Source organism: Dermacentor variabilis, chromosome 8 (genome assembly GCF_050947875.1).
Source record: "Dermacentor variabilis isolate Ectoservices chromosome 8, ASM5094787v1, whole genome shotgun sequence".
Lineage (NCBI taxonomy): Eukaryota > Metazoa > Arthropoda > Arachnida > Ixodida > Ixodidae > Dermacentor > Dermacentor variabilis.
Genome location: NC_134575.1, coordinates 128,023,392 through 128,095,480, shown reverse-complemented (window position 1 = coordinate 128,095,480; position 72,089 = coordinate 128,023,392).

Genomic DNA, 72,089 nt, shown 5'->3' with positions numbered 1-72,089 from the left:
TTTTTTTTTCGGACAACATTCGTGAGGGCCCTAAGGAAACTCCTACAGAAACGGTTCCACTTTCAAGGGCGGACTCCCGGTTCCGGATCCATGTTGAGTCAAATTTCAACACCATTGCGTGAAGTTCCGCAGGAAATAGCTGTTTCCATGTATTTTTGCAATACGATAGCTGAAAGCGATTCTCGGTTCGTCATGGTGGTAGTTGACTTCGCTACGCTCTTCCTAGTCGCTTACAATAGAAGTCCATGCTCTGGGAGCAGGGTTTGTGGCCTGCGACTTCTTCGATCATCCGGGGTGACGCTGGTGTTGTCTTCGGGGTGTGAATTTGACGGCTGCGTACGGTACATAAACACAGAAGCACCTCCACCAGATGTCATTTTGTAGTGATGGTGAAGAGCAGGGTTGTGAAAACTGCGTATTACGAAAGTAACCCTTTATTGGGCGAACCTCTGCATAGAAAAACAAGTACCAGTCAAGCACAACGACAACAGCGACTACAGTCGGCTATCATCGAAAATGTGGCCTGTGGATCAGAGGTTGTCGCCTATTCATACATCGCTCAATGAGACTTCCTGCGCAATCACTGGCGCTTGCTTTCCTAGAATGTACAGTCTACCTATATTTTAACAGTACCGCGCGAGCAGCGACTGAACGGCCGGTCAGCGCCTTCTAACCACGCGAAGCGACGAGACTGGCACGAGTAGCGCAAGCGCAACAAGATCACTGGAAGCCATTATCTCCGATAAGTAGATAACACCTGCACCGAGTTGATCGTGCCAGGGGCTGTGTCGTACTTGTGCAAAGAGTCTAGGAGACGAAACTTGCGCTTCGAGTGAGCTTGGTGCGCATGCGCTGCTTTTGGTGACTTCGTCGCATCGCGCTGTTAAGAGGCGCTCACTGTGCGGCCAGTCGACGCTCGCCCGGTTCTGTTAAATAATCAGTAGACTATAGATGAGTACTCTCGTCGCGCGCAGAATTTGATCGCACAAGGGTAAGCGACAGCATAGGCATTAGATAGAACCACCGATAACTTCCGATGCAGAAAGACGTATTTTGAGCTGAGCGATATCTTCTAGCAGTTCTTAAGCTGTGAAATGTGGTCCGCAATTCGCTATACGGCTTCGCTTTTCTTAGATGTCGAAAAAGGTGGCGGGATTTTCCCGGCACGTCTAAGTTTGATGAACCGACAAATATTTCTATTCCCTTCCGCTGGCCGCAACAGTGTCCGTAAGTCTGACAGATATAGAGTTTGTGAGTACGAGAAAAATGCTCTCGAACCGTACCTTTTAACTGTTTTAACCGTTTAACCGTACCGTCCGTTGTAGTTATTGATTCAGTGATCATTTTGAAGCAGCAAGGCACGCCATTATCGCTGTTCATGAGCCTACCGTAACTCTTGCAAATAGCGGAAGCTTCACTCGTTTGCGCACGCTAGCTTGCTTTCACCTATTTATCTGCCGGGCGCATTTGACCTTCCGACTTGCTACCGTGGCCATACCTGCAGTGCCGTCGAGGTTAAAGGGACACTAAATATTATTATCAAGTCAACATGGACTTTTGAAATGCCATCCCAGAAACCTCGAAAGGCTTGTTTCATGCGAAGAAGAGACTTGTTTTAAGAGAAAATGCGTTCTGAAGCGTCCACGTGCCTCTTCATATCGCCAGTCCTCCGATCGAGGAGTGGACACGTCATTGTCTTATAGTGACGTTCGCCGTCGGTGAGTAAAACGGTGCCGCAGACGGCGCTACGGCTTTTCTGCGCAAAACGCAAACGCGCGACCAGAAACAGAGCCAAGACACAGCCGACAGCAGCGTTAAAGCGGAACTATGGTGGCTAGCGGAAGGGAAAGCGCGCGACGATGAGCTGGTTTTTTTATTTTATGACGCCAACTTTCACGCTCGTTGCAATGGACGACCCTGACAATGACACATTGGTTTGCGATGCTGGGCTCGACTTCGGCGATTTAAGCACTGATGAACTTGTCCTGCTGCTGAGGGCTCGCGCTGCGGGCGTCGTTGCATACTACTACGACGGCAACTGTATGTCATGGCTGTACATATTCGCACATTTGTAGCTTATCTTTGGTGAAAACCAAATGTCGTCTTCGACCTGCAACTGCTCTTGCGCTTCGGAGAATGCAGGCAAGACCGACGGAACAGCGCTACGGGAAAGCATTGCTTTCAAAGGCACTCCACACGACTTCAGTAAGTCGGCCTTGAACTCGTAATCCTCTGGATAAAAGTGCAGCGAGCACACTATGTGATTTTTCAGCTCTTTGCCAACGCGCTGTGGCAGAGGCATGGCACTTAACCCCTTCGAACAGAGAGGTTCAGTCGTTGGCACACCGTGATAAGTAACATTGGATTCGCCGCTGCAACTGCCCATGGCCAAGTTCCCCAGACCGTTCGCGCATCCCACGATATCACATGGACGTGGCATTCTCGCTGCTTGTTCCAAATGCAAGTTTCGCGAGCCAGCAGAACCAGCGCAGCATGACGCGATGACGAAACAACTGAAACTCCAAAGCGCGCGCGGCGCAGAGTCGAGCGAAAACGAAACCTTTCGACCACCCATTCTACTGAAGGGTAACGTCAAAATGTTATTTTTTCTTAGAATCCAACAGAAGTAGACAAGTATTATTTTCTTGCGTCTTACAACCTAATAAAATTATCTTCTTAGTATGAGTAGTTAAGCACTAGTGACATAAATTATGATGAGGAATGCCTTCGTCATCGGGCTAGTACCGCAGTGTCGCTGGGGGGTCTCATATCGTGTCATGAATTTACTTCACTTTCCCGTTACTAAAGCTCTGTTCGCGATTATATTGACGCATTAGACATTCGAAAGCATTGCTTTATCGCTTTAACTTGTCTTCATAGTAACGTTTAGAGTCCCTTTAAAAGAATGAAGGGAGCAAATAAATCGAGATGTGTTTCAAGAATTTCTTTGTAGGGCTTAGCAATGGATACCAAGACTGCTTTGGATTACGAGGGAAGTACTAATGGAGAGCTTCCAATTATTTCTGTCCACCTGGGGTTCAATGTGGACACATCAGATGGTGGAGGCGTTTTAGCATTTCCGACGGAATGCGACAGGTGGGGTGGAAGCGCTAAAACCACATAGTTACCGCGGCTACCGTCGTCAAAAGAACGATTCAGTTGTTTGAAAATTTATAACCATGGTGTGATCTTCCCGGCGTATCGAAGCTGTCAATGGCTCCATTCCTAGTCTTGCAAGTCGATGGCTCTGACTCAACATAAACCCCACCAATGACCACGATTTGCCCATTTTGTATTCTGATACATTTGTATGATAATCATTACCACAATTAGCACTTTCTACTATCTGGAATGCAAGCAATACTCCATGCGGAAGACGAGCCTTATTCATGGATAGATTACTTTAATGATATATATATATATATATATATATATATATGTGTGTGTTGCCTTACATTCGGCACTTATATACACATACATACATACATACATACATACATACATGCCTACATACACACACACACACACACACACACACACACACATATATATATATATATATATATATATATATATAGATATATATATGTATGTATGTATGTATGTATGTATGTATGTATGTATGTATGTATGTATGTATGTATGTATGTATGTATGTATAAGTGCCGAATGTCAGGCAATACAAGGCGTGCCAGAAAATGCTTGCAACCAGGTGATATGGCCTGCATGCTTCCATACGTAATTATCTTGAAGAGAATGAATTCTAATTTAGGTATTGAACACATTACTTGAGGGTCTCTACCTTCGTTATATCAACCGTGCCCTATATATACAGTTATTGAAAGCACTAGTTTTTTTTTCTTACCACATAAAGTATGCTTTAACGGAATGTCCACTTCAGCTGTGTACACAATCTGAAAGCATGCTGTACGCTCATGGAGGCACGTTCATGCAGACTTAGACAAGATCATATTTTTTTTCAAAGAAAAATGCTTTATTTTCAATACAACAAAAAGCGCAGCATAGTTTCACAGTAGGTTCTTAACACAGAATGAGGACTTATAAACCAAGCTGTGACATATAAGTAGTAAAACACAAACTGCAAGAGAAAATACAAAAGAGAAGTGGCAGTGTTCGCGCCTACAGCCTGTAAATTGTGAAACAAGCGTAACGCATGAACTTCATTAAGTTTATGAGATTGTGTCCAACAAAAGTTGGGCCTCTCGGTAGTTCCTCGCTTTCTCGTTCATTAAAAAGTTATGTTTACAACCAAAATTATGTAGACTAGCAGATAAGTACAACATCGGGAAAAGAACCCACACACGTGCCAAACTTAGTGCAAGGTCACAGTTTTCATAGATAAGTTATCCAATGAAAAAATTATACAGCGAAGTGCTCGCAGCTAATGAGAAGATAGCTATCCATGACGAGTATGAAAACAAAAAAAAAATGAAAGTGCTGCTGAGTTTCTTCAAGAAGTCCTCTTCGCATCGAACTGCGGAGGGTTTTCTTAAGGAGATTTAACAACTGGAAGAGGCAGTCTATCCAGAACGTGCGCTAGTTTCCGTAGCAGAAATAATCCTGAAGTCGCGAACCCACCAACTGGCCCAGGAGCAACCTCGCGAAAAAGAAAAGGTAGCCGTCATGCCTTACATGCACCGCATAATTTGAAGATTGCCAAGCGATCTAATGTAAATGTGGTGTTTTCTGCCTCTTGCAAACTTTCAAGGCTCTGCAGAATGACCAACCCGTTTTTCTCAAGGCACCGGTCTGTGTCACAAATCACGAACATAAATACGTCGACTGTCAGGCAGGAGTTGTTTATGATATTCGCTTGTCGTGCAGCATGAAGTATGTGAGCCATAGTGAGCATTGAATGATGGGCCGAGGTAACATCAAAACAATCTTAAAGATGAGTAAGACGGCCGCCTGGCAATTAATTCTAGACATTGCAAATGTAAGCCGAATTTTCACGCCTGGACTGTGGCGCGCAGAAGCCGTGACAAATGGGCTAGATTAGTAACCGAGACGAAAAGAATCATTGAGGAAGATGATATATTCGTGAACGCTGCATCAACCTCATTATCGCAAAAAGAACTGCATTACCTGAATTCGAATGTTCACAGATGATCGGTGATAGCGCTCCTTGTATGAAATAGTGGCATTTATTTCTGATTAAACATTGTTGGATGTTTTACTTCGAACAAAAGGCATCCTGGTTGTGTGTATTTCTCTTTTTTTCCGTAATCGTCTTTGCGCCTTTTACATCAGATTATGTTCAACCAACACGCCCACTTATGCATTATAACATTATAAAACTAGGTGTCGATGATTTCCTACAAAAAGCAGAGCATTCTATATCACACTTCACACGTGCATAACTCATAAGAGTTTGTGAACGACATGCGAATGTGTCCAGCCTTTCAACTTACAGCACTGTACTTGAAATTTCACGCGCATTATTAGCACCAAATCCATCCCAACTTAACCAGAATAAATTGAGCGCATACGTAGTGTAAACAAAAGTATTTATGCCATGACAAAAGACGTACAAACGTATCGCTTTTTGAACAAGCAATTAAAGCGAGTAAAATAAGCTGAATTGCGTTCTACACGTTCTGCACAAGCATATTTCACGTGCACTTGTCCTCTTCGAAATAAACTGAATGTACTTGGGCGTATACATTATTTCACAGCCATATTTCTTCACACTTGCAGGTGATGACTAATTGGCCAACATTGACGGCTGGCACTCAGGGGCATTCATTTATGTGTTTTACACTTACTGGCAATCTGCTTCATTTGCGGTCATTTACGCTTTCGTAAACTAACTCAGTGACATCCCACTCTTGTGAAATAAGCAGAAATGCGTGAGGGGGAGCTTGAATGCTTGTCTACTTGCACCGATAGTTCAGCGCGTGCGGGTGCTTGAATGTAATCCGCATGCGAGCAATACTGTAAACACTTGTCTGTTTCGGAGCGCCACCCCACTTTCATGCTGGCAAAATATCAGGTTTTCCTTCGTGTGCTTCATCACAAGAACACGATCTTTTCGCACTGCAATGAACAGCCACTCTGGACCTATTTTTCGCTTACCAGTGCTGTGGACCACTGTAAGTTGCACTATAGTGCAGGGTATTCTGCATTCTCTGGCCGCGTTCTTATTAGTATCGACCTCTCCCACTTTGATCTTGTACTGAAAAAAAAAATCTGTCAGGTGAGAAAAAAAGAAATTGCAGATATTTGATAACTTGAGAAACAAACGCCTATAGTTAAGGAAGGTCTTATTAGGGCCTAACCTGGGGCTAGTGGTTACCTCACCAGGCGAAAATGAACTCTACATAACAATCACTACACAAGAGCAAAATGTCCAACTTGTGGCGATGTTTTGGTTCTTTCATAGTCATTTAGCAATGTAGCGCTGTTTTGTGACGTCATTAAAGGACGAAAGTACAGGAATGCACTGATTTTTCTGTCTGCCTTGAAACTAAGAGGTGCTAGCTCCCCGTGATATCGCTCCGTTGAAATTTTGCCAGTGGCACAGAACTTCGCCTCTTCTACATGTAACGAGCGCACTGCTCCTCACATATCGTGGCAAATCCTGCTTCTAGCATAACCGACAATTCGTGCTGCTGCGACGTCGGAGTTAAATGGGTATTTTCGCGTCAAGCAAGGTTCGAGCAAGATTGGGCTTTGAAATCCAATGAACTCGACGAATTGATTAGGAAAGCCCGAAAGCCACACAATTATACGCATTAAACAAAGGAAAGTGACTAACACAGCAGAAAACTGTTCAAAATAAAACGATCGTTTGAGCAACTTATGCTACGCAATGCAATGAATTTGGCAAAGTGCGCGAAGGGGATAAATAAACGGAGATTTCATGGTTAGAACGCTACACGCGATTACTGGCGCAGCGATAAAACGCATACCCTTATGAACATTCAACCAAAAGACACGCAAGGAAAAATATCGCCGGGAACAATGCAATTTGAGGAAACCGTAACGGAAGTGTGCCGGCTGCTGTAGCTAGTTCACACGCCAAAAATCCAATGCGCATGTCCGTATTAGTACTACACGTCCAGATGTTTGAATCACCGACTCGTTATCTGCTGGCTCAGAGTAACGCAATATTAGAAATGAAGGATTTGCCAGTTGCGTAAGCAAAAATCAGCCTACCGAATGGACACAGGTTCGCAACTGTACAGCACCTACTCCTGCGGCACGACGGTCCAGCGCACATGGTCGTCGATCCACCGTAGCCGTCGCACTGCCACGAGTTGTCGAAGTTGCACTGGTTTCTTGCAATTTAGGGTAACATCGGTAGAGCTCAACGTCAGTGACATCACCGGGAGCGTTCGTCGACGTGGCCATATGACTTTACAACTCCAACAACGTCGCATAACATCGCCGGTAGAAAGATATGACGATAATTGCCGCCGACAACAATCGCCTCTTCCGCGGGGTCACGCAATCTTGTTGCTCGTTCCCTGCCGGTGAAGTCTTACCTCCATCCTCCACCAACAAAGGAACGCACAGAGGCGACGAGTTCTTTCTCAGTCTTTTCGTTCTCTCCTTTTGCCTTTCGTTCTGCCTCACAGCATCTCTCTGACCGCTCCTTCGGCTTTTGCTTCGTAGCACTCTCTTAAGTCGTCGGCGTGCTTTTCGGGCGTGAAATTTGCAGGGCTGCATATAAGCGTTGCGTTTGCTCATTGGCCGCATACAGCCGTGAGCAGCGGGTCGTCGGCGTCTTGTCACGCATGAACTCGCTTCAAAGAACGCTTACATGCGGTGGTGTGGGCTGAACCGAGAGCATAACGCTTATACGAAGGACAGTGTGCAGGCCTTGACTAAGAGTGTAAAGACAAGCGGCATGGGGGATCCAATAAGAGAATGCTCTACCGCAACTGCGTTCCGGGAACCATCGCAATACGTTCAGTGTACAGTGGCTAAAATACGTACAAAGCTGCTTATCATTCCCGTACATCCCGTACATTATCGTACATTCCCGTGATCACATGTACCAGCTAGAATCCTGCACAAAGAAGAGGGAGGAGTACGTGCCGTAGCGCATTTCAACAGCAATCGGTGATAACATGACGGAGGGCTCGCTGTACTAACGAAACAGGCGTTTAGAAGTGGCGCTAGCTTTTAAATAACTTACAGTACTATAGGTTAGAGTAGAATACAGAAGGTAGATTAAGAGCACTAGAATCAGCCTTCGCTAAGCCTAAATCAACAAGAATGCCGTGGAGTAGCCCCTATCAGTTTTAAAGCAATAGCTGATATTACAGTTGGAAGAAAAAAAAGTCGAAGGTATACCGGCGCCCTTGTGATAACGTCTCTGCCTAGCACGACGCAGTCCAAGGTTGAATTCATAAGCGTAGATGTTTTTCCTAGGCTGGTTCTTTTGTACCTTCTGTTCCTGTTTTTTGGTAGTGTCTCTGATGCGGCTAAAATATTTTCGGCCGTTCGATATGATAAATGGAAATGACAGCAAGCAAAGTGTTCTGACTGCCGCTTCACCGCTATCTGTAATGCCTCGTCCAGTCATATATCTAGGCCCATAAGAACATTTCTTGCGCTGTTTCTACCATGTGCTTATTCCGCTGTTTTTACACGTGCTGTGGAGTGCATAAAGGAACTGCTCAAGAAACTAGCTTAAACGCGTCACTCGAAGGCCCAGTCAAATTCGGGGGGCAATTTAAATGGTATGATAAGGTTTACAAGTTTACATGGCTGATAAAACGGCCATCCTTACTTCGTGTGGCTGTCCACTAATCGGCTATCGCAATCGATGGCTCGCATTTTGGGCGAAACTGCGACTTTTATTTTCTGCCCACCCCGCGGACTCTGCTGCCTGTTGTGCAGTGTGCATGGTTAATTTGGCTTACTATATTGGCACTGCATCGGCCCACAATATTAATTTCTAGCTACTACGTTACTCATTTCCGCTGCTTGTATCATTCAGATCTACATTTTCATACCATTTTGTGGCTTGCTAAGACATCCTAACGTTACTAGTTCGCCCCTTTTGTTAAAAGATTACGTACATAGCGAGATAACGCTTACGAAAAAACCCGTATGAATTCAGCAGAGAAGACCTAGTGTCGTGAACAACGGCCTTTGGGACCAAATCAATGCACAATGTGAACTGCTACCCACCGTGGTTGCTTAGTGGCTTTCGTGTTGCGCCTAAGCACGACGTGGCGTGTTCAAATCCCGGCCATGGCAGTCGCATATTGAGAGGGCGAAATGCAAGAACACCCGTGTACTTAAATTTATGTGCACGTTAGAGAACCTCAGGTGGTCCAAAATAATACGGAGTCCCCCACAATAACTTGCCCTATAACCAGATAGTGGTTTTTGCGCATAAAACCCAATAATTTAATTTATTCTTAAATTAACAAACAGCTGCCTCAGTGATTCACATTCAAACAAAAACGCTGTTTAGGCCACATATTTTTTCATCGGAAGCATATAAACCGCATGGCCCCCGAGCATACGGCGAGCTACGAACTCCGGGACCGAATTATTGGTGTGGCGTTCATAATCGAACACAACACGATTTCTGAAGTGTTTCGATTGAATGATCGTGGTAAAAAGAAAAAAAAAAACAGATATGTGGTTTAACGTGGCAAAAGCACGAATGATCTTGGGCTGTACAGGCTACTGCTAGCAGATGTGTTTTTGTTTGATGTGTTCACGATAATATTCAACTTTGGCGAATATTTGCTCACATTGCCGTCCAGAGGAAGTGAGCGGCAGACCGTGCTTTTCGAACGTTTAGCATTCGTACCAATGACGTGCCTCTGAGGCTTTTTGCTACAGGCAGATACTAATGACACGAATATCTGCACCGACACATATTTAGGAGCTCAAATAAGGCAAGAGCTTGACATGCCATTTTCTCGACCTGCTCTGAAACCGACTCAAAATGAAGTTACGATGCAGACACAGTCCCTCTTCTCCACTCTAAAGGTGAACGTTGCAACGTTTCCTGTGCTTATCCTTCTTAAAAATGAAATGGCATTTTCTTCGTGAATAATTTCTAGCATAAGATGGTTTTTTATTTGATGATAACCCTTCATGTTCGTACATATATCTCAGAACACGTCGATATGCTATTTCGTAGAAATTCATCAGTGCTCCATATTATTCAAAGGTGAGAGTCAGAGCTACCAGGCCTTCCGTGGCCTTCTCTGGGCAACGAGAAAAAACTGCAACTATACAGTGCGGCGAGAGCTACATCAACCTGCAGTTTTTGTCGCACACAAGAAGAAGCGCTTCATTATTTTTAGAGGATCCGTGATCAAAAAGTGCAGTGACCTTTCACTTTGTGAACGCGGGTGACATGCACGCGTATAGGTGCTGTGGCGCACACGACGCTATCGGCCCTCGGTGTGCTCAGACGCCTACACTGTCCGCATCGCCGATCGCGTTGACGACCGTGGTCGCACGACCGCACCATGCGCAGCAGCTGCCGGAGTAGGAGGCCCTGTTGTGAGCATTCGCTGACTACCTAAATTACCTAGCACAGTGTCAGCGCGCTCAGGCAAGCATGAATGGTTCCTACTCGATGACCGCGGACACTCGCTGTCAAAACGCCAGCGTGAGGAATTGCGCCCGCAACAGCCAGCGAAGTGACCTTCGTCCGGTCTGTCGCATGAACGCAAACATAGCAGTGATAACAACGCGCACGCAAAGATGTGAGCCATCAGCCCACCTAGGTTGTGCCACGTAAGCTGATCACATTCCAGATAAATCCAGATCACTTTGCAGAGCTTCGACACAGTATGGTGGCACCGCTGGCAGGGCAGTACCGTTCAATGCCGCGTGCTGGCACGACGGCAAGGATAGCGTTCTCGCATTCATCCCTCGCGACAACTAGCGCTTTGAGAAGCTGTCGTTGAGACGTTTCGCCTGTGGTCGCAGCATCTGCAGTCAGATGCGGTGGCTAGCGCTGGACGGGGTTGCGAACCCGTTGCTTATGAAAGTGGCGCTCGTAGTATTGGTTGGCTTCCGCATACGGCACGGTGGTAAGGAAGAGCACCCCCATAACAGAGTGCAATATATTGCCGCAAATAACCACCTTCCAATGCGTGTTCAATATATTTGTGAGGAATAAGTGGGGTTGGCCCTTCATAAATTTTTTGGCTGCCCATTAATAGCAAATAATTCAACAGCACAATTTCAGGCATGTGCGTGTCAGACTTTGGGTTTAAAGTGTTAGTTTATTGCGTATGAAGGGCGCTTAGCTATTTTCATCCTCTGATTTCTGCCCTGTTGTTGCCTATAGCGCTAAATAAATGTGCAGACGAAATCTGCAGACAAACCGGAGCCAGCACGGAGTCCAAGATGCTCTCCTCGATAGCTTGCTTCGTGGCTTCAGACAAAACACCACCGATCTCACGAGCTGGAAAGTTACGCTTGCGCGTAAAAATCATACTGCAGTATCATTGCGTGAACGCAGGCTATAGGCGCAAGCGTATGGGTGCTGCTCCACAATTCCCTATCTATGCCGTTTTCCTGACAAACCCACATAGTCGAAAGCTGCCTAGCACGTTCTACGAAAGTCTCCAGCATGGGCATGCCTATAGCCCGGGCCTATCACCTCTCTTTTCCAGCTCGGCTTGTGCAAGCTTAACATGGTAACCAAGTACGCCGATGGGTATTATAATAAATACTAAATAATTTCGTGCATAATACCTAAGTGTATAATGTCGACTCACTGCCACAGCTAAAGCACACTGATTTGCCTAGCACATCAATCTACCCAACTAGGTACCATTTCTCCAAAAAATATAAGATTCTGATGTCAACTGACAGACATTTTTGAGGCACACTGGTGTGTGTCGCCAATGGGAAATTACATTTCACCAATACTTTGGTATGCTATTCTTTAATTTAGCCACGCATTTTGTGAATGGACAGGGGTGGTGCCTGATTTATTGTTGCATACATGAAAGTATACAAAATAGTATACATCGCCTCTAGTCATAAATCATTTAGATTATCGCGTTAATAAAAATACACCTCCGGTAGATTTGATCATGCGCTTTCGATGTGTTTATTTTTTTGTTGCCTGAGTAGTGTCCCTTGTGCACTTTGTTACGCACAATTTGTGCATTTTGTTTATGCACAAAACCGTTTCACGGATTACACTGCTGCTGCTTCCCTGATACAGTGCACCCAATTTTACTGCCAACAGCCGTGACTGAAATTTATGCTTAAACTGCGGTACAGAAAACTTCCTCGTAAAATACCCCATTGTAGATAACTACGTGTCTGACAGAGAAAGCGTTAAAATTCGCAGAGTTAAGCGCCGCAAGATTCAGGCAGGGGTCTGGAAATTTCAAAGGCAAGATCGATCAGAGCCCTGTGGAACGGGAGCATACGTCGAAGCAAGCGAATTATTCATGTTCAGCTATAGTGGTGCCATTCACCTTGTGTATGGCATCACTTGCACATCAGATGCGTGTTCGTTTTTCCTGCGTGACGAGCAAATAGAACAATAAGGTATACGCTTTAACTAGATTACACTCTTCGGGTTGTATTTTGCCTCGAACCATAACCGTCACCTGTCCTGCCCGCATTTTGTTGTTTTAACGCTGCGAGCCCGGTACTTCCTTGACACGAACGGCTTGCGCGTTACGAGCTTGACACAGCATTCTCGGCAGGAAAGCAGCGAGCACCGAGTTTTCGAGAGAGAAAACGCAAGCAAGGCAGATGATTATTCTTGGATGATAAGATAAGCCCCAGAGGATGTAAACTTTTTTTATAGTGTACCTTGCGAAGCGAAACAGCGTTGGCGTAGTGAAGTCGACTAATAACTTTAGATGCATCTTTCTCGATGATTTTCGGCAAGCGATAGAGGAGCGAAGCAGAAACATTTGTAGATGGCAATAGGTAATACAGGCTATTTTTGGACACCCTGATGTCCCAGGGATGTGTTAGGCACTGTTGCACGCCTGTTTGAGCGTTTCAATTTGGTACTTGTCAATACTGACATACTTCATGTTTTTTCCCTGACCGTTGTTCGAAATCTGGACCGCTGTGTAGGATGATGAAGGAGAACTATGACGGTCCCCGTGAAAGTAGGATCGGTTGTCTTCTTTATTTATTGCGTGAGGAATGGACCCCTGTTTGTCTGCCAACCACCAGCATTTTCTGAAAGCTAGACTATCGAGTTCACCCCAGTATCAAAATATTGGTGCTAGAGTTTCAGAACACGCTGCGCTGCGGGCTCATGTTAAAGAAACTCCAGAGGACGACCAACTACACACTACAGCTCATTCGCCGGGTGGCTAATCGGCACCACGGCATGGGCGAGGGCGATCTGCTTCGACTTGTGCAGGCATGCATAACCAGCAGAACCATGTACTCGACACCATATGTCAAACTCGCACCCACGGACTTGGCCAAATTAAACACCATGATCCGACGAAGCACAAAGGCAGCCTTGGGCCTTCCGGACCACGCGGCCACCGCAAGGCTAGAGGCCTTAGGCATGCATAACACGATCGAGGAGCTCTTAGACGCTCACCACACAGCCCAAGTCCGTCGTCACTCACTAACCCCGGCTGGCCGCACCGTCCTCCGGAAGCTCAGTCTCGAGGCTATCCCCGAGGTTACAGAGTACATTACGATTCCGCGAAAGGTCAGGGGGCATATTTATGCCCCACCTCTACCCCGCAACACGGACCCCGAGTTCCATCAGGGCCGTCGGCAGGCCCGTAGTGAAGCCATTTGGCGACGCTACGGCTCGCAAGATGGAGTGGTCTACACAGACGCAGCCAGACACCCTCGCGGCGACCTCATGACTGCGGTGGTAGCTGATCACAACGGAGGACGGATTGAACATACAACAATCACGGCTGGCCGAGGGGTGGAAGTGGAGGAAACCGCGATTGCCATGGCCATGCACGCGGAAGCGCATACCGTCATCAGCGACAGCAAGCAGGCCATCGGCAATTTCGTCCGTGGTAGAATTTGCAAACAGGCGTACCATGTCCTCACACGACGCCCCCTAAGCGGCTTGACAACCCTGGTCTGGAGGGTTGTCAAGGTGTGGTGCTGCTCCACAATTCCCTATCTATGCCGTTTTCCTGACAAACCCACATAGTCGAAAGCTGCCTAGCACGTTCTACGAAAGTCTCCAGCATGGGCATGCCTATAGCCCGGGCCTATCACCTCTCTTTTTCAGCTCGAGCCCGACGCTTCCTGACGTCTTCGGCTTCCGTGGACTCGAGTTCGGCGTGCCGTGGCAAGCGCGGCGGCTAGGTCCTTCTTGCTCGGCGCTCTGCCTCCCGAACGCCAGACGAACCCACACAGAGCCCATAGCAACAGCCAGAGAAGTGGAACCCACCGCACCTCCGCCTAATTACCTCCTCCGCGATGCTCCGCCTCTTCCTTCGTTCCTCTAGATGCTCCTCTCTGCCTTTCTGGGCGCACGCTCATATCCGCCTCTAGGCGCCCTGCTCCTCCGGCGTTCACTTCTGCCTCCCGGAGCGGCAGCCTCCGACTTAGTCTCGCCGACTTCTCAGAACGTGCTGCAGGCTTGCGCAAAAAAAAAAGGAATATGTAAACCGATTACTAATTAAGCCATATTACTTGCGCCCCTCTCGGGAGTATGTGAGCAGATGTTTGATGACTCTGTTAATGAACCACTTCCGTCTTGAAGTACCTATTTTACAATAGAGGAAGTTTCGCTGGAGGCACTGAATGACACTAGACAAAGATCCTTTGTGCACGCGAAATTGCCAACGTTTTCACCTAAATTAAGGCCCATGAGGCTGGGAACCAAGTCTGCTTTGTGGCTGGTTTTGAGTTGAGCCACCGTGATCTAATGAAATGCAAGGTTATTCGTACGGGACATAAATGAACTGAATGTCCACTTCCTAGAAGCACTGTGGTTCATGCGTTAGCCGATCGGTGGTAGAAAAAGTCACATTTTCGCTTGAAGGGCGAACCATCTATTGCAATATAAAATTTGTGCACTGAAAAATTAGGTACGTTTAGTAGTTCGATCGACGTTATAAACTTGTAAACACTCGCTTACTCTTGACATTAACAAGGATGGTGTCAGCGTGCACATGCAAACATGCACACATATGCGCGCGGACACTCGCTCTCAAAACATTGGCGTGAGGAAGCGCGGCAGCAGCAGCCAGTGAAGGGACCTTCGTGCTGTCTATCGCTTCAATGCAAACTCTGAACACACTTCCCTCTAAGCTACAGGCCATCGGCCAGCTTAGACTGTGCCCTCAAAGCAGTTTGCTTTCAAGGCAAAGCCGACGCGAGCACCCGCGGTCGCAAATTACACAGTTGCTGCTGAACTACAACGCCCACATCCCTACCTCCCCTGTTTTCCCGGTTTCATGCGTTGGACGCAAGACGGCGCGCTTTCTCCTCGCTTTCCTACCTTCAGTGCGCGAGATTGAGTCCCTATTGTCGGCTAACCCCCGGAGGCTTTCCCTCGAATTATAGAGCATACGGCGTGCTGAGACGGTGTTATCGACCTTCGGCTTTATGTATAATATCACCTTGACGACGACGGCAAACATGAACCTGGAAGGTTCATATAATTGCTGTCGCAATAAAACAGACAATAGGTCGGAACGCGGTCGTCGCAACTATATAGGTAACGATACAAAATAAAGACCTTGTCCGAAAGCTTAACAGCAACGGATCCTTAGCACCGGTTCAGTATGTATCTTTTTGCGCAGCTGAACACGAAGAGGCGGGTTCGATGCAGGCCATGGCCGCTGCATTTTTGTAAAATAATAATTCCGAAATTCTAATTTATTGTGATTTCGGTGCTCGCTAAAGAACTATACCTGGCCAAAATTGTCGCAGACCCATCCACTACGGCTTCCCTTAAAGAATACGGTGCAGTTTCGGGGCATCAAGGTTCACATATTGATACTACAGAACAGATAGCATTCTTAGACCGCAGACATCTTTTTTTGAAGATAAGGCTTCAAGGCCTATTGCGAACATGTGGTTCTTACAGAGCTCCTGCTTGTCGACGCGTTGTTTAATGTTCAATTTTGTTGAATACCGTTATTTTTTCAACCACAGGGCATCTAAATAATGTCAGTTATAAAGGCAGGCACATATATTTCACCCCCCCCCCCCGTTTATTGATACAGCGATCACGCGGATGCTCGAGGGGAATCCACACTGTCGGTGCCGCTGACATTGTTGTCGTAATGGTATCGCACTAACGTGGAATGGCGATCCCGACGCCTATAGTTAGAGAGTGTCCAAAGGCACGGAGCTCATTTGGTTGACAAAAGTCACGAAGTAGAGCCCACGTACCTCAACCACTCCACCCAATCGACTCAGTGGAGGGGCGAGAGAAGCATTCTGCCTTCCGCTGCTCGCATGAGTGTTCTGTAGAGGTGCACCGTTACCTTTATAGGTGTCCTGCTGCACTGGTGACTGTAGGATTGCCTGAGCAGTAAACGTCTCGCCTAGGTTACATAAAATTTCACTGCGTGCTGCCCAACTCCGGCCGCTTTCTCTCGGACACACCTCCTGCAGCACTGAGGTGCGACGCATGCATTTCCACTGCTGGCGCTCATCAAGCAAGCGTTTGGAGAGGACTGGTGGCTACCAGGGCACTGTTTCTTCTACCCAGCTGAAGTTTTATTGCTTGCTGTACCTCGCCAGCACGTGACACCCGCGTATAGTTACAGCGCCGTCCAATCAGATCAAGCACAGCGCTAAACCTTGCTATTATTGCCGATGCTTCGTCCTGCAAGCGTAACTGCAATTTTTTACTGTCTGTGCAACCGCTGGTGATAACGGTGCCAACCCTATGTCTTAAATAATAACGCTGCGCTGAAATCTCAATAAAGATAAGTTCTCCCACTGCTTGGTATTGAAATGGCTTGTAGCAAGGAATAAATATTTTAAGAAGGCATCATAGCGTTTTCACAGTGTTTGCATTTGAAGAGCTACGCACTTGCAACAGTCGTGCCTAAGTCTATATACTTGGTAAACAGCTTTATTGAGAGCTACGCCTAGTCCAAAAGCCTTTGTAGTGCCAGTATGTTAGTTAGAAATTGTGGCTCACTAATTTTTAAAATAGTTTACATAAGGGTCAAGGATCTAAGACTAGACGCAAGTGCAGACTCGAAAGCCCAATGTTTTTCTGCAGACTTGATGTTCAGCGCCTGCAGACTTGATGTTCAGTTTTCCCAACTTGGTCAACGGCTTTATATACAGCTTGCTCTAGTCCAAAAGCGTTTGCAGTGCCAGTATGTTACAGTTAAAAATTGTGGCTCATCAATTTTCTAAAATACTATTACATAAGGGTCAAGGATCGAAAACTAGATGATAGTGCAGACATGAAAGCCCAATGTTTTTTCTGCAGACTCGATGCTCAGTGCTTTTCATGCGCTAGTGCATTACTCATGTTGTTACTTTTTTTTTTCAGGAAATGCCGCATGCTTACTTTGGAGATATGCCCGCACAAAGGAGCAAGAGAGAATTGCATGTAGGGCCGCCTTCAGGCAATTCTGCAGCAGATACCAAGGAAATAAAGTTTACTATACCAAGGAAATATGTGGCAGCTAAAACTACCTAAGGAAGGCCTTTCGCATACGGTCCAAAGTTGAATAAAACTTTTTTCGTTTTGACTGTTATACTTTCTTCCTTTCACTGTTATACTTACGGCACATCTCATAGTCAATTTACATTCATGCTTCTAATTTTAAAAGGTGAAAGGCATCTCTCGTTTACAAAAATTATATCCGACAAGGATGTACAGATATGTCTATGATTTAAATCGCTAAAAGTATGGATCACAATATGCGTATGCTTATGAGCTGTCTGTAATCCTTCGTAAAACTTAATTACGCAACAGCAATCTACCAACACGGAGCTATAAGTTAGGCAAAATAAAAAAAACACTGTGCTGTTTATGCACGTAAACAACATTACGCTGCGCTAAAACGTTTGCACCAACCCATGCTGAGGCCCATAGTGTATGCCTCAAAGAAGTAATACAGGTCGGTTTTCACGTGAGTTCACCTTATTAGCAGTCACTAAACTCATTATCTTCATGACGCATTTCTTAATAAGTCATCGGCAAAGTTTCTCGTCGTTTTCATTAGAATATGTTGTACTTTCTTCGGTCAAAGTATACATAGCAATCTTTTTGATTTAGAAGTATTACACACTAATGATAATGTGACAAACGCAGGCAAAGATGACAGAGATATAAGGCGCATACGGGCAATTTTTGCTTTAAAGTCTTTTCATCCGAACATAACGCGCGAACGTATGTAGAGCATGACAAACTCAGTAGGCCTTACGGCGCATGGTCTGGTCGAAAAGCGCATTAGCTTTGATGCTACCAATAATTTGTTATTTTGGAAAAGAAATAGCACACTCCTTGCATCGAGTGCTTCTGCGGACAATTCAGGTTGCCTTGTAGTTTGGGTACTTATTTCAAGATAAAATTATCAGCGAATATTACCAGCAATGTGACAAATATGGCCCTGCGTTAAATAGATTAGGTACTGACGCACCGAAATGCTAGGCTCGAGTAACAACGGTGCTCTTGAGAAAAACACTGGTCCGACGCTCCTTGTAAGGGTACTGTAATTATACGATGTTCCAGATCTATTGTATCCAGTTTAAAATATTGATAAACTTCAAATTTTCTATAAATTTAGGTAATATAGTAAATATTTTTAATAATAATAATAATAATAATACACGTTAAAAATTACAATGTTCATAAAAGTACGTCCTGTGTGCTCGCAAGGAGGAAGTCAGACAATTTCTAAATCTCTTTAGTTGGAAGTATTCCAGAATAAAGGTGCAACTTCACAAATCGTCAGTCTAGGTAAATGAATTTAAAATAACGAGGCCCTTATAAAACACCCGCATCAGCTGTGGATTACTTTCTACGGATATTGCTTTTTTTTGTAGCTCGAATAAAGAAAATCCTCGCAGAACACATTTCGCGATGAATACCGACGTTAAAGCGGATAGCATTGGTGAAATGTGGTAAGACGCCATATCTCCAGCGCCAAAACGCGTCACGCACAATCGCCTATGCAACAGGGTTTCTCTGTCGCGCCTTCCACTTCACACGCTTCGCTATTTGTCAGGGCCGTCGCGTAGCCCAAGCATGATGTGTGTGAAATTTTGTATTCACAGAATATTGCGTAAATGTATATATGACGACGGTTCTATTGAGACGAACACTGGCAACTTTTATAGGACTTTTATTGTCACTGAAGAGAGGGCATAGCCAGTGACACATACCACGTCATCCGAATTGATATGAAAGACGTTCATGGGAGAGTGGTACGGCCTCACTAGGGCACATCCGGTGGCCCAATCTGGCTTCATGAGGCTCTTTAAAATGAGGCACCTACTCCCGTACGGCGGGTGCAGTGAGGTTCTGTGAAGGGCCTTTTAGCGGATCTTTTATCCACAACCCCTTGCATTCTTACCCAAAGACACGAACTGGCAGGGCTGAGGATGCCTTAAAAGTGCCAGAATTCCAGTGTTACAAATCCAGTTACCCAACTTGGTCTGACCGTTAGTTTCGAATTCTGTTCCTTCGGTGGAGCAGCCTGCGCAAAAAGCAACCGATCTCAGAATACCACGTGAGGCAAGTTAGCAGGCAAACGTATAAATAGAAACACATATACCTCGAACTGAGTGAAGATAACGAAAATTGCTAATGGCTTAAAAAGTGTTCATGTGGCTACTCACGTTCACACTGCCATTGCCTCACTCCCTATGGTACTTGGTGTGAACAAAGGTTCGTTACTCTTAAAGCAAAAGGAGACAATGAAAAACTAACAAGACAGCGGCAATTTCAAGTTCCCAATTCGGCGTATAGCTTTGACAAATGAGTGTATCTTGCTCTAGGCAGTGTAATTAAGCTATCTCCCTGTCAAGAACACAGTGTTGGCGTAGCGACTTCGACGTTGTACAACTAAGCCAGAGGAAGCAGGATCAAATTCTAGCCATTGTGGCCTCATTTCGATGGGGCGAAATGCTAAAACTCACGCGTATGGTGCATTGGGTGAATGTTAAAGAGTCCAAGGTGGTCACACGTATTCCGTAGTCTCCCTCTATCTCCCGCTAGGGCGTCGGTCATAATCATATCGCGGTGCTGGCCCGTAAAACACCAAAAGTTCTAAATTTTCATTTGAATGTCGAAGGAATCAACAGTGATACTGCGTTTACACATCTTGAGTGGCAACTATCTAAAGTAAAAGCGCCATGCATATTCGCGTAAATTTTTTGAGCCGAAGTAGCTGCAATTTTATCGCGTATACAGCTTAGACATGGCTTTCTTTTCTCATATTTCAGAAGCTTGATTTAAGACATGGGAAATATAATTGCACACACTGAGTAGATAGAAAGGCAAATTTTGCTCAGTTGCACGCGTTTGCTAAATTTTAACAATTGTTACATTTATTTTTCGTTATTTAGGGCTTGCAGAATACAATAATTATTATTGACTAAGTGTATAACTAATCACATTGTATAATTGTTCTACTCACTTTATATACTAGGCATACCTTGGCTTTGGCTGCGTCAGTCAATCTGTTTTTTCAGTGTGCAAGCGTATATATATATATATATATATATATATATATATATATATATATATATATATATATATATATATATATATATATATATATATATATATATATATATATATATATATATATATATATATATATTCATACACATGGTATGATGCACGAATTAGTTGCTGAGAGGTTTTATGACGCTTTAACATAAACTTGGCTGCGTATTTTCTATATCTCAGACAAAGGCTTACTGCTGTGAATAACTTGAATTCCTGTCTACCATATATAACCTCGCCTGTACCCCGATTACTCGACTCAACCCTTCCTTTTTCTAATTCACTCGAATAATTTGCGCAGTAACTTGGCTTCAAGTATACGAATCCTAACCTATGATTGCGTCATTTACAGAAGCAATGCCACTTTGCATTTGCGTCCCTTTTCATGCCTTCATTCTTCGTTTTTTTATCTTCCCTCTACTCAATGGTCATCTGGAGCCTGCATGTTATAATAAATAAATACACACACACACACGCACACTCACACACGCACACACACACACACACACACACACACACACACACACACACATATATATATATATATATATATATATATATATATATATATATATATATATATATATATATATATATATATATATATATATATATATATATATATATATATATATATATATATATATGAATAGCTATATAAAAAACCGACAGATCCACAACAGAATCTGCATTGTAAAAGCTGCAACTCGCGTCACTGTGAAACCTGAACACCGTATTTGCAAGCACACAGGTTCAAATAGCATGTTTTGACACAACCGATTTCCGCGAAAACACTACGCGCATGAGCGAGGTACTTCTTGGTCCGCACTACCCGCTTCCTCTTGTTCATGACGCAATCACCAAAGCGCCAAATCTTTATCACCACCAACTATTACACCAACAATCGAAACGTAGATCAGCGGAAGAAGGGTGCAACGGGGTGTTACCCTCCACCAGAAACGATCCCAACGTCAACAAAATTTCTGAACAGCACTTTATCATAATTGAGCAAAGTGAGGAACTACCGAAAACCTTTTCTTCTCCATGCGTGGTGTACAGGCGTCCAAAAATCCTTAGAGATTATATCATATACCCAAAAACACCTAGAGGTACGCCTCGCATCGGATATGATCCTTTTGAGAAAAGCAGACACAAGCTGGTGCAAACGAAGACGACTTCAGTTGCATAGAGCATGCAGTCTAAGTTCAAACACCTAATTAAAAATGAACTCGACTGTGATTCACCGATTGTTACATATATTTTGGAATGCGGAGCTTGTAATCCAATAGGTAGGACTGACGGACACTTGCTTTAGAATTCTGTTCAACAGTCATCCTTCTCATATGCAGTGACACTCTGGTCTTTCCCTTTATAACCCTTTACATTTGGTAGACGATAATTACGACAAAAATTTCTGTACTAATATTACCAATACCGACTAAAAGTCGCCATAAACAAACATTTGTCATACAGTGAACCTATGACGACTATACTCGTCCTATCGCATCTCGTTGGGATTTCTAAAACTAGATGGCTAGACTTGTTCATGTTGTGCATATGTGTCTCGCCTTTCATTATATTGCCGCCTCTGAGTCCCCCGTGTAAGACATGGCTGCCTGCTCGAAACGATGCAATGAAAGCGTGCGTAAAAGAAACTATTTTGACAACTCTTGATCACACGACAGCTCTGTAGAGTTTTGCACGGACACGAAAAGTGATGCGTTGTCATCTGAGGAGTGTGAACAGTGTAGTGTGCACCAATGTGTCACGCCTTGCGCCGAAGTCTACCATACGAAGACAGCCTACTAACGTCGTTAGGAGCTCCGGAAAAGTACCCACTATTCATGTGCTTGTTTTCGCACCGTTTTATTTATTTTGTTTCGTCGTATTCTCTTTTTTCATAGTCTATCGATCCCTGTGCAACATTGTTTTTTTGTATGAAATTGGAGTAATGGAGTGGATCATTCTTCAAATTATATTTTTGAGCGATTTGGGAAATAAAGCAACCCCGTTGAATTGAAATAATGGCGTCACTTTATACAGAACAAGAACCTCTACAAAGTGAGGGAAATTTTTCTTTTTTCACGGTAGGGAAAGCGCTAAATATATGATGTCCATAGGTCACAGCTTTCACAGTATGAAAGTTACATTAATGGGAAGCTATTTTCTTACTACCACAGAAGACGAACATGATTCTTAATTTACCTACAATTATAACACAATAAACATTCATGGGCTCGCAACATTCATATGTGGCCGGATTACCAGCGATGTTTTGGCTGTATACAGGGGCTGCATAGATTATAATATATAAGTTTACTTCATACGGCACCACACTACACCGACACAAGTGCCATCATGGTGACCAATACGCCTGCCGCGACCGCTGCTGCAGCCACGCCGGCAAATGTGACGTCCGTCACGTCATAGCCACAGAAGCGCAGGCCACGTGTGCAGGTGGCGTCGCCACACTATCCCCTTCTCGCCCTACCCGTCTGCATTCATGTCCAGCCGTTGTGTCCCAAATACGGACGTAAGCAGCCCAGGGAAACCTCCCCGAGAAGGCATGAGGGTGTTGCACACAAGACGTAAACAGCTTCGCTGTAAAAAGAAAAGAATAAATGAACAGCCCGGTTTCTCCCAGCATTGAGGGCCGTAGAAGGCGACCGCGTCTCTATCTAGATAGTTTCCGCCCCGTATCTTCCTTTTAGATCAGAAAAGCACGTTCCACGGTAAATTTCTTGCTACGACCAACTACCCATCCAACTTTTGCATGTATAATTCGATTATGCATACGCGCGAGGATGTTGGGTTCCGCCCGTTGTAAGCATGCACAGACAAATGCCTCCGGTGATCGTGTTGAGTAGCGGCTTAGTGCTTACTTAGACCTTCTGGTGTTAATGCTTTTATTTCGTACACCTTTATTTCCGGCTTTTCCGTGTAAGATATCTTTCTTTTGCATTTTTCTGTTCTTTCGCTCTTCATTTACTCTTTAGATAAAGGTTAACTGCAGTAAAATGTTCTTGCAGCCTGCTCGTGAAATTTCCTTGAATCACGATTTCACGCATGTCAGCGTGACCCGCCTTTCCTCCCTGCTCCCTCTTGCCCTTTCCCCTGTCTACAGGAACCTAAGCTGACTTCCGGTCATCACGGCTCTGTAACGGGTGATGCTGCCGACGCTGTCCATCCCAGCATACAGCAAACCGCACCGCACGCTCTTACATGGAACCGTTTCTTGCGCTGCGTTTGCTTCCATATCCGATCCGGTGGCCCTGCTATACCGCCCACTCGGTAAAGTAAGCCTTTGCCATATCCTTGCCTCCCCCGACTCTGCCCATCTTTCACACACATTTTTCGCCTTTCCTGTTCTTTCTCAGTTATTCTTAAGCAGTGGAAACTAGCATAGAGATGGATTCTGTGCATTTTATTTTGAGTCTTGAGTAAGCGCCTTCTCCGGCCTACACGTGAACAATAAAAATAAACAAGTGGTTATCGAAAATCACATAGTTATATATATATATATATATATATATATATATCCTGGTTGCACCACTACGATGTTTCCTCCTTGCTCAATCTGCATGCTGTGCATCGGCTGTTTTGCTGATCGCAATTTGTGCGACGTCACATGGCCCGGTTTAGCTTCGTTTGACCTGGCTCCATCGTTTATGGCCGGACACGTGAATTCCACCAAGTGTTTGCTTTGCGAAAACACTATCACTGCTAGAAGTGATAGTTCCGGCTTGGCCCTATACAAACTTGTGCATGTCAGTCATCTCGGTGACCTGCCTCTTGATCAGCCAATTACCGACAACTAACGGTCTGTGACGTCAGCCAGCATGAGTATAAATATCCTGTGCACAGATCCATTCTTTTATGGGCCAGGTTGCAGCAGCACCAGTACGATGTTTAATAATTGCTCGTTGTGCAGGTATGTTACCGTTCGAACGCTTTATGTATGGGATCTCATGATCAATTTTCGCCGCTGTTTCCGTGCGCACGTAGTCACGTACCCCGGTGTTTGCACGTTTCATGTTGCACGAGTCGTCTCATGCTGAGCGGTGATGTAGAACTCACTCCGGGCCCCCCGTCCAACTCAGCTTCTACCAATAAAAGCAATGAGTCTGATAATAAACCGAGGGCCCGAAGTGCGACTGGTGCCAACACCGCTCTAGACGAGGCTGCTGATGCGCATTTTCCTCGCGTATGCCATGACATTCATAATTTTTCTGTATCTGAAATGTACTCTAAACTATGGATTGGGCAAATTAAGTTGGCTCGAGGCATTTCTGACATGAAGTCCTTTCAACAGACAGTCGCCGGCCGTTTTGATGCTTTGGAGTCGCTTGTTGGAGCATGGGAATACTCACTTAATGATTATAGTCCAATTTCTGAATTACGTGCAGAAATCAACTCCTGCTCAAATCACCAAGCTGGTCTTAAGAAATGGTGGGCTAGAATATAGTTCTAGAAGAAATGATGTTAAAATACACGGCACTATGCAAAACCACAATGAATACGCTACCGTACTGTTATCCAACGTTACGTCTATATTTAGCAAGACCTTGAAGATTAGCTGTCTTCCCATTGAAGACGTCCACAGGCTAGGTAGAGCACGCGCTGGTCCTACTCGTCCTGTCATTCTAAAACTTTCTGACTTCTACGATAAAACTGTGATTACAAAGAACAGTTGTAAACTCAAGGGCTCAACTTTATTAATTATCTAATATTTCACTGCAAGGAATACATCAATTCGCAAGAAATGTGGGTGGCATCAATTCGTTTCCATAACAATCGCTGTGTCGTAAAGTTAGGATACGATCATGGGCTCATTGAGAGGGTTCGTTCTTAAAGGCCTGACAATTCAAACACATTAGTAAAAATTCCTAATCAGCAATTACGTTGCGTGCCCTTCTTTGACTCCCGGCTCATCCACTGCATGATATTTTTCTGGCCATCTTGATAACCTCGACGTTTTGAACATTAAGGCTCGCAGTATTGTTAAAAATCTTCCAGACTTAATCTCTCTTATTTCTATTTATTCTCCTCATGTTATAGGCACCACTGAGTCATGGCTACATAGTAATATTTATGATTCTGAGTTTATTCCACCCAGTTTTATTGCAATGCGCTTAGACAGGATCCACGGCACTGGCGACGGCACCGTACTGCTTATCCGTTGAGATCTTCATTTCTCAGTTTTGTCCTCGCCTCCGAATTCAGAAACAATGGAGTGTAAAATTTTCTTGAATAATCAGTGTATTGTAATTAGCGTTCTATATCGTCCGCCCGGTTCTTCCCTTGATCTCCTTCATGCCATTGCAAATTTAATGTCCCTTACTAATATTGATTAATCACGATTTATCGGCATGGGTTATTTCAATACTACGGGCATTCGCTGGCCTTCTCTAAATAAAACAGGTCGTGACGTAGCAATTTGTTTTCTTTTCCAAGTAATGGCGACCTCATTGAATAATTAAGATGTAGGGTTCAAATTGTGCTTTTTGCCACAGGCAATTTTTTTAATTTTCGTGCAGCTAAAAACACCCTGTATATCAGAATATGCATTGGCCATAACACGCATCAATGGCATGTCATAAAGGACATGTTTTCACTTGATATGAATAACATAGATTCCATTTTGCAACATCTGGAACATAACGCAGCAACCTAGCAAACGCAGTGCTGACATCAGCTGATTTTGTGATTTTGTTTTACGTTCATTCATATTCGCAAAATGAAAAGAAATTGTAAAAGCTTTCAGAACCAAGAAAGAAAGGTACCGCTGGACCATGTACGCAACTATAATATTATTATGTTCAAATATGTCAGGTAATTATGTAGAGGACCACCAAATATCTCGAAGCTTCAATACCTTGTATGTCAATAAAGGGTGCTTCATCGTTGGAACAGAGTTGCCGGGTAAGAGTTTCGTAATCTAAAGGTAGCCAAGACATGCATTTTATAATAAAAGATTTACGAAAATAATTAGTCACCCCCATAGCCAACTAAAAAAATTATTCCAGCAGTTGAAAAACACAACCTAAATCCTCGCCTTTAATCGATCCTTACTACTGATAAAAAAAAATCATGAGCCATTACGCTGTGCGAATGTGAATGGACAGTGCAGCTATTCAAATTGGTGTTAAGCTTCGGGAGATGCGCCGGACAATGCGGATTCACATAACCGTTAATTGTTGAGAAACTTGGAACCACCCCCTTCAGCAGAGCCTCTGTACACGCGTTGTGCTGTACCGAGGCAAGATATCCTTTATCAGCGCATCTTTACACGTGCCGCGCAGACTCTAAGCTACACAACGTTCTCGCCATGAAAGCACCGCGTCAACACATCCACCGCCTTCTGCCATCGCTCTTCCCACCGTATGCCGTTGATTTCCGAGAGGTCGTTATCGAAGCACAGGGGATCAAATACTCCGAAGGTTCATCCGCGGTTGCGATCGAGAAAGTAACTTTACAACCTTGCGTTGGCGCCGTCGAATACCGACACCGTGAGCTCATGGCGTCGACGTCTCTTTGCTGGATTCTCGGCGTCGCGATATGCGCCGTCGGCCCTAGCTCGTCGCCCACGCACCACATCGCGGGCACGCTCGTCTTGTCGGCCCACCGGGTTGGCACGACGTCAACGATCTCTCTACCGCCGCCACTCTCGCGATCGCTCCTTGTAGATACGCTGCTCTTTAGGGGTACGGACCACGCGAGGCCTTCCCGTAGCAACGGTGAAGCAAAATGATACCGAAAATTCCTCTTGGTCGCCTTATCCTGCGCGCACTACGTCACGCAAAATGCCATACGGAGAGAGAGCTGCGACGGAGAGCCGTTTTAGACATAAGTTGCCGTCAAGTCGAGTTCCGACGTGATCGGCCATATGCGCTTGCTTTTGTCGTTGGCTCCTCCACGCTCTACATTTAGGGAAGAATTTTTCCACACGGACCACATAAAACACCGGATCCCAGCCATAGACAGCTTCGCGGTAATAAGAAGGGTACACAGTGAATTATGCAAAAATAGTCGAAAGTTTACAAGTCACACATGGGACACCCTATATTAATTTACGAAAATTATTATAGTGAGCGCACAAAAAGAAAACTCAAGATGTTATACGTCATGAACACAGCATCAAAAAGTTTATTTCTTAACGTGAAAATCCCAATAACACCCACATTTACCAGATACATTGGAGCGTAGCATAGATACAATCAAAAAAGATTTTTCTTTCGCCTAAACGCTTACACGCATATTATTTCTTTTAAGCCATGTGTAACTGAATATTGTGCAGGTATCAATAACAGGACAGTGCCCATTTTCCTATATTCAGTACGTACGTTATGCCATAAATGGTTTTTAAGGACAGAAAATCTAGTACGATTAGGTTATATACCATGAGGACAGGGAAAACTGTGATTGTAACAATGCGATGAAAAACCCAAATAAATAAAGCACAGATACTGAAAGTATATAGCTCAAAGTTAAGCAGTATATTTAATTGCATGAAAATATGATACTATAAATATGAATATGAAATAAGATACGACAGAGGGGTAGCCGAAGTAATCAACTGCGCGGCTTGCTTTTCTAGTTTCTTGAGAGGCCAAATGTGAACTGAATATTGTCACGTGGTGGTGACGTTGAAGAACACAATAGCAATACTGTGAAAGACAAAACTAACTTTTATTGGGCGAGCCTGTGCCCACAAAAACAGGCTACACTTATAGAACAACGATAGCGGCGAACACGGTCAGCGATCGTCGAAATTCTGATCTGCGGGTCAAGCGCGTGGGCTTTTATACTGCAGTCGTCGAATGTTCCAGACTAATCGTTGGGACCCGCGTGCCTACCACGAAGTTCTACACCATTCGCGTCAGGCGAATAAATCAGATAACACAAGGTCCGGCGACAACAGACAGCGGATAGATTCATGTAAAACTTTCCAGAAACTTCGGATACATGCAGGCGCGGCCCGCGCTGTGCGATAACACTTGTTAGGCGGCAAAACGTGTTCGCCCGATAAAGATAAGTACATGCGTCAATATACGGTAATCTCCTCCAAGATGCAATGCAGTAACTTATCTGACTATGCATGAGTGCATAATACAGCGCAGTAAGTGTTTACGCTAAAACACATTCGAGCTTTCTACAATGACCTAATTCCGCATGGAATATTTGTTACGAGAAGATGCGATTTATGGCGGTGGAATATAAAATGGTTGCCAACTATACCAACTAGAACGAACTAATGTTCTTTCAAAGGAATTACGTCAGAGTTGACATGGGGGCCGGGTATAGTGTTTAGTTTCTCGTTGGGTGAAAGAAAAAGCCTGAAGTTGGTTTTCAATGAAATAGTTGACAATTCATTAGAATTTCCCCACTCTTCACGAGTGGTAGGGTCAGCTTGCTTGTAAGAGACGGGATTCGCAAAATCGAAATAATAAGAAAGAATAGTCATGTCGATGGTTCTAATAAGCACGAAGAATATCTTAGGAAATTTGGTAAGTGTATATTATACACTAAACATAATAAGAGACCTAAGATCGAAGCTTGCGAAACACCTCTATTAATAGAAACAGGACTAGATTTATAATATTTAACCGAAATTACATAAAACCTGTTAAGGAGGAAGCTCTGTAAGGGTGTCAGCGCAGGACCAATTATGTCGTAGTGATAGCATTTATCAAAAAAAAAAATCAGAATGATCAATGATATACGAGGCTTTTGAGAAGTAAACATACAGAAAACTTGCGAGGTTAACGCTAACCATAAAAGAGCTAATGTTTTCAGTGAAGCATCCATCTGCTGCGTAAGTAGAAAGCCCTACTCAGAAGCCAAAATGACATATAGAGAGTATGCTAAAGGTGCCAAAAATTTTTCATAGTCATAGTTAGGTTATTTTGTAGAAGATCTCGTGTAAAGGCAGCTCAGATATGGACCTATCTGCATCCAAACTGAGTAGATCACATTTCTCAGAAACATGCAATATTTTTGGAAACTTATGTTATCCTTGAGATGCTAGTTTTGAAGCAGTAGTTAAACATATGGCAACCAAGGAGCTGAAAGAAATGTTACGGTTTAAGTGATCGTTGTCTAACCGAGGTCCGGCAAGTTTAACGCGAAAGCTTACCTGCCCCTTCTACGAAATCGGCCGAGACTAAGCCGGAGGCCGCCGAGCTGGGAGAGAGACGAGAGCACCGGAGGAGGAAGAGGGCACTTTTGGGTGGAAAAGAGGAGCGCGCGCCACGAGAGGGCGAGCACCGACCGATGACGATGATGATAGCAACTTGATTGTAGAGCCGGAGGACAGAGCAGCAGCGCAAGCGGCGGCAGGCCGAGTGCGAGTCCACCGACCAGAAGTTGTCGGCACGCGTCGGGCACTAGCTGAAGAATACAGGCCTGAGGCGTGGGCTAGTCATGCCCAGAAGGCTCCCGAAGGACATGCTAGGCGGCTTGTGATTATCCGGGTGCATGTTAGGCAAGAAGCTATAGCTTAGAAACTACGGAAAAGCATGCATGCCCTTGCGCTTAAGCCCCGTGCAGGGAGTGAAATATCACTATAATTTTAATCCCGAGGAAAGTGACGGATCCCCGGAGGCACAGGTTGGGAAAAGAAACGTCGACCGAGAGGTATGTAAACATAAAGGTGTCTCTCAGGAAGGGACGGAGATGGTAGAGCACCCAATCGATGGTTGCATTTGGAAAAAAAAATGCATAGGATAGGAGCAAAGATAGGAGCACCCTAGCTAAATCTTCCTCTTAAGAGAAAGTATTACCTCGAGTGCTCGTAGTAGTAATGTAGTAATCATAATGTAATAATGTAGTAATCATAATGTAATAATGTAGTAATCATAATGTAATAATCTAGTAATGTAGTAAGATAACATGTAGTAATCACAATGATAATGCTTCCCATTAAGATAGGGGCTGATGGAAGGTGTGAGACTAAAAGCGAACAACGCTATAAGAAAGCATCAAAGCAGAAATGATTTTCTCGGTAACTGCACCAAATCTGACGAGGTACGTTGCATTTAAAAAAAAAACAAAGTCTAGTGTCTGTTGGTATTGAATTGTCGATTTAGGTTGTCAGTGCTTTGTTCAAAATTGGCAAAAATGTAAATTTTTTTCAAAGTGAAACTATTAGGTATACAAATGTGTAACTCGGCTAGGAAGAAAGTTATCACACGTATATGACTTGCTTCTAGTAGTACATCTAAAGCGAAGAAAATTCATGTGTTACACGTGAATCTAAAACAAATTCAGTAATGTAGAAACACCTTTTTGCAAAATCTTTCTGCACAACGTCACAGATTCATGTAAGATATAAATTTACATAAAGAATTTGTTCGCTTTGAATGTTCTAATGGATGCCATTTACAGAACCGTGATATCTGTTCTTGATGCAGAGCTATTAATTTATAAACTTCTTGCGTCTGTTTTTCGAAATTCCAAATACTTTAAAAAATTTTTACAAAATCCACTTCCTAAACCGAAGTTACGCTTCAAAAAGTCACTAGAATTGAACTTTGTCTCTCTAATGCAACAAATTTCATTGAAATCGGTGAAGTGGTTATTTCAGAGAAGTGCTTTTGCGTTTTACATGTATTAGAATAGGCCTGATCGGAGTTGGGCCCGAGCTAAAGCTTCCCCCTAAGCAACGACCGTGGGTGGATCACGAAGATAGAGCGATACCGGGCCGACCCACGGCGGAAGCGAAGCATGCGTTATGCACTTCCCATACGTAGGCCGATCACGAAGATTGCGCAACGGCAGGCCGACCCGCGGAGGAGGTGCAGTTCGCCATTAAGGGGCCCACATACACAGCTTCGCTGGTCATCCTTCTTCACAGAGTGGAATGGCAGTGAGTGTTAATGAATAATGTTGTTCAGAATAAAAATAGCTCAGCCACCGTGGCAATAATATGTATGGGGACCATATCCACTGGAATAATTGGGGAAGCATCTGGATTTTGGTGTGGTCTTCGAAGATAGTAAACAGTGGTACTAATATGCGTGGTTTGCAACTGTAGCACACTCCCCCCCCCCCTCCTGCGTTATACAATGTCAAATAATTGGTTGACCAATACTATCGAATGATAAGTGCCATTGATGGAACATTTAGTCTGTCTGAAGCGAAATAGTTTGCTTCACTATGGTGCTGCATCTCAGTTGCTTTTCCACATGGCGTTTCCGACTCGTGATTTAAACTTTCTGGTTAAGAAATGAGCATGTCCGGCGTCACAAAAATGAATGGAAAAGGATAAGCAAGCAAGCCTATTGCGTGGCCGCTGTCCACAGAGCACGCGAAACATTTGGAAACACGGGACTGCTACAAAAATTGTCACCTCACAAAATTCACCTGGAAGACTTGTTAAGAGCGTGAAGCTTCGTGGCAAGACTCAAAGGTACAGCGCAATTCTGTAGGTTGCCATAATGTACTGTCCTACGACGCTATAACGTAGAACTCTTCCAATATGTTTTTATTCCAATCTCCTGATGTGAAATTTGCGTAACCGCCGACGCAAGCATCGGGCGGTGACCCGCACGGTTGTCTGAACAGACAAATCAAACGCTGTCCTCGTTTATAGGAGGTCACTTTTGTTTGCTTTAAAAACGAATAACATTGCCTACACTGAGCGTCTTGTCTTATCTAATTGGCTTGCAAGAAGCGAGGAGCACATCCATACGCACAGGGATTCGATGGGGCCGAGCCAGAGCACTGAAAATTGATAATCGGATGAAGCGGGTGGTGCCGACGTTTACGATTGGTACACTTTCCTTTACTTAGCTTGCGGTGGCTGGTCGCAAAATTGCGGCGGTATGCAACGGAAGCTCAAGAATGACGCTAAAACGGACCCTCAGCAAAGAAGAGTTGGGAAAGCGAGGTCGTAAACGTGCTCGAAGTGCTCGAAAGCGTTACACTTTCACGTAAGAAGTTTTATTGTACGCAAATAAACCCAAGCTCTGCGGCAGGTGCGAGTAGCCAGTGCTTGAGCGATCGGCGGCAGCAATCTTTCATTCCTCTCAGGAGGGGGTAGCCTGCGGCTATTCACAAGAAAATTCAGTTTTGTTCGGCATATTAATGTATCTTTAACGCGTATACGTCGCATTGACGGGGTGAGTTTTCGCGGTTTTGTGACATCGCGTGACAGGCAGGTGATGTGGGTGCAGCCCGAAAACTTTTGACCAATACCAGAGAGCTAATGGCGAAAATGCGTCGAATTATAAATTACTATTTTTCTTTTCTTTAGTCCAGTCATGCATAACCAGTGTGCACATGTCATATGAGATGGTGAGCTAGCGCGGTTTTCGTGACGTCGCGTGACAGACAGGCGAAGTGTGGCTGTTCCAAAAAAGTTCTTGACCAATCGCGGAGGGCTGATTGCAGAATTGGAATAGAGAAGTTTGGAATAGCTTTACGTTATAGTGCCCCTAGATGGCTTCTTTTCCGCAGCATCTTTTCTGCACCTTCTTTTCCGTTAGTGGTTGCAAACGGAAAGTGTTTCTCAGGTACCCCACCCAAGATACTTGAATATTCGTGAACGTTTCGAAAACTGCTAAGCTACGATTGAACTTTCAAGTGCGGTTCACTTGTCGATTGCGTGAGAACTGCTTCCGGGCAGTGATTCATCAAGAAGGCTTTCAAGCTAACGTGAAACCTGATTAGAGTGTAGGCGAAATAATGCTTTTGAGATAAGCAATTAGACTGAATCAAAAAAGAGAATGCAAAGTATTACTTCATGGTTCAGGATGGTCAAGGTGGCGGCCTTTCGATGGGGGCGAAAAGCGAAAACGCCCGTGTACATAGATTTATATGCATGTTAAAGATGCCGAAGTGGTGAAGATTATTCCGGAGTTCCTCACTGTAGCGTGACTCGTGTTCAGGTCGTGGTTTTGCAGGTAAAACGTCACAATGTTTTTTTTTTTTTGCAATACGAAGGTGAGACCTCGTAGGTGAATTCATGAGATCGTAATAGAAATTACATCCAATAGCCTGAACTCGAAAGTCAAAAGCTACATAGAGAAACACAAAAACAAGAAAGGGGCTGACAGATGGAATAGCACACAGGATGGAATAGCACACACAAGACGAGGCCGCCTTTGACGAAGATAGGTCCTCCTATCGAAACGTTGGCCAGCCTGTCTGAGGCACTTCATCCCTGTTTACAAACTTTATACCATAGAGAAACACAGTGAGACTTGCTTGAGCCTTGAGAAGACGAAGTATTCGGCATCGGGAAAGTTCCTCTCTTTTTCTAGTATTTTTTTTCTTATAAACAGCAGTGTCGATGGGCTATGAACTTTGTGGCTTCATCGTTTAGTAAACTGACACTATGGATTGCTTGTGATTTTCCGATAGATTCTTTTTGCAACAAATGAAGTCAATGACTCATTCTGCCTTCGGCAAAATCTTTGTGGGAAAATCGGACGCGATGGTGATACGAACCTGCCATTGAAGACTCCAATAGGGCGGCGATTACGCCTAAAATGTTGTTCCGAAAATCTTAACAACAAAAAATTATGCGGGTCCCGCGCACTTTGGTAATTAATGAAAGCGAAGTTTTCTGCGGTGTTTGCTTTGACTGACTGTAATTATTTTTGGTGTCGGCGGCGAATGTTCAATATCTTGAGCATTTAGTAGAAGGGAGGTGAGTTGATGTTTAACGTTACCTTGTGTAGACCACTGATGTTAGCCTGCGTAGTGCGCAGAACACACTGCGAGACATGTTTGCTTGATACGTTGTTGTGCGCCATTGCTCATAAGCTTCGAAAACATTATCATTGTCATAGACGTCAAATCGAATTGCGGCAAAAGTATTCAAACCGTAATTGAATTATGATGCTGCACATGTAAAAACCACAATCGCATTATCAGGCGAGCCCTAGAGGCCACCTCCAGGGCTCGCCTGATAATGCGATTGTAGACTCTGGCCCCCTGGTGTTCTTTAACGTGCACCTAAATGCGAGTGCAGTAGGGTTTCTGTATTGCGTTTCCGTCAAAATGCAACTACCGCGGTCGGGATTGAACCCGTGGCTTTTACCAATGTCTCAGCCGCATAGCTTCCTCGGTGGGCACAGAAGTGTTGCCCAGACCATAAACAGCTTTCAATGAGGTTTTTCTTTGCAAACCCTGCGTCAATTGTCCGCTTGGCAAGTTTGCACGGTGTTTGCTTTTCAGAAATAACTTGAACTTAGATTTATCCACGTTGCCCGGAACCGTTGTGGTGCCTAGTAGTGGCGTTACCTTGCCTTTTTGCATCATCTTTTCGCTCTCCCATATATTGGAGCTGCGCGCGAAAAGCAGCAAGGCTGTTTTTACCTCGTTTTGTGACTGCGTCAGTTCTGCCTATTGGCTATGCCTAACTCTGTGTACAATTCAATGTACGTCCCCTCTCCATTGCCCCACGCTACTACAAAGGAGAGCGTTGCAACATTTGCAATGGTTTTGACGAGGGGGGGGGGGGTCAAATACATTTACAGCAGTCAAAAGGGAGCGATACGTTGCAAAGGTCCAAACAAGTTTCTCGCGTGGCCTTTCTCTCTAGCGCGGTCCTGCCATGTATACACACGCTTTGAAACCATTTTCCGACGCTGCGTGCAAGACAGCAATTATAGCAGCAGTGGAAGAGCCGAAGTAACGGGCAAACAAAGCTTCACTTTAAAATATCTGCACCACTGTATCCAACTGGGTGAGGCTTGCATTCTACATGCGGATGACTGGAAAATTTCCTGATACACGTCGTGTCGATCCCGTCTGCTTGGTTATTAAGGGCCGAGTCAGCTCGAGAAGAAGCTGTCGACTTTTCTACTGAGAAGCACTCAATCGAAGAACATCTCGAATATCGATTGGGAAATGTTCAGTAGTGTTATAGACTTGATTTATTTCGCAAGGATAACAAATGGACCGATTGAAATGATGAGCATTAATCGAAAAGCAGAAGTTATTGGACTAATATTCGAAATTCGCAATATTCACGCCACTTTAAAATAAAATGAGTTATCACAAGATCGATGAAGTTTCACACCATAACACTTCCTGCCTTCCATTTGCATTCCAAATTTTTGTTCGGCCACTTTGTAAGATGTACCAGTTCGCTGACTTCTGTCGCCAAAACAATTATATATATTAAATGTCAATTGTGCGTTCGCCAGATTTTTTACACTAGTCTAGCGCTGTGGTCCGTACTTTGTTTTGATTTTTGTAAGTCAGCATTCTTGCCGAATTATGATGCTTATGTATTTATCGCTTTATTCATGACGCGCCTACGTTAGATCAAAGTTATGAAACGTTCTTGCCGATATTCTATCAAAACTGTTCTGTATAGTTACATTCCGTGAGTAGGAAGCAAGTAACCGTAACCTACATTGTTAATTGTACGCAATCAGCAGCCATTCCTGTAGAAGGCACGTGTGGTGATGTATACAGTCAGATGGCCTCTACAGCGAACGCCCCTGAAACAGAATGATCTGTATACTGAATGATGAATATGGTCATGGCCGAATTCCTATCGTTCTTACTAGTAAACACCTCTTAAAACGATGACCACTACAACAAATTTGCATGTAAGAGGAACTAATTTTCTAATCCCCGATGCCTGAGTCATCGTTTGACAAAGGACGGCATGTAGAGCTGCAGCCAGTAAACTGTACTAGGCTGTAACAGCGTCTATTAAGTCCAGCTGCAGTTCTTCAGGAACGGCTCAAATTGTCAGACGCACGCATCAATGCAGACGCACGAGCGGGTAGGTACCGATGTTCGACGAAACTGTTTGACGCCGACTAGGAGTACCGGGCATCTGCCAATCGGTCAGTGCTGGCCTCAAAAGAACCTTTCGGATGCCAACTTTGGTCAATAGGTGTCTGTAAGCACCAAGGTGCGGCGCCGCCCTTCAACGGACGTCTTTGACGCCAGCTTGAGTTACTAGGTATGTGCCAATGGGAATGTGGCGGACTGAAATTACAAAAAAGTTGCGGCAGAACCTCGCCCATGGGACTGCCGATGGTGATGCGTTAGCACGGAATCAAGATAGTGAAACCGTCGAAACGAGTTACGTTTGACGCCTGTATGACAACTTGACTCCACTTTCACGCTTCCCTAGAGTGAGTGAGTGAGTAAAGACTTTATTTGAAAACAAGGTATTGACGGATGACCTTGTTGTTAGGCAGCCACGAGCCCCTGGGCCCGGGCGGCTTCTTCAGCTCTCTCGATGACCTTGGCCTGCAGGTCAGGGTCGGAGCTGAGCAACACGGCCTCCCACTGCTCAGTACTACTTATTTCGTGATTTGTGTGATTTTCGGCTGGGCACGACCACATAATATGGAATAGATCCGCTTTTTGCTTACAATGCTTACATGTATTAGGGTATTGGTCCGGGTAGTAGTAGTGATAGGCTACGGGGTTGGGGTAGGTGTTCGTCTGAAGTCGTCTCCAAGCTACTTCTTGTCTCTTGTTAAGCGATTTGTGTGCTGGCGGGTACTCTGCCCTGGCTAACCTGTAGTGCTGAGTTATTTCCTGGTAACTGACCATGCGATCCCTCCCTGACCCTAGCGTGAGCCGTCCGGGTGCTCGGTTGGCGAGTCCTCGAGCGGCGGTGTGGGCGGCATCGTTGCCGGGTAGGGAGGAGTGTGCTGGTGCCCAAATGATCTGGATTGGTCGTGGGTGTTGGTTTGTGTCTAATATGTGTTTTACGGGAGCCGAGACCCGACCTTTCGCAAAATTGCGTACTGCTGCTCTGGAATCGCTAATAATGTAATGACAATGTGTGGAGGCTATTGCCAGAGCGATAGCCGCCTCTTCCGCTGTTTCGGAGCTTCTGGTGCGAATTGAACCACCAGCGCGTATTTGACCTGAGGAGTCCACCACTGCAAGGGACATGCAGTTGCGTTCTATATAGTCTGCTGCGTCGACATAGACTACGTCTTTGAAGGAGTGGAATTTCTGATGTAGGGCTTTGGACCGCTCGGCCCTCCTTTCCTTGTGGAATTCGGGGTGCATGTTTTTAGGGAGTGGATTAATTTTGAGATGGCGCCTCTGATCGTGAGAAATGTCTACTTTAATGCTTTGCATCGACTCGTAGTTGATGCCGAGATTCTGGAGGATGTTTCGCCCGGCGGCACTCTGAGCTAGCCTTTCGTATTGAGATATAAGGTGCGCTTCTACTAGTTCATCGAGGGTGTTGTGCACACCTAGGGCTAGCAGTTTAGCGTTGGCCGTTCTTATAGGTAGCCCAAGAGCCTGTTTATAGGCCCTCCGGATAATCCCCTCTATTTTCTCTCTCTCAGCCGCTTTGAGGCAGAGGTACGGGGTGATGTAGGTGATGCGGCTGAGAACGAAGGCTTGTACCAACCTTATGAGGTTGGCTTCTTTCATGCCAGAGTGTCGGTTGGCAATTCTTGAAATGAGTCGCATCGTCTGCTGAACGCATGCTTCCAGTTTATGAATTGTGTTGCCGTTGCGCCCGTGAGCTTGCATGAAGAGGCCTAGTACACGGATGGTGGTCACCACCGGGATCGCGCCTCCTCCGGCTCGCACAGTGATTTCTGGGGATGGCGCAGTATCGGATTTGCGGTTTGTAGGGGCTCTGAGTAGGAAGAGTTCTGATTTTTGCGGGGAGCAGGCGAGGCCTTTGTCGGTAACGTACTTTTCAACCGTGTCTACAGCTTGTTGCAGCGTGGTTTCTATATCTCCATCGCTACCTTTAACCACCCACAGGGTAATGTCGTCGGCATACAGACTGTGGTGTAGACCTGGAATCTGATTAAGTTGTTCCGGTAATCTGATCATCGCTAAATTAAAGAGGAACGGGGATAAGACTGATCCCTGCGGTGTGCCACGACTTCCAAGAGGGATCTTGTCCGATTGTAGTTCTCCTATTCTTAGTTCCGCTGTGCGGTGGTTGAGGAAATCTTTGATGTAGTTGTAGGTCCTCTGGCCCACACCTAGGTACTGCAGATTATCTAGTATAGCCTGATGCGCTACGTTGTCAAAGGCCTTTCTCGGCGCCATCTAGTGCCACAGCCATGAAGCGTGCGCGTGGGATCCGAAATGCGCGGTTATCCGGCATGACTAACAAAAACAAAAATACAGCCCGCAGCTCTGACAACAAAAATCCCGACGAAAGCGACAGCAAAGAATCTAATTATAAGCTATAAACGCTGGAAAACTCAACAAACAAATAATTATAGGAACACTCCCGCAGGGCAATTAAGTACTGCAAACCGCCACAAAAATTATCACAAGAAAGCGCTATGCATCTTTAATAATACGAAAAATTCGAGTAGGATGGTGAACTATGGTAAAACGATGTGTTTTCTGCGATAATCTTTTCTTCCATTTTTGTTTGGTAATCTTTTTTACATCAAAGTCTTGTCTTTGTAGGAGATTTAAGTATTCAGGCCTACGATGGCGCCGCATGTAGAGGCCTCGGTCGGTACGGGAAGAGGCTATTAGCCAGTTATCTCTATTTCGGATTGAGCAGGTGGCCTTTAATTGTCTTCACAAATTGCATAAGTCAAGAAAATTGGTGTTGTTAATTCGTAGACTATTCTTATGTTTCATAACAATATTAAATTGGTCAGAATGCGGTAGGGGGAGCACATTAAAGAGGCTAAAATTTCTCTTGTTTAAGCGTCACGTGGGGCACTGGCTTCATAACGAATGGCTTTTTTCTGCAATATGAGCAATTCGTTAAAGTTATTCTAACATGTGTAACTCCATAGAGGGCTGCAGTAATTAATATGAGGAGCAAAGATTGTATTATAAAACATTTTTTATTCGGAGGCATTTGTCTGTCTGAAGCTCTTGCCAAGATTTCTGCCACGTGTTCGACATATGCATTGCAGTTTAGGTGCTAAATAAAGGTCAATCTCAACGTCTTTGCCTATTTATAACATTTTTTTTCGGAACCAAGTTTACGGTGATATCTCGACTAATACCCTTATGTAGTGCGTAAAAATAAAAGCTTTTGTTTAGGCAACGTTAAGTTCTAAGCTGTTTATTTCTGTCCACTGAAGCAATTTTGCTAGTGTAACATTTGTGGGGTGCGTAAGCCCATTGGCACCAGTGAACTGATAAACAAAGGCTGTGTCATCTGCGTAAATGACGCAAGAAGCAAGTTTGCTAATGCCAAATATTTCATTTATGTAAACATCATTTAGAACCGGTACCAGTAAAGTGCGCTGTGTTACACCTGAAGTTTTATTTAATACAGATGAATGAGGTTACTTAATTGGAACGGATTGTTTACGACATCTTAAATATCTCTAAGGAAGCTCACCAGGAACTCCACGAAACCCATAGTGTTCTAATTTTGTAGGTAAAAAGATATGGTCTATCCTGTTGAATGATTCCGGCATTAGGATGCGTTTCCATACCAAAATGAATCAAGGAAGATTTGACGTTCATGCGAGGCTGCTGTATTGTCCATTCGGCTAATATTGCAGTCGCAACCTATTATTACGTGTAACTTCTTCACAGCTGCAAAATTCGACAGATTCTCTAAAAACTTTTAACTTGCCATTTAGTGGGCGGTAAGTGACAGAAAACAATTCATTTTCGCTCAGGGTCGTTATAACATCATAATCTGTGTAAATTTCAAAGAAATGTCGTACAGCACTTGCAAATTGTTTTGATATTGACTGTAGTACACCGCCACCGCGGCATCCGATCCCATTCAAAAAAAAAATCGTACCCTGGAAGATTCCGAACATGAGCTACTGACGAGTACCATATTTGAGTAATCATGATTACTTAAAACTTGAAAAGGAATTTAGCAATAAATTTAATCAGATCAACGATTTGTTTCGCACTTGGGCCATTGCACAGTCGAACGCTGAGAGAACTGTTGCCAAGACAGCAGATTATATCGCTAGCTGTACACATAAAAAATATCACTGCCCAAGCACTCCGTACAGATGGTTAACCAGCGAAGCTGAAACGCGTGGCTGCGGTGCTATTCACTCGGTTAATCTCGACGATTCGTTACACGACGGCTTGATAGGCCGCTGAATGCAGGGTGCGCAGGTGCTGCTTGCTTGCGCTCCGCTGCACGGGCCTGTTTTTGTGCCCGGGTTGCAGCATTGTCCCGGCGTAGACGAGCTCGTTCCAAGTTCTGCTCCTGGCGTTGCTGATGAAAGGCTGCCTGCTCCTAAGGAGTACGTATGACGCGTGTCCTGCTCATTTCGGAACCAGAGAGAAACTGCTGCGCCCGCACTCGCCTCCTTCGGAGACCAACGACGTCACTACTGGTGCAGCTAATCCAACGCCACCTAGGTAGCACAATGCCTATTCACTCCGATTCATTACGCCATGTTACCTGGTCCGACTATCATAGAATCTAATGGGGACGCTAATGGAGAGCCATTCAGTTTGTGAATGTGGATGACTAGCGAAGCTGTTTCGTGCACGACACGGAGGCGACACGAAATTATGAACAAAGGTACGAACAAATTTATTGTCCCGATCTGTGGTCGTCATGACGATATAGGTGCGCACACACATTGGCACCTGTATGAAATATCTCCGTCCCGTAAGACAATGATTGGCTCATACACCCTTAAGCAATCGCTGATACCGCCGCAAACGCGGCCTCGCCTTAACGATAACAGAAGAGAGGTGAAACTATGCTGGAATGTTGATCGTGAACCGAGCCAAATGTGGAAGACGACAAGGAACGCTCGAGCAATGGCACGTGCGCGTTCGGGGGGTTGGTGCGGCGAGAGAGAGAGAGAGAACTAAACAGGCGCTTAGAGAAGTTACAGGCCTATTAGTTATTGAGACCGTGGCAGAGGAGCTGGCGTGGTTAGCCCACTCTGCCAGCACCACTTGGCATTTTGGGTCACCGGTCTTGATCGTAAACTCCCAGGCCTTGATCGTGGGAGCTTCCTGAAGAATCGTTCTTCTTGGGGATTGGATGGGCACCCCTCAAATATTCGATATTGGCTTGTGGTTAGCGCTTCGCAGTGCCGTCAGCTAACTTTAAACTCTTGCTTATAAATTTTAGCAAGCGTTTTGGGACTTAGCCCGGAACGAGTGTCTACTCGTCGTAAAGTCGTGGCTTGCTGCCGAGAGAGAATCATGGTCGGGAACGGATACTGTCTGCAAGAATGCTTGTAAAATTGAGTTAATTGATGACACGTGAAGATGGGTTCAAGCTGGCCATCCGTCTGGAGTGAACCAAACGCCCGGTTATCTGCTGTTATGGTGGCTAGGTGGCGTCGATAATTTTGTAACAGTCCTTTAAGGAATTGTTGTACAATACATTGGTTTTAGGAACCACAAGAGTACGTGATACTGAGCTTGGAATCTTTCTGCTTTAGCACCAGGATCGGCCCACATGGTGATAATTTCCGCACTCAGACTTCACGAAACCCTCTATCTTAGGCCTATACATCTTTGATGTAAAATTGGGGGGGGGGGGGGTTAGTGGACGAGAGCGTGTACCACGTTACGAACCAGAGTATCACTCGGCTAAATAGGCGGCAGGGAAGCGAAGACGCAGGCAAAAGGAGACGCTTTTCACGGGGACTTTATGTGTCGCCCGCCTACTGCGAGCTATACACCTAGTTTGCACTGTCCGTGCTTGCGGTTCGAACAGTGCCCTTTTTTGCGACCATGGGGGCACTGTAAAACGCTGCATTTTTCTTTCTTTGAACTCTTTAATGAAAAGCGTCAAGCGCGATATACACGGTAGTCATTTATAAGAATTACGGAATTTTAAAAAATCGCCACTTGCAGACCACATAATTGATGTCCTCAAGCTGAATTAATCCAAGGGGTGAACACTACTAGCACAAAAAATCAAAACACATATTCCGATAATTCTCGCAGCCACTCATTCTTAAGACGAAGCTTTAGCTCAGATCCAACTCCGACGCGGCCTATACAATCACATGTAAAACGCGGAAGCGCTTTTGTGAGATAACCTCTGGAACGATTTTAATGAAACTTGTTGTACTTGAGAGGGAAAGGTGAATTCTAGTGGCTGTTGGAAGCGCAATTTCGATTTAGGGCCTGAATTTTCTTTAAAAATTTTTAAACGTTTCGCAAGTTAGAAAAAAATACACGTACGTAGTCTATATATAATAGCTCTGCATGAAGAACAGATATTGCGGTTGTGTTAACGGCATCCATTAGAAAATTCAAAACAGACAAGGTCGATATATCAATTTCTATATTACGTCAATTCGTTACGTTGTGCACAAGGGTTCTGCAAACGCTGCATTTCCATATTACTGCATTTTTTCAGATTCATGTGTAACATAACAATTTGGTCCGCTTCAGATTTACTATCACATGAAATTCACAGCATCGTGCTATCATTTTTCTTGCTGAGTTACAGAGCTGTCAACTTGATAGTTTCGTTTTCTGAAAATTATCGATTTTCGCCAATCCTTAATAAAACATTGACAACCTAAATCAAGCACTTGGAACCAACAGACACTACATTTTAAGTCTTTCTTTGAAATGCCACAAACTTCGTCAAATTTGGTGCCGATGTTGCCGAGAAAAACTATTCCTTTACAGGTATTTAGAGAGGAGCACCCTAGCTGAAGCTTCCTGTGAATTAGTTACCTTACGGCAAGTATTGCAATTCATGAATTGGTAGCAAGAGAGCTTCCAAGGCGTACCTGCTTGAAATGAATTTCCCGGATGACACCACATTCGAAATAGTATTTCGCATATGGTGGGACGAAATACCTGGACGTTCTGGTTACGTTTGTGTTTCAATGCACAACGGAGTGTTTTCCTAAAAAAGTCACTGGAACAACAGTGCATTTTTACGGCAAGTTTGATGGCGCATATTCCCAAACTAGCGTCATTCTGTAAATTCATTTCAAGTGCGTACCTTTTGCAAGCTCACGGCGGCACTGCGCAAATTGCAAGATGAGCCGTAATGTAACTAATTCAAAAATAATTATTGTATTTTAGTTGATAGCAAATTAGTATTAGTTTCGATTTGTCGCGCAAGGAATGTCCGCATCGCTGATCAATCCAGCTAGAGGACTACAATTAGGTAGTCCTTGAAAATGATCACTCTGTACAGATTCAGAGGAGAGCCTGATAGCCATACTTATTACTAAGTAGTTCATCTAGCGTAACCAGTGAGTTAGGACTTGTTCTGTTAAATAATTTCGCGCCGCTTGTAGAGCTAGCCGTCATTCTCTTCATTACAACACAATTTTACCTAAAATACCCGGAACTGCTAACTTGAAATCTGCCATTTCATCCTAAAATAAAGAAAATGTAAGCGAGACACTAGGAAATTACTACGTGTATAAAGCTGTCAACTCCGATGCAGGTGAGATGCCGCCCTCGTCTGAATGCAACACTTGTCTAATAGCTGTTGCTCGCTATATCATCTGACACCGCAGGGTCGCTGCTGAAAATTATTAAAAAATGCGACGAGCGAGAAGATCGTCGCTGCATATAGCACTTTAATACTCCATCAAACTGACACGGGCATGAAGCGCTCGCATAGTAAAGCAAGAATATATTTTGCAGAATATATGCAGATGTATCAAACAGTTCAGCCTATTGGGAGGTCGTCCAGCGCATCTTGACAACCTCGTCTTTCTCTCGCTGCATGGATGTCGCGTTCATGCACAAGCGCTACGTAACAATACCAATAAGTTTCGTTCTTGTTTTCATGGCGGTAAATCAACATACTAGGATATTAAACTTGCAGAAATACGAAATGTCCCTCGAGATGGGAACATGCTAGTAAATATGAATTTTTTCTGAGTGAATGCCCATCGTGGCGGCTCACAAAGTAATGCTGCTTTTGTCAGGCATAATGTCAAGTGTTCCGTTTATGCCACAGTGGTTGCATATTCTCAGTCGGCAAATTAAAGAAAAAAAACATTTGTACTAAATAGCATTTTTCGCTGGAGGTAAACCTACAATAATGCACTGCAAAGCTAAACGAAAGGCTTTTCCAGCAATAAGTACGTTTCCTAAGAGATTGAAGCTAACCATTTGGTTTTACAATGCATGCCTATGTATGGCGACCTAGACTGAACAGGAATATATGTGTTGAATGCTGTCATTTTTTTAATAAATTGCTAGCGGTCGTTCTCATGCCGAAGGTTTTAGGCTGCTTACGGGGATTTGAATTAATAAATTGTAGGAATTCACAAATATATACTAAACAACTGCGTTTTAATGTTTTCAACTATTCTTCTGTGCTTATTCGTGAGAATCAGTCGAATCAGAATAACTCGAGATTTAGGAGGTGGAGCTAAAACGCTTAAGCTGAAAGTTCGCGATAAATAAGGCCACTCGTCTGTCGTAGGCATGCGAGAGCTTAAAAAAAAGCAAGTTTTGATTGCACTGTAGACGAACTCTAGCTGCATTGATGACATAGTTTTACTTCGTGTTGATGTTTCCTTTAGTTTATAGGTCAACAAATATTATCAGAGTAAAAAATCCTCAAAGTTGAAATTATTGCCCATATATTTTAAACAGAAAAAAGGTAAATTTCAGGATGGCTACTTCGAAAAAAGGAGTGCACTGGCCGGAGGTGATTAAAGAAAAAAATTATTTCGAGGCGACGTCAACAAGTCGCCGACACTCCTGCTGCCCTCTTTGCCGTTTTCAGTCACTTCAGTTTTCAATAGCTTCAGCTACAGCTAACATAAATAGTGATTTATAAACTCACTTAGTTAAAAGTGAGCTTCTACGTACATCTGCGCTAGAGGGACATCCTGCAAGCGCACTTCTAGAGTTTTAGGAGTTAATCCCACCAGGCATATGATCTCAGAAACTTTTCTGCGCTTCAACAATATGAATAGCCTTTTCCACATTTCGTATCAAACCGTTACCGTACCCTCCACCGCCTTCGCCTCCAGCGCTTTCGCCTCTCAACGTCCGCCCTCCCTCACCTCACCCTGAGCAATCATCCTGTAGGCGACCCTCACTTTACTTTGACCTCACCACGGGAGGGTGAGGCCAGATGAGGGCGAGCAAGATCCCGCAGAGGGTGCCCCTCTCTAGGCCTACGTCCGGCTATAAGCCGTTTGAAGTGTGTGCAGGTGTATACTCATCAATCAAGCTTGTTTGTTCTTGCACCGCATCCGTCAGCCTTCACTTTCCTGCGCCCCTCGGGCACATAAATGTCTCTGGTAAGGGGGATTCATTCATTAATAGCTCGCATCTGCCGTTTCTTTCCCAGCCTTCAGCAAGGCTAGTTTGTGTGCCACAAATACACTGTGTAGAGTGATAAGCAGGGACGCTGCACGGTTCACTGACCTGCAAGGCGCTTGTTCAAGTATCTTGTGACGCATATCGGTTTCACTATGAGATCGCACCTTAGCATGAATCCACCGAAGGCGGAAAATATGCTCCAAGATCGTCCTTCACCAGCGCCGTCGTCAGTGTTGCGCCGCGCTGAATTCGCGCACATGGCCCCAATGACAGCCGGGAGAGCGCGGTCTAGATAATAGAGCGGAAGAAAACATGGAGACTAACGCAAACCTGCCCACAAGACACTTTGCCACATTACGAGACCTACAGAGCAGCACATGCATTAGCATACACCGCTATAACAAAACCGCCATTGTACCCCTGCAACATCGCCGCTACAGCTACAAATATCGCACGACTTCCTTCACAAGTTTCCTTGTGAAGGAAACTTGTGAAGCACGCTTCCTTCCGTCCGCACGCTTCCTTCCCAGCGCGCGGACAGGTTAGGGGTTCTCCTCAGTGTTATTTCCTTTCTCTTTGGGTCGCACGCACTGACGAGCCGTGCATTTAGGAGGCTACGCGCAGGTTTCACGGTGGCGCCGTTAGATGGCGCCTAGTGTTCTTAGGGACGCGTGAAAGAGGAATCCCGCTACTGTACACGCGTAATACATAACTTAATTTGACAGTGCCAATAGATCGCGGCACTTGGCTGATTCAATGCTATACTCCTGACAAACGGCAGTCATCTTGGGGTGGGTTCTGCCGAATTTTTTTTTATCTGAGCGGACACAATGCAGAAAGATAATAATTATGCGTAACCGTTGAGCTTTCAATGAGGCAATAACTCGGAATTGCGGTTAGATTGAGGCTAAAGTACTCAGAGCAGCTTAAAAAGCCCTCTTCGCATAAGTGGCAGGTAGAAGACACAACTTTTTTTCTGCAAGCAATCTTTGTTTTGTCGTTGTTCTAGAAGAAAGCGAAACCGTAGATGCATATTCAGAAGTTAAGGAATTGGACGCATTGCAGACTTATTATGCTGGTAGTTAAGTTTTTGAGAAGCCACATGAAGTGTGCGCTGTGGGCAGCCAAGTTTTATTTTCGCTTCTCTGATTTATTGTACGTCTTTCAATACGCTTGTTCCAAAAAAAGCGTTCTATGAAGTGCAGTCCAAGGCGCATTCATTACAACACTTTTTTAAGTAAGGAAATATTGAAGAAGTGCCATACAATAGAATTAGAAGCATCGTAAATAACGCAGATATTATAGTGCAGAATTTAGTAATCATTTGTGAAGTGTCTCATCAGGATCGAGAGACAATGCATCGGTTAGAACAGCATGGTCTTCAAGAGCGTTTATATGGTGGATGAAGAAGACGCCAACATTCCAGTTTCGATGTTCAGTTTTCTCAAGCAATCGCCTAAAGGCTAATGATTTTAAAGCTTCAAATGAGCACACGGATGTTCGGTAGATATGAACGTCTTTGTGTGGAGGCAGATCGCGCAGGCACATTGAGGACGATTAGCTCCTTCTTTTTCTTCATAACAAAAACAGACCTTTTTTGCAATATATGGCGATCACTTTCTATAGCAATTGAATTGTAGGTCTGCACATTCAGTGGCACCGGTGCATCTGACAATTCTTGAACTTAAACATGTTGATCAGCAGACGGTGCAATACATGTGGAAATTTGGCCAAACCACGGCAGAAAACGAACTTTTCATGATAATGAAAACCTTTTTGTGGATTTTAGCGGATTTATCAGTCACAATCACTGACACCGTTGGAAGTATCCACGTTAGGATAACTGATGACCGAAATACAGTGCTAACGAGACATCGTGCCGTATAATGTACAGTTACCTCAGCTAATGAAGAGTAAGGAAAATAATCGCAGTAATAAATGCAAACACACAGGACTAATAATATTTGCAGCATGAACTTCAGTTTTACAGTTATCATAAGAAATTAAAATCAGAGGAATTAAAAGACCCACACATTTATGTACCAATGTACCAATAATAATTTTTACGGAATGGTTGGGATGTTACCCACAAAATTCTTCGGTTTTATAAGGTTGTTACGGATGAGAGATATCAACACCACTATACACCATCATGAAGTTAGCTCAATGCAAAAGTGGGGAAATCGCAGTATGAAAAAGAGGTAATTGGGAGCCGTCTCAATAAGTTTCAAAATAACAGAGAACTCTGTAGAGCCAGTCAAATAATATTGGTAGCGAATACCTAAGGCCACTCCTCCAGGCAATGAAAATTGGTCATTACTAGCTACAAATGGAAACAATGTAAGTTTTTTATGCTGTGTCAAGCCAGCTTGGTATAGAGCATGATTTCTTAAACGCAATAGCGGTCAGTAATTACAGTTCCAAAAGGCCTAGGTATACCACTGAATATGATTAAGATAGCCGGAAATAGAAACGTTCTAAGGAAATGAGCTCGGCAAGCACATGAGGAATCCACGGCACTTCTCACTAAAATGCGATATGGCCTTTCAAAACTGTGTTAAGGATAGAATATTGGTTGCAAATTGCCAAAAAGGGGGCTGTGAGTGCATAAGGCAGCGACAGTAATGTAGCGGCGATAAACTTACCGACATCCTTGAAAACAGAGGAAAACAATCAGGGAACTCTAGTAGCACTAGATGAGGGTCCAAAGAATATTCTGGAGATATGGATGGGCCGCTAAAGTAGTGACGTAATGAATACGATAGCTGTAATATTACGACGAAGCGAAAACAATGCATAAAAGACAGGGCAATTTAGTCTACATAATATTGTGCTTCATAATATTAGGAACTGCCGCAGAGGGACACTTATTTTATAGATGTAGAGCAAATGAACGCCCGTGCTTTTGAGGAAAACATTAGGCGTGAAGGAGAAGAATACACAGTGCAGCATGGCAGTGATGATGCTTTGCAATTTTGGAGCATTAGAGATATAGTTTGATGAGAGCCTGATGTGTTTGCAGATCTCTAAGACCTCTCCTTCGTGTCATAACAATACCTTAGGCTGATGGTGATGTCGTCATCCTGTGGATCCTCTGAACAGCTACAGTGACGCAAATGAAAACAGAAAAAATCGAAGCAGTAAAATACGCGAGAAGGGCGCTCACTCTACCTTCGCAAAGCCACAGCTTGACGAACCATTGCTGGAAGAGGCGAACTCGATGACGTCGCCCTTACTTAGTGGCGAGGGCTGCCACAGTGTGGCATTCATGTGCATGAAACATTGTTACAACAAAGTTTCAAGGTGAGATGGAATCGCAAGTGCTAAATATACAAAAATGATAGCAATCGGAGTAATAAAGTGCATCATAGTATCTTATTTTTGCGTGGATGAGCTGCACGCGGAGTCGGACATATTTCTTGCCCCAATTCACTTCCACCGAAACAGCAATGCTGCTTTGTGTCCCGTCTACCTGCATGAACTCTCCTGATCTAAATGTCTCAGTTTGGAGGACATTACTTGTGTCGTATGAGTATTATAAGTTTGTTCAGCTTTAGTACGCGTCTAAATAATAATGAAGGAGCAACAAAAAAATACAAGGCGGTTTAACAAAAAGCGTGTTTAACGCTATTCATGCCTTCACGTATTATTGTTCTTTCAGCAAACGCAGCGTGTTTAGTGTGGAGAAAACTTAACCCGAAAGAAGACGATAGAGTTCGGTGCAGGACGGCCTTCGTAAAATATTGTCGCAACTACGGAAGATATGAATACGTATTCACTGAAGAAATATGTCTGACGAAAGAATCTACAAATGGAACGTTGCGGGCCATAAAGCAGTCGAAGGGAATAAAAGTTTTTCTCACCTCCGCATGTCATAGTCCTCCTTCTTATTATAAAGGAGGCGGGGCCTGCAAGTAACAAGAATATTTTCACAGAAGCAGGACAGCTCATTCTAACCCGTGGCGCTAAGCGTCCCTAATACTTTAACGTCCACATTAGTAGGCAAAGCAGAGTCTTTTTGGAAAGGTTTGTCTTGTAACTGCCCTGCCTCTTTGAAGCCGCTGTCACTGCCTACTGTGGTTTTGCGATGACGGACGTCAAAAAGCAGCGTGCTTGTATGTACTTAGGTTCCGCCAATGTTAATAATTAAACATTATTAACATTTCTAATTTGCTTTCATGTCACAATCCCTGGTAACTTAAATTGGTACTGTACGATAAGAAAATCAGCCATCATTTTTGTGTTGGAATGGCCAAGCAGTTACGTGATGAAGTTCGTAGGAAACGCCCCAATGTGGGAAACTTAAGCAAGCGGTTGGGGCACCATGGTCGTGCTTCTGTCCAAACAGCACTGAGTGCGCTGCACTTCCTGATAAAGTTTCCATGACAACGCTCAGTGCTTGAACCTCTCTACTTACCGTAAATTGCGCCTTTGTACTTCGCATCTCTAAAGATGCAATAACATCTTAAAAGAATTTGTTTCTTAATGAGGACGACATTAAGGATGAGGCGAGAGATGCAACAAGAGCAATGGGAATGCAACAGTGACTAATTGTTTTGAGTAACTAACGAAGTGGAGAAATAAATATATTGCGTTCAGTAGAGCACACTTTACAAATTGTTACTCTTTTAGGTTGTACGAATAAGTATGCCAATTATTAAAGAAAATCCGGGCACCTAAGCTCCTCATAAGGGTTGTGAATGCGAAAGCATTAATGTTCAGTTGAACGCTGCTGAGCGTCCTCCGAGGGTAAGCGGGCGCAATGACCTAGTGGACCAATGTTTCCCGGATAGCACACGACCGGTGTACTTCAATGTGCGACGCCATGCTACCTTGCCGAATGACATGATCTAATAGTGACGCCCCCGAGGAAGCCGCGGTGATCTTGTCGTCAGCTCTTTTGTCATGTTGGGCTTGGCTATGGAAATGTTGGATAAAGTAGCGTGATGTCACAGTGTGGAGAGGCCTTCTATCTCTAGGAGGCACTCGTTTAGCCCAGCGGGTTAGTCACTCGGCTTCTGAGCCTGGGTTTATAGGTTCGAAACTCGCTACTGCCAACGTTCTCCTTTAAAACTAGTTCTTTTCGGTGTACATTAATTTCCTTATAGCGATTACAAGGCGAAGTTAGAACGGAGGCGAAAGCTCGCGTAGACACGGAACGCATGGATAACTAGGGCTTCCGAGAGCAAAAGCGAGGGTGAGGGGGAATCGCAGCGCTGCCGAGCCTTATCGCCTAGGCGCGCGACATATCTTGTCCCCAATACTTGTTTATTGTCGCGCAGGGCGATTACGCGCCGTAACGGTCGGGATGCCGGCGCTGACAGTGGGTAGTGGCGACCATGTTCGGCGGTGTTCCGCGGTGTCGATGGCTGTGCCATGGGCTCAGTGGTGCTGCTAGCGCTTTTATTAGCCGTGACATGGTCTTCATTGTGGAGGTCGCTGGCTGTGATAACCGTGTCGTCAGAGTCAGGAACACGTACGATGTGGTTACGGAGACGCACACATTAGCACGCACCTAGAGGGGACACGACACTAAAACGATACGACGCTGGATCGGTGCGCGCGAGAACTATAGCACAGAACCACCTTGGTCCGCGGCTAAAATCACGGACACAAACGAGGTCTTTTTTACTGAGTGTACTGACATGACGCCTGTGGCGACTACTGTCCTCAAACTAATTGCGGGCGATCCGCTCGTGAGCGGACGGCCTGACTAGGTAAAGCCTGGTCCTGAGGAGCCCCCCTACAGCAAAGGAGAGTGCGTCTGTAGTAGTCGCTTCCAGGGTGTTGCGTAAGACAGGAGGAAGTCTGGGCTCCGACGGTGATGTGAGTCGGCTGGACTTCTGAAGTGCGCCTTTCAGCGTCTGTAAGAAACGTTCTACCAGACCGTTGCTGCTGGAGCGATACCAAGCTGTTCGCACGTGGCGGGTTCCTACTCGCTGCAGGTACTCCTGAAAATCTGCAGAAGTGAACTGAGTACCATTGTCTGACACTAAAGACTCAGGGAATCCGAATCTGCAAAACAGATCATGTAGCCATGGAATTGTTGTTTCAGTGGTGGTTGTCCGCATTGGAAACACGTCTAGCCATTTTCAATGTGCATAACCCACCACGAGGTACGTGGCTCTGTTTATCGGGCCAGCAAAATCGACATGCAACCGTTGCCAAGGACATGCAGCCGTTGCCAAATACTCTATGTCACTCTCAATAGTAGGCCACCAAACATAGCTCCTTACTAGTGTTTTGGTGCGAATAGCTGGATGACCCTGGTGCAATCATTCAAAATGAATATCGAAGTTTTTCGCTAACAAGTACGCGAATTCCTAGCATAATGCTTCCTCGATGTATGGAAAGTTCTAGTCTTCTATGAAACAACGGCTTGATCTTATCCGGGACACTACGCGGCCAGCCTGAAAGAATTATTGAAAACATAGACAAGCAGTCTGCGGCGGCGTCCTGTGCAGAAGATCGGAACATTAATGAAAAAGAATAGGCTGACATAAACAACTCCTACCCGTCTCATAGCAGTGTTGCGGCGGCAACTGCTGGCATGCCTGTTTTGAGATAAAAATATGTTAGACGACAGCTCGTGGTCCATGTGCAAAGCAAAATGCCTCGCATACAGGTAGTAACTGAATTTTTTGACGGGGACACAAGAGCTACGACTCATTTTATTGGACTACAGCCTTTCTCGGCACAAGCCAAGGTGCGTGAGGCATATGCTGCGGGCCCCATCTCACCTTCGGAAAAAAATGTGCGCCTGCACTGCACCTTTACTATAGGTGGACACATCGCAAGGGAAATGCAGGGGCGGGCCTTGACCATAGTGCGCCAAGAATGTGGCCGACGAAACCAGCTGCATGATGAATTGAAAGGCGCGATCGCAAGCCGTGTTCGATTGCCAGGCAACGTCTTTCGGCAGGAGCCTGTTTAAGAGAAAAAGAACGGTGGATAAGTTTGGAATGAACTTTCTATTGTAGTTGATGAGACCCAGCAGCGATTGAAGTTGGCGCTTATCGGTTGGCGATGGTGTATCTGTCATCGCGGGCAGTTTTTCACTTGTTGGGTGGACGCTGTGTCTGTTGGTTACATAGTGCAGATAAGTCAACTCGTCACGAAAGAATTCGCACTTCGATGGCTTGACGCGAATTACACGTTCTGACACCCTTTTCAGAGCTGCGTCAAGGTTCTCCGAGTGTTGTTTCTTTTGAGCGACCCACAATCCTGGTATCGTTAATATAGCAAAACACGAAGTTGAGGCCCTTCAAGACATTATCTATTATTTTTCAACTATTGCGGGTGCCCTAGCAAGTCGAATGGGCAAATGATGAATGGCGTAAAGGCGCTGGTAAGTGTTAAGCGTCAGATACTGCTGACTTGATCCATTTTATACTTCATGGTACGCCCTGTTAAGATCAATTTTAGAAAGCTGCTGCCCGCCTGCGACGGCTGAAAACAGGTCATCGGGCTTGGGTAACGGGTAGTGTTGTATGCCTAGAATAGCTTCAGCTAGTAATTACCGCATATTCTTGTTCAGCCATCCCGCTTCAAAGCTGGCACCACCGGAGGGGCGTTCTGGCTACTCGTTACGGGTGTCAATATGCTGATCTGTTCTTATCTAGAGGACTCTTGCTCAACAGTACTTTTTAGAAAAAACTGAACGCTTCGAGCTTTGAACTTTTTTTTTGGCATGTTCCCATCTCCGAAAGCAAGACTTGCCTTCTCACCTCGGATGTTGCTTTCTCGTTCTTGAAGAGGTCCATGTGGCGACCAAGCAAGGATTGGAGTTCCCGCAGTCGTTCAACGCTGACTGATGGTTCAAACAGCAGCTGTTGCTGGCCGCGAACTTGCCTCCAGTCGATGCGCACTCTCGGAAGCCATTGTGCGCGTGCAGCGCTGGTCGGCTCAAAGGAAGCACGTACAGCGGCAAACGCTGGTGCTGGTCGTTGTGCTCAACTCTAAGGAAAACATTGTATGGGTTCACCGGTTTGCTCGTAGAAGTCTTGAGCGCCAACCTAATTCCAATAAGAGGTACTGTCGGAAAAAGTGAGCGAAACTGACCCAGTGATATATGTGAAACGGCGGCTCACGTTTCAAGCTACACTTTCAAGGGAACACCTCCCATGGTTACGCTGAGCATGATGGGGTCTCTCCGTCTCTACCCCTTTGTTTGCAAAGTTTTGCGGCGAAGGCTCTAACGGTTGCAGCAGCCGAACGTTCTGTACTGTTTGCTTCCGCTTCGGTTGCAATTTTTTTCCCGCCTTCGCTAGGCCTCCTGAATATGCCGTTTCTTGTCGCAGAAAAAACAAGTTGCGTTGACGTGAGGGCAGGCATTGGCAGTCTAAGCAGAGTTACAGAAGCAGCATTTCGTTGTTTCCTCGGTACGCAACTGATGATTCAGAACTCACTTTCAATCGTGGAATGAACTGCTGTTGCGTCAGCGAGAGCAGCTTTCAATGCTCTTGCGCGGTCAATAGCTCGTTGAAACATTAGAGTCTTGTCGTCCGAAAAAAAAAGTTTCTTTGAATGTCGACTCTGAGCAAACCGCACAAAAATGTGTCTTGGAGTGACTGGCCAATAAATGCACCAAACATACGTGTTTGCGGCAATGCCCCTTGCTCCGCCACATAGTCTGGCATTGTTTCCTGTTCCTTCTGCCTTTGCTCGCTCACCTATGACTGATCGTTCAGGGCTCAAATGTTTAAGAAGCAGTTCGCACAATGTTTCCTGTGACTTCGAGGACGGCTTATATGGAGCGGCAAGAGAATTGAGGAGCGAATACGTCTGTGGACTAAATATAGTGATGAATGCGTTCACATTCCGCTCTTCCGGAACATTATTGGCTCAAAGGTACGCGTGCACGTGCTGTTCGTAGCTAGTCCAATCGCTCATAGACTTTTCAAAATGTTATACTTGCCCCAGGTGTAGACTCGCGCTCGTCGTCGCCATATTGTACCACCGGGTCGCTTCTCGACTGCCCGTGCGTAATCTGTCAGTGGGTGGATTCAGCTACTGCAAGGCAGGAGCTTCTTCCGTGCAGGCAGCAACTCATCCTCGTCACCAGTCTATGTCGTGTCTATTGGGAGGACATCGCGATTAGAGGGCAAAAACAATACCGCTTTATTTGGCCATCAACTTGACAGCGACGGGTTACGTGCCCGGTTCTATGTCACAGGAATGAAAGCCCGCACCAGCTTGAACGGCAGCGCTTTTTGAGCACACTCTTAAAGGCAGATCCACACGACGGACCAAATGACTCTTTTGGACCACGGTCCGCGCATCACGTGATAGGACGTCACCAGTTTGTGCGTACCGCCGTTGGCAAGCGCAAGACCGCGGCCCTCGCGGTCCAACAAATCGCCGAGGCTTTTCCCGCTTCAGTTTTGGTGGCGGACCGCATGCAAACCGCAGCGATTTTGGTGTAGCCAGTAATGTTGTCCGGCAAGAGAGTGTCTTCAGCCAAATCCAATCTAGTTTTCGGCTCAGCAAAAGCCAGTCGAGCCAGTCGGTTCATGTCCGCCATTCCGCCTACACGTGCGTGCAGCAGATATATTTTTAAACACCATGTCCTCTTGGAGTGACGAGGAGGCTTTTTATTTTGTACCCCTCGTTGAGCAGTTCCCGGCTTTGTGGGACTGGAGCCGGAATGATAACGATGATAACACTCTGGCCGAGAGTGTAGCTGGTTTGTCTGCTCTGCCGTCTGCTATGACGGTCCGCCGTGTCGATGTGCTCTGCGCCGGACCGGACCGCGGCGGGCCGTGACGTCGCATCACGAGACCGATCGGCCCGCAGACTTTGTCCGTCGTGTGGATCGGCCTTAAACAAATATACACCATTTGGGTCGTATGTTGCCACACAACGACAATCGTGATCTCTCTTGCTTACGTTTACTTTCTTGAAAACGCTGCGCTCGCTACTTTCCTGTCGAGAAAGCTCTGTAATGCTGATAACGCGCATGTCATTCATGACTTGGAAGTGCCGGGCTCGCGGCGTTAAAGAAAGGAAATGCGGACAAGACAGGTGATGAATATAATTTAGTGGAAAGGTACGACTCAAAGCGTCTATTGTTGTCTAAGAGTGCATAACTACGGGTGATAACGCTTGCGCCGCGGCCACGGCGCATACCTAACTGTGATGCCTTATCACCTAGGCCCGCGACATATTACCCACCTAACTTTGCAAAGGTATAGAAATATTCCGATGCACACTAGAAGGACTTGAACAAATGTACTATCAGCGTCAAATGAAACGTGAACAGCGGTGCTCATGGCCCAAGCATAAGTCAAGGTGTAGTGCGCGCCGTCCAGTCATCACCATTGACAAGTACGAACGGCCGATTTCGCCGCACGGTGCTCGTTTGCGAGTCAAACAAACGGGCAAACGCGCTCGACATGCCCACGCCGGCCACCGTCGCGGCTGCCAGCGATACCGCGCTGTGCAAACTTGCTGATTGAAACCATGAATGTGGCGCACAAGCAGCAAACCACATGAGCGAATCTATAATGAAGCTGTAGACTGCACTACGCGCACCACTGTTCGCGCCGATAGCACTTAAGGTTTCGGTGAACTGGGCGATAATATTCGCCGCAAAATGCAGTGTTTTAGCTTCTATTTCATTTTTACTTTCTCCCTTTCAAACGTAAGAAACCGAACAGAAGCGAAAACATCGCGCGGTCCGGCCAAACCGGATGTGCGTGCCTGTCAGTGGTGATGACTGGACCGCGCGCATTAAACCTTCACTTATGCTTGGGCCACGCACTCCGGTGTTAACGTTTGATTTGACGCTGATGGTACATAGTTGGATGTTTTGTCAAGTATGCCATATACTTTTCGCATTCGACTGCATTGCATAATCGGTCAAGCGAATGAAGCAGAGAGATAAAGAAATCCCAGGTGTCTTTAGCCATCACCCAAACGAGGCGAAGGCGAAAGCTTTGTAAAACCTACACTAATTAACCATAATCCACTTTCATCCTCCTTAATACATCAGATACACCTGGGGTGCGATTTTGTAGGAATTCTGACTTTTTTTATGCCTTATGCCGCAGTCACCGCGCAGCCATTGGCCGCAACTATTTTGTCTGTCAATCACGCCACGCCAGGAACCCGCAAAAACCATAAACCGCAAAGTGATGTTTACGCACACATTATGCGGAGCATAAGGCGTAGGTTTTTGGCACGGGCAGAAGCAGGGTCGTTTCGAAAGGAATAAAAAATGGCTGCCCCTCTCCTCGCTATGGCCGTGGCTCTTCGCCGTCGCCGACGTAAACACGGAAAGCCAGACGATGCGTTTCACATGGCCGTGGCTCTTCGCCGTCGCCGACGTAAACACCGAAAGCCAGACGATGCGTTTCACATGCCGGAGGACCATTTTCGGCGGAACTTTCGCCTCTCGAAGGAAATGGTGCGCTTGTTGAGCGATGAACTGGCGGGGAACTAGAAGCGGAGCGAGCGACGGGACTGTCGGTGGAGCGGAAGGTATGGCGTGCGCTGCGCTTCTTCGCCACCGGGAGCTTTCAAGGGTCCGTAGGGAGCGAGAAGACGATCCGTGTGTCGCAGTCGACGGTGAGCGAGTGCGTGCGACGCGTGGCAGAGGCTGTCGTGAACGCAGGGGCCCGCAACAAGTGGGTCCATTTTCCGAAGACGGCCAAGGAAAAGATAGCCGCGAAGGAGGGTTTTCTTCGGCGTGGTGCTATCCCCGGCGTCATCGGTTGCATAGACAGCAACCTCATAGTTATTATCGCACCCAAGGGTGAGCGCGAGGCTGCAGTCATACGCCGCAAGGGTTGCTACGCCCTTAACTGCACCTTCGTAAGTACACCTCACGTTTTTTGGTGCCGATTATTTTTGAAAGTTATTTCTCTAATGGCAACGGGCACTTTCTCTGTACACGTTTTACTTCAGGTCTGCGACGCGGACATGGAGACCCTGGTCCTGAACCCTCGGTGGCCGGGGTCGGACCACGACGCGTTCATCTGGCGGGCGACATGGCTGCGCCGGCGGTTCCAAGCGGGGTGCATCGCGAATCCCGGGGAATATCTCGTCGGTGAGATGAAGAATATTTTTTTTGCGCAGTCACGCTTCAGTAGCGAACAGAACGCCGTGTCCGCTCCAAAACACTGTTTTTACCAAGTTACAAGCAGGCTATGAGTCACAAGTTACAAGCACGTCGTGCCTGCCAGAAGCAGACAAAAGAACACATATTGCTGCTGCTACTAAACCCAGTGCTTGCCAGAAGCAGAAGAAATAAACAAACATTAGTGCCACTACTATTAGTCTCATTGATAGCACCAACAAGTGTTGATTCCTTCCGCTTCTGGCTGGCCCCGAGTAGTGCACTTGTAAATTGGTTAACAGTTTGTGTCGAGTATTGACATGCTCAACTCATGCTTTTTTTTGGACTCGCTACCTCTGAAGTCTACCTTTGTTGAATGATTTTGTAGCTTTTCTCAGTTGCGAACTTGCTTCTCGTCACTTGAGTACACAATGTACTATTTCCATCTTCATGCAAGTGACAGTGGCTACCCCTTCGAGCAGCGGCTCCTTAGACCAGTACCTGGCCATCCTCCAGTGCAGACAGCCGATGGGCAGTACAACACAGCACATGCCGCCATGCGTTCCGTAGTGCAGAGGTGCATCGAGCTCTTAAAGAGTAGTTTCCGCTGTCTTCAGCGATATCGCACCCTCTGTTATGATCCGGAACGTGCGGTCAACATTGTCGTGGCATGTGCTGTGTTGCACAACCTTCGCATTTCTGAGGGCGACATTGAACCGGCCGATTACAGCGATGACGAGAGCAGCAGCGGTAATGAGCTCGACGGGGACGGCGACCCCATTCCACCGGGTCTTCCCCAAAACACGGGGTCTAGGATGCACTTTTTGAGGGAGCGGGCTGTTCGAGACACTGATATTGGCATGTTTGGCACAATCCGTGCGCAGCACATGCGCTTCTTGAGGAGTGTGCGCCGGCACTTGCAACGTCAATAGCAGCGTCAACATCGCTAGGTGCATGCACGCAGTTGTAGTGTAACACATGCCTAATTATTGCATCGTGCATTTCATGCTGTGAAATTGCAGACACATTTCCCATGCTAATTTGTAGTTGATGTCTACGTGAAGCAAATCATTCATTATTTGTTGAGAAGTGTAAAAGTTGTGTAGTAAAGGGTTATGTAAAGTCTACATTTATAAGTGGTGCAGGACCTTTAGTGGTGAAATATAAGATTGAAAGCAAGCTAAGAATAACTGCATTTTCAAAATGTCTGCAATGATTTGCTTGTTGCTGCTGTCGTCACCTAGATGCACTGCGTGCAATGCATGTAGCCAGCAGTTGTGTAACATTTAGCCTTACTCGTATCACTGAGACTTGTCCCCTTGCGCATAGATGCATGGACATAAGCACCTGTTTCCTCGCTTCCCACTTATGCAGAGAAGCTTGCAAAAGCCAAAATGCACAGTGCACGTTAAACCTTAGGCTCCATTGAACGCGCTGTTGTACGTGAAGCTTCCAGGTCCTCTACCGTTTCGTCTCGCAGCAACCGCAAAGTTCTTTTCTAGTAATGGAAATGCTGTGCAAGTGGTCATCCGAAATGTCAAACGCTATGGCTCCCGTGAAGTGTGTGCACGCATGAGCAGTTGATAGATTTCAAGAAAGTGATCTCACTTGTAAATAGCCAGAAATCAGTAACTCGAATGTTATACAGTAAAACTTGTACAGTGCTAGCTAGCACTCGAAATGTAGTAGCGCTGTGTATATAAAAGCACTAGAGGAAAACTGCACCTTTCTGTAATTTTTCAGCCTTCAACATACAATTTTTTTGCAGTAACACATGTTTATGTACACATTGCATGCGACAGTTTATCTTGAAGAAGTGACAGAATCATGAGTACTGCAGTAGTAGAGACATTATGCAATATATCACAGACACGTTGGAATAAATATTGCATCACATTGTTTTGCATGCCAATGATTCACAGGTAACTGTATCATAAAATATTGCACGTAATGGCACGCATCGTTTAAGAAAACTTTTGTACGCTGCACAACTACACAGAAATAGCAACTGGCTTAAAGTGCACCAGAAAGAAATGTGCAGCTGCTTAAATCATGCACCAACAGAAGAATACTTATCACAGCGAAATGTATAGGTAAATTACTACCTGTGAAAGGAAGAGGCTGTCGTGGAGTTTTATACTGAAAAAGAGAGAGGCATAAAATCATACTTTGATATTCAGCACAAGAAACTGCATAAATATCGCACACAAATTGCACCACAAGGGCCAAATATACAATGTAGCACTGCCTGAAAGATCACTGAATATACAATGTATCACCGCCTGAAAGATCACTGAATGACAACAAAAAATTTGATATTGAAACAGATGTACAAGAAACGAGACATTACAGCTCTCTATATTGCGACGCAGCCAAATATACATGTGAAAATCTAACAAACCAAAAATTCACATTACAAATGGAATGAAGGAGCATAGGAAAGCAATTCTCATAACTTTGTTGTTTTTGTGTATATTGACAGGTTGCTTTCGACATTACGGGTATATTAAGGCCTGAAAGTTTCACGATTCGGGGAGACAGAATCAAATTGTGGTACATTTACAGTGTGGCGTCGTGCTTAAGTTGACATGACAATAATTAGGCACCTGAAAAATGCAGTGCCACAGTCAGAATTTCTGCACACGCCAGGCTTACTGGCAATTGTGCAGGTTAGCGTGGTAGTGCGGACGCTCTTATTGCTGAAGTGTAACTTGAAGAAAAAATTCATGCTGCAATGGCTATGCTACCTGTGGTTGCATTAAAGGGTGACTTCAGCAATTATTTCTTGTAGACTTGAAAAATTCTCTCTTCATATCATCGACAATACATGAGCAAATTTTAAGTTAATAACTGACAAATTCCTTGCTTATGGTACCTTTGCCTCCTTTAATTACGTGGGGTCTGAGAGGGGGGAGGGGCTTGTCCGCCCCCATGCGCCAGTGCAGCCAGCAGCAGCTGAAGCAGGCGCTCGTTGACCTCGTGCGGCCGACGCGCCACGTCGAGGCGCCGCTGCTGCACTTCGCGCACATTCTGGAATTGCCCCACCCCCTCCTCTCTAAGGTGCGTCAGGCTCTCCATGTGGGCCTCGTGGTGCTGCCGCAGGCTCTGCATGTCGGCCTCGTGGTGCTGTTAGCAAAGAAGATGGGTAATTATTTTAATTACAGAAGCTCGGTAACAAGGCCTTCGTGTGTTGCATTCATCCGCATTTGAAGGCCATTGTCATTGTATTGCTAAGAATACCTGGGTCCGAACAAGCTGCTAATGGAATGTGAACCTGGCAACGCTTAACGCTAGAACGTTATCTAGTGAGGCGAGTCTAGCAGTTCTATTGGAGGAATTTGAGGGCAGTAAATGGGATACAATATGGCTCAGCGAAGTTAGTAGGACAAAAGAAGCATTTACAGTGCTAAAAAGCAGGCTCGTCCTGTGCTACCGGGGCTTAGCGAAGAGACAAGAAATAGGAGTCGGATTCCTGATTAATAAGGATATAGCTGGCAAGGTTCAGGAATTCTATAGTGTCACGTTGGGGTGACGTTGGAGAACACAGTAGCAATACTGTGAAAGACAAAATTAACTTTCATTGGGTCAACTTGTACTATTAAAAAAAGGCTGCACTCAATGAACGGCGACAGCGGCGAACACAGTCGGCGATCGTCGAAAATCTGATCAGCGGGTCAAGCGCATCGGCTTTTATACATCAGTCGTCGAATGTTCCACAGTAATCGCTAGGACCCGCGCGCCTTCAACAAATTTCTACGTTATTCGCGTCGCGCACACATGCGATCAGATTACACAAGGTTCGGTCACAGACAGCGGATGGAAGCATCGATAACATTCCAGAAACTTCCGATACATGCAGGCGCGTCCTGCGCTGTGCGATAACATTTGTTAAGTGGTGAAATGTGGTCACCCGAGAAAGATAAACATGTATGTACACGTGTCAATAGCATTAACAAGAGGGTGGCAGGTGTTGTTTTGAAACTTAATAAGAGGTACAAATTAAAGGTCGTACAGGTCTACGCCCCTACATCCAGTCATGATGACCAGGAAGTCGAAAGCTTCTATGAAGACATGGAATCGGCGATGGGTAAAGTCAAAACAAAATACACTATACAGATGAGCGACTTCAATGCCAGGGTAGGCAAGAAGCAGGGTGGAGACAAGTCAGTGGGGGATTAAAGCATAGGCTCTAGGAATAGCAGGGAAGAGTTATTAGTATAGTTTACAGAACAGAATAATATGCGGATGATGAATACCTTCTTCCGCAAGCAGGATAGCGGAAAGTGGACGTGGAGGAGCCAGAATGGCGAGACTAGAAATGACATAGACTTCATACTCTTCGCTAACTCTGGCATCATACAAGATTTGGACAGGCACGGCAATGCGCGCTGCAGTGACCATAAGATCGTAGCAACTCGAATTAGCCTAGACTTGAGGCGGAAAAGGAAGGAACTGGTACATAAGAAGTCCATCAATGAGAATCAGATAGAGGAAATCCGGATCAAGCTACAGAACAGGTATTCAGCTTTAACTCAGGAACAGCATCTTAGTGTTGACGCAATGAACGACAATCTTATGGGCATCATTAAGGAGTGTCAATCAATTTCAATCAATATTTTTTTATTATTGCATAAAAATAATACAGATATAGAGGTATACAGAAGGAGGTCCCATAGTTAAAACTGAATTGGGACCTCCTGTTCATGGTTAACATAACAGTTCATTTGGCAAGCAACAACAGCTCAATTGGTACAATTGCAGTAGTGATAAATAATGAGAAAGAAATATACGTAGATGAAGTAATTAATAGACAATATAACAGCAGTAAGCAATATTTCGAAACTAGATAAAACTAAAGTAAAATAGGAAAGAAGGGAAAAAATTTATTACATGTTGCAGTACATAAGAATGGCAGGTCTAAAACCAAAATATGATTATACAGTGCATAGTGTCCCTTACATATCACTTAGCAGAAAATTTTACAGTTCATTACAAAATCGATGGGGTCTCAGGAGTTTTTTTTTACAAATGGTTATGTATTCCATGATGATATGGCTGCAAACTGAACTGTCTGTTTCCCATAATTAGTGCGCACTTTGGGCAGATTGAAGTTATTAAGCAATGCAAAACGACTTGAGTTATTGTTTGTTAGAGATGATATAGGAATTGGCGATGATGATATTTTGGCGTTTATTAGTTTTAAAAGAAAAGTGGAAAGGTTGTACATGACAAGGGCTGCAACGTCTAGAATGTTATTTGCTTGTAGTAACTGTTTATCATTGGCGGTGTATGGATTGGACGTGATTATTCTAATTGCCTGGTTTTACATGGTTTGTATCGGCTTTAGTTGAGTAGTGTACGTGTTACCCCATGAGGTTATGCAGTAGTTATTGTTAGAGTGTACAAACGCGAAATAGACTGAGAGCAACACAGGTCGTGAAAAATATGGACGCGCCCTGATGAAAATGCGTATTGTATGTGATAACTTCTTTTTAATGTGCGTTATATGGCGATGAAATTTTAGGTTACAGTCAATTATAACACTTAAGTACGTGCACTCTTCACTTGCTGGTAAGAAATGGTCACCAATGGAAATGGGCGGAATGCCTAGATGATTTATTTTGGGATGAGAATAAAATAAATTTAGTATGATTAATGGTAAGTCTCTTCATTTTGCACCATTCTAACCAGTTGTACAGATCACTATTAAGCTTGGTCATTACCGTTGACAGGCATTCGCTAGAATGAGTAATTGTTGTATCATCGGCATATAGTATACATTTAGAAGATGTGAGGCCGTTAGGTAGATCGGTAATATAAAGTAAAAAGAGTAACGGACCTAATATCGATCCTTGTGGTACACCTAACTTAGTCAATTTATGTTTAGAATGAGCATTGGAAACACTAACAACCTGGTATCTGTCTCGTAAGTAACTGCGTAATAGTACTAAAGGAGGACCTGTGATACCAATTGAACCTCGTTTAAGAGAAAGAATCTCGTGGTGAATGCTATCGAATGCCTTTGAAAAGACTACAAATAAGGACGCTGCGAATTTACCGTTATCAATGGCTTTCTTTAATTGATCAGTAAGAGATGCAAGTGATAGGTCAGTAGAGTAACCGGATCTAAATCCAAATTGGTCAGGTGAAAGAATATTAAATTTGGTTATGTATTTGATCAATCGTTTTTCGAATATTTTCTCGACAACCTTGCAAAAAAGGGTAAAACACAGACTGGCCTGTAGTTGGATAGCAATGAGCGATCGCCTTTCTTAAAAACTGGAACAACCCTACCAGGTTTAAGCTCTCGAGGAAATGTGCCTGTTTTAAACTTGAGGTCAATAATTTCATACAGTACAAATGATATTGGTTTACAAATTGTTTTGACATAACCAGGATGAATGCTGTCTAGTCCAATACTAGTTATTTTTAAATTGTTGATTACTGATAACACCTCATCAGGAGTGGTTGGAAACATATAAAATAAATGTGGGAGGCGGTTTGATGCGTATAAGTTGTGTTTAGTTTGAGTGGAGCTATTAGAGAAAAAAATTACTGAAAGCATTCGCAATCTGAAGAGGTTTGAAATAAGTATTACCATCGTGGGATATTTTAGTTATGCTATCCGCTCCTTGTTTCCTATTGCATGTATGAACGTTTATTTTGACAGAAATAAAATAAAATAATCTCTTTCAAAGAGACTGACAAAAAGGCACCAATGCCTAAGTGTCAGTCCCCTTCCCCGACCCATTCCCAGTGCACAAAACACTCAAGCACACAGGGCAAGCATGGTACACAAAGTGGATACATACACAAAAAGATGAAAAGTACATGAAATACGTAACATAAATACTGAATTTGATTTGTGTACAAAAGAATGAACAGTAATACCTGAAGCGACAGCAAATACATGTTCACTTTTTTGAAAGTGTTTAGGGATGGTGGTTCACTTATTATAGTGAGTAAGCCAGGGTGATGATTCAGAAAATCTGCAAGCATGAATGCCTGCTTTTGCATGCCGTAATTGGTACGGATCTTGCCCTTGTTGTAAGTTAATTGCCCTGTGTTGTATTTATGTTCATTCGGGAGGTATGCTTTAGAACAGGCGCTTTCATTGAGTCTTACCTCTTTAAATATTGCAATGGCTGTTTTCTTGTTAATAAGGTTTTCTAATGTTAAAATACAAGTCTTCTTGAAAAGCGGAGCGGAGTGGCTTCTACAGGGCGCATTCTCAATTACCCGAATCATGCGTTTCTGTAAGGTTAGTAAACTATGGATGTTGGTTGACGTCGTGGTACACCACACAGATAAACAATATTGGAGGCGCGAATGCACTAGGCTATAGTATAATTGTTTTTTTTAGTCTAGAAGGGAATAAACGCTTAAATTAATAATAACACCGATGGAGTTTGCAGTGCTGGTTTTAATGTTGCCGACATGACTGGACCAGTGTAAGTTTTCTTCAAACGTAACACCAAGGAACCTCTGGCACGTAGAACGTATAATGACTTCATCACGGAATTGTAATACCAAGCTCAAAAAGGAGTTCAAAAAGGAGTTCACCATTTGCCATTTTTCTTTACATCAGAACCACATCTAAGTATTTTTTCTTCGTAATAGTTGGTTTTAGCTTTTTTAAGCTGTGAAGAAAGTGTGTTACAAAAGTTCTTGTACCTCGCATGTACGTTTATATTAAATGGTTGTCTTTTAGTTTTTCTTTATACAGGTTTTCTCGTGTGCGCATGGCCTTTAGCAAACTATCGGTGACCCAGAGATTTTGAGGTGAAGCCACTTTCTTTCTGCATTTACTTATGTGGGAGTCGGTATGATAGTATGATATCAACTTTGTTATAAATTGCGAGAAGGCTACCTGCGGATCATTTGTGTCAAGAGCGAAAGACCAGTCAGTGTGAGATACAGCTGCTGAAAATAATTTTTTTATTAAAATCAAGTTTGATGTAAGAATTGGAATAGGAACAATGTGCAGGTGTAGTGCGCAGAAAAGGAGAAAATTGTCAGTAACGTCACTTTCAAGTACTCCTGCATCAGGTGGATTCAAAAGATTAGACAATGCATGATCGACTAGTGTGTTAGAACCCCCAAGAATTGAAAGATTTGGGATATTAATAAGGCATTCGTAACCGAAACTCTGGAAACAAGACGAATAATCGACAGAGCTCGGGGATGACTCCATTAAATTTATGTTCATATCACCGATAATTGTGACATTTTTTGTCTCAGCGGATAACTTTGCCATTATTTTTTGGAGAGACATACAAAAGTCTGGTTTTGAAGAGGCAGGTGAACAGTAAACGCAACCAAAGATGAAGATGAGATGGTGTTAAGAAAGTCAGGATCGAATTCCAACCATAGTGATTCAAAGTTTTGAATATTTACCGTGAGGTCGAGTTTTCTTTTGTACGGAATTCCGGACAAGATATAGACAGCTGCACCGCCGTAGTTGCTGGACTGTCTGTGTGTATACTCTGATTTATAAGAAGGAAACTGTACAAGTTTTTATCATCTTCGCTAAGCCAGGTCTCTGAGGCGGCAATGATTGAAAACGTGAAAAAAAGTGCTGAAAGCAGATTCTGGAAGTCATCGAGATGTTTACGGAGGCTGCGCGCATTGAAATGAATAAGACAGCGATTACTATTCTGAAGGAAGTAATTTAACTCGCTCGTTCTGTAATATGACGCCATGATGGAAGAAAGGGGTTAAGGGAGGCACCAACTTAATGCCGATTGGTTAATGACCCCTACTTCTGAATCATTAGCAATGCGGTACATTCTGGTTTTCTCGGCTTTTCTAGCCTTAATTTGGCAGTTACTGATCCAGAGAAAGTGCCGTGTGTGTTCTTTTTTCAAAGCCAGCGACTTTGAAAACAGCGCTTTATTTCGTGGCGACAAGTGCTCATTGACGTAGACCGCAATGTCAACAAAAGCTCTCACCCGGGTGCCACTTAGTCGAAGCTTCGCCTTATGTGCCTTGCTGACAAATTTATCCTTCTTTGTGCGGGAACAGAATCTAGCCACGACGTTTTTTTTTGCCTTGCACTTATGTAGGGACCCGATGAGCGACATCGATGTCAGCAGCCGTTACCGGGCACCCAATTTTAGTGCCAACGGTTTGCATGACTGCGATGCAGTCCTCCCCTTGGGTGCAGGGGACGCCCCTGACCTGAACGTTGTTCATTCTAGAATATTGTTCCATCTCAGCCACCCTTTCAGACAGTGCTTTGTTCTCTGAGATGAGTTTTTTGTTGTCAGCTGTAAGCTTGAGTTTTTCATCCCGCCTTTTTTTTGAAGGATGTTATTTAAGACACCGATACTTGCTTCCAGGCTTTCAACCTGCTTTTTTCGTTCAACAGGATCAAGACCAGTGGACTGCTACTTTAACAGATATTTACCGAGAATGTCGTCAGCGAATTGGCTGCATTCAGTTTCCAGTTTAGTCTCAATTGCTTCAATCATCTTGGCAAGGTCTGAATTTGTCAGAATTTTGGGTTCGAAACAAAGCACTAACCAAATGGCTTCACACACAAGAGTAGAAAGAAAAAAAGTAACTGTGGCAGCAGGGACAGCGAACAGGTCACACGCAAAATTAGGCAAGATTTAACAAAATTAACCCGCACATTCAGAGAAAAATACGTGAGGCACTGCTTGCTGCACCGTCGCTACCACCAGTGAAGCCTCGGTGATGGTCCTGCTTGTTACGAGCCGTGCTCCACAAAGTTGAGCAATAGAAGTTCTGCAATAAAAGTTGGTGGTAACTTCTTAAGACAGGATACCGGTAAGCTATCGCAGGAGACGAAAAATCTCATTAAGAAACGACAATGTATCAAAGCATCTAACCCTAGAGCTAGAATAGAACTGGCAGAACTTTCCTAGTAAATCAACATAGGTAAGATAGCTAACATAAGGAAGTATAATATGCATAGAATTGAGCATGCCCTCGGGCATGGAGGAAGCCTAAAGGCAATGAAGAAAAAAATGGGAATAGGCAAGAAACGGATGTATGCGTTAAGAGACAAGGCTGGTAATATCATTACTAATATGGATGAGATAGTTAAAGTGGCTGAGGAGTCCTATAGATGTTTATCCAGCACTAGTGGCACCCACGACGATAATGGAAGAGCGGATTATCTAGAGGAATGTGAAATTCTGCAAGTAACGCCGGAAGAAGTAAAGAAAGCTTTGGGAGCTATGCAAAGGGCCCTGAGGAGGATAAGGTAACAGCAAATTTGCTGAAGGATGGTGGCGAGATTGATGCAGAAAAACTTGCCACACTGTATACGCAATGCCTCATGAACTCGAGCGTACCGGAATCTTGGAAGAACGCTAACATAATCCTAAAACATAAGAAAGGGAATGCCAAAGACTTGAAAAACTATAGACCAATCAGATGACTGTAGGTTGCCTGCAAAGTATTTACTAAGGTAATCACAAATAGAATCAGAAACACCTGAGACTTCTGTTAACCAGAGGACCAGGCAGGACTCGGTAAAGGCTACTCAACAATAGACCATATTCACACTATCAATCAGGTGATAAAGAAATGTGCGGAATATAACCAACTCTTATATATAGCTTTCATTGATTACGAGAAAGCGTTTGATTCAGTCGAAATCTCAGCATTCTTGGAGGCATTACGGAATCGGGTGTAGACGAGCTGTATGTAAAAATACCGAAAGATATCTGTAGAGGCTCTACAGCCACCGTTGTTCTCCATAAAGAAAGCAACAAAATCCCAATAACGAAAGGCCTCAGGCAGGGAGATACGATCTCTCCAATGTTATTCACAGCGTGTTTACAAAAGGTATTCAGACACCTGGATTGGGAAGAATTGGGGATAAGAGTTGATGGAGAATACCTTAGTAACTTGCAATTCGCTGATGATATTGTTTTCCTTAGTAACTCAGGGGACCAATTGCAATGCATGCTCACTGACCTGGAGAGACAAAGGAGAAGGTTTGGTCTAAAAATTATTCTGCAGAAAACTAAAGCAATGTTTAACAATCTCGGAAGAGAACAGCAATTAACGATAGGTAGCGAGGCACTAGAAGTGGCAAGGGAATACGTCTACTTAGGGCAGGTAGTGACCGCAGATTCGGATCATGAGACTGAAATAATCAGAGAAATAAGAATGGGCTGGGGTGCGTTTGGTAGACATTCTGAGATCAAGAACAGCAGGTTGCCATTATCCCTCAAGAGATAAGTGTATCACAGCTGTTTCTTACCAGTACTCACGCACGGGCAGAAACCTGGAAGCTTATGAAAAGGGTTCTACTTAAATTTAAGACGACGCATTGACCTATGGAACGAAGAATGATGGGTGTAACGGTAAGGGATAAGAAAAGAGGAGATTGGGTGAGAGAACAGACGCGAGTTAATGAAATCTTAGTTGACATCAAGAAAAAGAAATGGGGGCTTGGGCAGGACATCTAATGAGGAGGGAAGATAACCGATGGTCATTAAGGGTTACGGAGTGGATTCCAAGGGAAGCGAAGCGGAGCAGGGGGCGGCAGATAGTTAGGTGGGCGGATGAGATTAAGAAGTTCGCAGGGACAACATGGCTACAATTAGCACATGACCGGGGTAGCTGGAGAAGTATGGGAGAGCCATTTGCCCTGCAGTAGGCGTTACCAGGCTGATTATGATGTCATTGTATTGTCACGGGGTGGTGACGTTAAGAACACAGTAGCAATACTGTGAAAGGCAAAACTAGATTTTATTGGGCGAACCTGTGCCCACAAAACAGGCTACACTTATAGCACAACGAAAGCGGCGAACAGAGTCGGTGATCGTCGGAAATCTGATCAGCGGGTCAAGCGCGTCGGCTTTTATAGAGCAGTCGTCGAATGTTCCAGACTATTAGTTTGGACCCGCGTGCCTTCCACAAAGTTCTACACCATTCGCGTTACGCGATGAAATCAGATAACACAAGGTTCGGCGACAACAGACAGCCGGGTAGAAGCATCGATAACTTTCCAGCAACGTCGGATACATGCAGGCGCGTCCCTCACTGTGCGATTACATTTGTTAAGCGGCGAAACGTGGTCGCCCGATAAAGATAAGCACACGTGTCAATACCCCCTCTTAAAAAGCATCGACCCGATGCTGCATACAAACGAAAGTAATAAAGAAAAACACCTGTAGCAAAGAAAACAATAAAATAAGGAAGTTCGTCAGCGTCCGTAAAAGGGTTTCAGACGCACCACGTGGACCACTTCAGATCGTGCGCGGCGCCGCTGTGAATGCGAAATTCCGTCTGGCACGACCTCATAGTCCAGTGCGCCAATACGTCGAATGACCTTGTAGGGTCAGAAATAGCGGCGCAATAGTTTCTCACTCAGACCTCGTCGGCGTATCGGTGTCGAAACCCAAACACGGTCACCGGGCTGGTACTCGACGAAGCGTCGTCGGAGGTTGTAGTGTCGGCTGTCGGTCCTCTGTTGGTTCTTGATCCGTAGGCGGGCGAGCTGTCGGGCTTCTTCGGCGTGCTGCAGATAGCTAGCGACGTCTACATTCTCTTCGTCAGTGACGTGGGGCAGCATGGCGTCGAGCGTCGTTGTCGGGATCCTGCGGTAAACCAGCTGAAACGGCGTGATCTGTGTTGTTTCTTGCACTGCCGTGTTGTAAGCGAAGGTTACATACGGCAGGACCGCGTCCCACGTCTTGTGCTCGACGTCGACGTACATTGCTAGCATGTCGGCGAGGGTCTTGTTCAGGCGCTCCGTGAGACAATTCGTCTGCGGATGGTAGGCAGTTGTCCTCCTGTGGCTTGTCTGGCTATACTGCAGAATGGCCTGGGTGAGCTCTGCTGTTCCTCTGTCGGTGATGAGGACTTCTGGAGCACCATGTCGCAGCAGGATGTTCTCGACGAAAAATTTTGCCACTTCGGCTGCGCTGCCTTTTGGTAGAGCTTTACTTTCAGCAAAGCGGGTAAGATAGTCCGTCGCCACGACGATCCACTTATTCCCGGATGTTGACATCGGAAACGGCCCCAACAAATCCATCCCAATCTGCTGGAATGGTCGGCGAGGAGGTTCGATCGGATGTAGTAATACTGCTGGCCTTGTCGGTGGTGTCTTGCGTCGTTGACAGTCTCGGCATGTCTTGACGTAACGGGCGACGTCGGCGGTCAGACGCGGCCAGTAATACCTTTCCTGTATTCTCGACAGCGTCCGGGAGAACCCCAGGTGCCCAGCGGTAGGATCGTCGTGTAGGGCGCGCAGTATTTTTGGACGCAGCGCTGAGGGCACAACAAGAAGGTAGCTGGCGCGGACTGGTGAGAAGTTCTTCTTCACGAGCAGGTTGTTTTGTAGCGTGAAAGAAGAAAACCCACGCTTAAATGCCCTCGGGACAACGTCGGTGTTCCCTTCCAAATACTCGACGAGGCCTTTTAGCTCCGGGTCTGCTCGTTGCTGTTTAGTGAAGTCTTCCGCGCTTATTATCCCAAGGAAGGCGTCGTCGTCCTCGTCGTCTTGCGGCGGGGGATCGATGGGGGCGCGTGATAAGCAGTCGGCGTCGGAGTGTTTTCTTCCGGACTTGTATATTACCGTGACGTCATATTCTTGTAGTCTGAGGCTCCACCGCGCCAGCCGTCCTGAAGGGTCCTTTACGTTAGCTAGCCAACACAACGCGTGGTGGTCGCTGACGACTTTGAATGGCCTGCCATAGAGGTAAGGGCGGAATTTAGCTGTAGCCCAAATGATGGCGAGGCATTCCTTTTCAGTCGTAGAATAATTGCTTTCCGCTTTTGACAGCGACCGGCTAGCATACGATATCACTCGTTCAAGTCCTTCTTTACTCTGAACTAGGACGGCACCGAGGCCTAGGCTATTGGCGTCAGTGTGGATTTCCGTATCGGCGTCCTCGTCGAAGTGTGCAAGCACCGGCGGCGACTGCATGCGTCGTTTGAGTTCTTGAAATGCCTTGGCCTGCGGCGTTTCCCACTTGAACTCGACATCACATTTATTCAGATGTGTTAACGGCTCCGCGATGCGTGAAAAGTCCTTGACAAAGCGCCTATAGTAGGCACACATGCCAAGGAATCTGCGCACTGCTTTCTTGTCGGTTGGCTGCGGGAACTTTGCGATGGCAGCTGTCTTCTGTGGGTCGGGGCGTACTCCTGATTTGCTGATGACGTGGCCTAGAAACAAAAGCTCATCGTAAGCGAATCGGCACTTTTCCGCCTTCAGAGTGAGCCCTGATGACTTGATGGCCTCTAGTACTGTCGCAAGCC